Source organism: Callionymus lyra, chromosome 15 (assembly GCF_982586985.1).
Source record: "Callionymus lyra chromosome 15, fCalLyr1.hap1.1, whole genome shotgun sequence".
Lineage (NCBI taxonomy): Eukaryota > Metazoa > Chordata > Actinopteri > Syngnathiformes > Callionymidae > Callionymus > Callionymus lyra.
This window is the reverse complement of record NC_141832.1, coordinates 20,640,447-20,701,394: the sequence shown is the minus strand read 5'-3', so window position 1 is coordinate 20,701,394 and position 60,948 is coordinate 20,640,447. Positions and strand designations below refer to the sequence as shown.

The window sequence follows — 60,948 nt, the reverse complement described above, 5'->3', positions numbered from 1 at the left end:
TCCTTTTCATATTAATAACATTATACTTATTAAAACTTATACTTTTTAAAACTCCAATCAAACATGTTATTACCTGTAATCAAACTATTTCCAACTGTAATCAAACTATTTTCAACTGCAATTAAACTATTTTCAACTGTAATCAAACTATTTCCAACTGTAATCAAACTATTTTCAACTGTAATCAAACTATTTTCAACTGTAATTAAACTATTTTCAACTGTAATCAAACTATTTTCAACTGTAATCAAACTATTTTCAACTGTAATTAAACTATTTTCAACTGTAATTAAACTATTTTCAACTGTAATCAAACTATTTTCAACTGTAATCAAACTATTTTCAACTGTAATTAAACTATTTTCAACTTTAATCAAACTATTTTCAACTGTAATCAAACTATTTTCAACTGTAATTAAACTATTTTCAACTGTAATCAAACTATTTTCAACTGTAATCAAACTATTTTCAACTGTAATTAAACTATTTTCAACTGTAATTAAACTATTTCCAACTGTAATCAAACTATTTTCAACTGTAATTAAACTATTTTCAACTTTAATCAAACTATTTTCAACTGTAATTAAACTATTTTCAACTGTAATCAAACTATGTTCAACTGTAATTAAACTATTTTCAACTTTAATCAAACTATTTTCAACTGTAATTAAACTATTTTCAACTGTAATCAAACTATTTTCAACTGTAATTAAACTATTTTCAACTGTAATCAAACTATTTTCAACTTTAATCTAGTAGTTCAGATCACTTTTCAGTCGAACGTGTGTGGGAAAGAGTTAAAGGTTCCTTTTTACTGGTCTTTCATGTAAAGAGGTATAAGGCTTTGGTGTGAACAATTCAAGCCCCTCTGCTGTGGATCCAACTGTCAACTTTAGTCCAGAGTACAGACACCCTCCCTATGGAACTTTACTTTTCGATAAGGCCTATAATCCTTCTTTTCTGCATTATATCACCTGTGCAATTCAAACCCATACTTTTCTTCTCTCCTGGAGCTCCAGGGCTTCACCTCCAGAGCAGCTGCTGGATCCATGATATTCACCATGTCAGCGGATCCAGATTTCTTTCCAGCACCCTGCATGGACTCTTCTGCCGTACTCTTTACTCTCCTCTTTTCAATCACTGTACCCTTCCCCACTCTTTTCTCCATGCATCTTTTTTACCCCCCTCCCATCCAACCTCCCAGCAGGATGCCTTCAAGAAAGAGTCTGGTTATGCTTGAGGTTTCTGCCTTCTATAAGGAAGTTTTTTCTCAACACTGCCAATTCACTCATTGTTGAGTTGATGTTGTTGGGATCTGTTTTTATATTATAGTCCGACTTAAACTTTCTTTAGTTAACATTGTTATGATAAGAAGCTTTAAATAAAATTTAATTGAATTGAATTTAGAGAGTGTCAAACCCGCATCCATCCATCCATCCATCCATCCATCCATCCATCCATCCATCCATCCATCCATCCATCCATCCATCCATCCATCCATCCATCCATCCATCCATCCATCCATCCATCCATCCATCCATCCATCCATCCATCCATCCAACCAACCACCCACCCATCCATCCATCCATCCATCCCTCCATCCATCCATCCATCGGCAGCGGCAGTTTGAGGCAGAAGTTATCCACCAACTTTTTCATGCATTGGGGATAAAAAATAAACAAAAACGACGAAAGAGGGACCTCTAGTGGTGGGGTTGGCTACATCCATACAAGATGTGTAAGTAAGTAATTTGTATTTATATAGCGCTTTTCCAGACCAGGGTCACAAAGCGCTTAAACAATCAAAACAATATTCAATGAAGTATATACTTTAAAGGTCAAGATAACACTGAGAACAACATAGGAGTTCCAGAAAACCAGGGAAAAGCCTGCACGAATAAAAATGTCTTAAGATGTTTCTTGAAAGACTCAGTAGACTCCATCAAGCGCGAGGTAACAGTTGAACAAACGAAGGTAGAGAATGAATCCAAAAAGACACAGACAGTTAAGGATGAGGAGGAGATGGAGCAGAAGTCTGTGAGAGTCATGAAAATGAAAAACAAAACATGACAAACAATTAAAGGCAAAAATGGGCAAGCCAACAGAAAAACAAATTGTTAAGATGAATGTGAAAGCAGAAGTAGAAAGTGCTGACTTGTCTGACAGCATTTGCGTGTCACTACCACCAACAGCCTGTCAAGAAAAGAAACCGACAGTGCTACCATGTTTAAGATTTTTTTTTTTTTAACAGAAAAAACAAACATGAAAGGCCTTTAAATTGAAATGTGTGTTCCTGACACCAACTTTCATTTATAAACAAGAGCACACATCAGTTAAAAAAAAAAAATCAAAATTTACCAATCCAGAAATGTAGTACACAAACAAACAAACACACGACTTAACTTGATTTAAAAAAAAAAAGTCTGTTATTTCTATTTGGCTTTAATTAAATCTTTGTTTTTTTGGCACTTTTAAACTTCTTACTTTTTATAATGAAAGGTTTTAAATTGGGAAGTTTTAACGCAAACTTATCTTTGACACTCTGAGTTCCAAAAATATTAACTCTTTATTGCTATAAGAGACTTACAGTGATTTTTAACAACGAGACTGAACACGGAGTGGAAGGGGGAGTGGTTTTAGGTCATGGAAGTAACTTAAGGGCAGGAGTGAGGTCTTTATTTCCCAGATCTTTTACCCCAAACTCTTTGAAAGTGAAAAATCTCCCACAGCATAGAGAAGAACAACTGAATGATTGCGACCCCACAGTTCAGTGTCTGCTCTCATAACCTCTCCTTTGCCAACATTTCAGCCAGGAATAAAGAGATAACTTCAAAACATCGTCATGATGAGGGGCTTAGCTCATCTTGGAGAGAAAGACTTCAACATTTGAAACATGTGAAAAAAGTCGGGAAAGTGGGAGTTTAACATTAGATACCCTTTAAAGACAATGAGTTTGCCATGTTGCATGTAACTAATCCCACCACTAGGGGTCCGTCTTTCATCTTTACGTGTATTTATCTATTGGGTTCTAGTCCTGATGATCGATCTTCAACTCGATTACTTTATCACTGGATTTAATTATTTGCAAAAATTACATTTTGTGCTGTTTAACAGCTTAAATAATTATCTCTTTAAAATAAAAGCTGAACTGAATACATACATAACACATTCACATGTTACCTGTGCTTGTTGTGTGGACTTTTAATAGTTTGTGGTATCAATACAATTACGCTAAATAGAAGACAGTTTATTAAAATTTCGATTAAAGTTGACATAGAGAATCAATCCACTCCTATACAGGACTTCCTGTGAATCAGCCAATGCTCGAAGAGGACACCGGATGTACTTAGGAACGATCCCCGGAACTGACAGGCGTATTGACCAATAGAACAAATGAAGAGCCCTCAAGCCCCGCCCAAATACACAGCGGTCTCTCTGTGGACCAATGAGCGCTCAGGACGTAGTCACTGAGCTTATAAATGACAAGGTGACAGCTCTTTTCGTCCTACCTTCATTGAACTGCTCCTGCCTGTGAGAGTAGCCTTTCCCCAGGTCCCTCTGAAGCTCCAACTCTGGTGAGAACACGACACGTTAAAATGGCGTGAGATATTCTTGAAATGCACTTAGGTCGGCGTGTGTTTTTAAAACGTGTTACTAAGGTCACTGTCAACCGTGGGGAAGATGGATAAGCTGAGCTATAGGTCGGCCATTGCAGTTGTACGTCGAGGGTGTTTTGTAGGTTTGAGTCTTGTGACGATTAAATGTATCACGTAAATAAGTCTGTAGTTGTACGTTATGTCACAGGAGGAAACCTTACGTTGTTTTATGCATTCGCTGGTTGATGCTTAAAATGTCTGACTCCAGGCCTGCTGTGCGTTACTAGCGTAGCTTTGCAAGGACGTTTCCCCCGCACACACTCTCAGGAGCACAAGTCTGCGGAACAACCAGTTTATTTCCAATAAAAAACAAACACACTTTTTAAAGTAAATGACGTTTAACCACTAGAGTTATTATTGGATCATGTCTCGTTTTTTGACCTTCAAGCCTGAAATGCCGACTAGCTTTAGCAACAGCGAAGGCCACAGCAACCCCTGGTGTCCACTCGTCAATGACACCTGCGAGCTCTCTAATGTTATTGTGGTTTATTTAGCTTTCTCACCCATGATCCGCCTCACAAAGTCATCCAGTCGGTGCAGCCAGACACCCTTGAACGTCAGGTTAATCTAGACTTTACCCTTTCTGGTTTTAAACGAGTGGATTATTCTCCTGCTGCTTGACTACATGTTATTGGACGTAGTAATGTAAGAAGTCAGTGTCTTCAGCTATAAGTTCATTTTCTGAACCTTCATGTTTGATACATTTAAACTATTTGTTGTGCTTTTTCCTGACATTTCTACATGTTTTTCTCTCCAGGTTCCAACCATGTATGCTTGTGCAAAGTTCATCAATACTCCTGCTCTGGTATGTCTAGTTAATTATTTTAAATAAGCAGAAAAAACATTTTAGATTTTGTTGTTGTGATCGTTCAACACTCTGTCACCTAGTAATAGAAGTGGTTTAGTTTCCTTCGCAAATGTATGCTTTACTTTGCACTTGTTAGTTTTGCTTGTATTACTTTTTGTATTCACTTATTTATGTTTTACAGACAGGACCACAATGTCCCAAATCTACACTATTTTAACAATGTTTTGTTTGGATTTTGACAGATCTCGCTTTTTTAAGTGCCTGATTTTAGTTTAAACACTTGATCTTAATAATCTATAAATTATGAGTTAGTCAAATATCAAAATAATTTATTAAACACATTCAAGTTATTTACTGTACAGTTGGAACTTTATTTAATCAGATTTAAATATAAAAACCTTCTTAAATATTCACCCATGGATGACAAAATAAAGGAAGGGTTCCTTGCAGAAAGTGTCCAATAGCTTGTCATATAATTGATATGAGTTATGATCCTGCCATTGTTTTTTGGTACTGTAAACATGTAAACAAGTCTGTGAAGTACTTTTAACTCTAAAAATTGTCTGCAGCTGAGAGCTGGGTCCAGAGCTCTTGCTCGGCCAGTCTCTGTCTCCCTCTTCAACAGACCTGAAGCAGTTCTCGAGTCACAGGTAATTTGGAGTAGATCCGTCTTTCGTCTCGATGCGTTCCCACTTGGAAATTGTATATATGATGCCTTTTCAACTCCCCAGGCCCTGCTGCCAGTCACCCAATCTTCAATCCAGACTCGCTCCTTCCAGACCAGCGTCGTCTCCCGGGATGTTGAGACGGCCGCCAAGTTCATCGGAGCTGGTGCTGCTACAGTTGGTGTGGCTGGTTCAGGAGCTGGTATTGGAACCGTGTTCGGTAGCCTCATCATTGGCTATGCCAGGTAAAAAAAACTACCTACAGTGAATTTATCAAAGTTGTCTAGTATACCTAGGACGAGCAAAGAGTTCACTGTGTAGCGTATTTTCAAATGGTTTTGGAATGATTAGACCAGGAAAAGTCAGTAAAGTGAGTCTTGGATCAGGAGCTCTAAGACATTAGTCAGGTTGCAGTCAGTCACACTGCTTCTGTTTCAGTAGCTGTTTTTAAAATTAACTATAACTTCTTAACATGAAAAACCCTCTTCAAAGCAACTGCAGCTTTACATGGGCTGAATTAATGAGTTGTGGTCTTCAATACATCGTTCCGAGGGCTTGTTCTAATGCGCTTGAAAATGAAGGATGGATATAATTCCCAAGATGGAAGTTGTAGATTGACATTAAAATGGTAAATATTATCGGTGACATGTTTTTCACCCAAATATGATTTGATAGAATGAAAATGTTACACATGAACACAGTTATTGGTTATTGTTTGAAACAAGTGTTTTGATTTGAAATTGAATCTGCGGAATTTTAGGGCACATGATGGATGGTTATTGGACACGGTCAACAGAAAGTGTGTTACCGAATTAATGGTTTTCAAGCCAGCTCTACATACAAAACTTTATTAATTTCACAACTAATAAAAGTGCTCCAAGTAAAAATGTTTACTAGATGGTTTTAAAAGGCTTGGATTGATGTCTCCTATCCTGAACTAGATGTACTTGAGCAGTAAAATAAAAAAACGGTGAAGTATATTTATCCAACAATTTAGTTTTGCTGCATTTTTTTTCCTTTCTTTCTTGGTACTAATGTTTGTTTTACTTCAGAAAAGAACGCGTATTGCCCTGGTTGAATAAGAAGTTTCTAAAGCCATTTTAAGTGGAACTTTACTTGAGGTTTAGAAATGGATCATCAATTATCTAAGCTGCAGAATATAATTTCACCAAATGTATTTTTCAAATAAACTCCTTTATGTGTGGTGTTAAAGGTCACTGTAAGGGGGATGATAAAGTTGATTTCACAATATGAATTGTAATGTGTTTGGTTAACAGGAATGCAAAAAAAACTTTTAGTACTAAAACCATGTCTCCTCCGCAGGAACCCCTCCCTGAAACAGCAGCTCTTCTCTTATGCCATCCTGGGCTTTGCTCTGTCTGAGGCTATGGGTCTTTTCTGTCTGATGGTGGCGTTCCTCATCCTCTTTGCCTTCTAAAGCCACACTCTGGCTCACCTCAGCCCCGCCACCTCCCAACCCTCCCACGTTCCATCCAGAGGGAACTCCGAAAGCACGGACAGGCCATTCCTATCAATAGATGAGGTTTCCACCAAGGCTACATTCTTGTTCCCAGAGTTGTTTTTTTGTAAAGCCTCACCGGGCTTTAATCTGTCCAGAATAAATGGTTGGATGTACTGCAGTTTCTTCTTAATTGAATCTGTCCACTTAGGAGATGAATTGGGTTAAAGGTCCTACATGCACGACTCTTGCTTTGAAAACAAGGTGAATGGAGTACAAACACTTTTTGGTATTTTCTGACCACATCTCAACTTTTTGTAGATTTAGAACAACTTGGATTGATTACCAAAATGTCAGACTGTAGTTCAGTATGACGTTCTTTAATTTTTAACGATTTTTCTTTTATTCTAATTTATTTCTTTAAACCAGGTTGAATGAAACCTTTTATATACCAAAGCAATGCAAATTATATATCAATACTAAAGGGGCTGTCTCGCCTTCAGTTAATCGAATTCTGACCCGCTCTAGTAGAAGAACTCACATTTATCTGATCCTACATTGACCGCCAGTTTCTTTTAGGAATCAATTTTAAAATTCTGCTTCTTACTTTTAGAGTTATTCATGGTCAGACTCCTCCTTAGAACAGTGATCTGATCCAGCCTTACACCCGGGAGAAGGCTCTTAGGTCTGTGGACCAGAATATACTGATGGTTCCTGAACACTCTTCCGGACCAGAGGAAAGAAATCCTTCCAGGTTGTTGCTCCTAAGCTTTGGAACGATCATCCTCTCTGTGTTTTGATCTACTGATTCCTTCAAGAAACATCTTAAGACATTCTTATTTGTGCAGGCTTTTCCCTGATTTTTCTGGGACTCCTGTGTTTGTCTCATGTGTCTTGATCTTTTAAAGTACTGTATTTTAACTATATTGTATTTGATTGTAAAAGCGCTTTACTTTATATTGCACCACATCAACCAATTCATGTCTCACTTTAGTCATGATCTCACAATAGTTCTAGCTAAATTCAGTTAAAATGTGTATTTTCACTCCGAAAATGCCTCAATCAAATTTTTAATTGAAGAAAATATAGAGAAAAAGTAAGAATGGAACCACCTGTGCTGTCACATTCTGAGATGAACCTGATTGTTTTGGTCCGTGACCTTGTTGCTAGCTAGTAAGCAAGACATTGACGGGTTTGAAATAGGAAAAGGGCTTTTACTAATCAACTAAAGATGTAAATCTGAGAGTATTTGAATTATTTTAAAGGATGACGTTTTGAAAAGGTCTCTGGCAACAGGCTAACAGTGTTTGTGTCGACAAGCTAGATGATGGCAGATGTCAACGTAAGGTCATGAAAGGTTGAGGAGAAACATGTTTTATTACATTCCTTAAAGTACGGCTGGGTATAGAACTTCTTTGTGGCATCGACCGAAAACACTAATTCATAGTTCATATTAGAACGGAGTATCAAACAATGCTTCATCTTTCAGTGCCAAGTTTCTGTACCCACGTGTGATAAAACTGGACAATGTGTGGATTATTAAGAAGAAAAACTCATAACAAAACCATGGAATATCAGATTCATTTGTCACTTGATAGCAAGTTTTCTTCACACCGGAAATTATTTGTAATTCGCTTGTTCTTTAAGCTTGCACTAGAAATTTAGCAAAGCTGAGAAATGTAACTCAAGATTTGAACTATGTGTAATGTAATTTTCTTTTTAATTATAACTTATCTAAAAATTTGCATTGGAAAAAGGAGCATTCAGGTATCGGTGTTGAATATATCTTTACCCAGACCTACTTAAAAGCCTCTTCACGTTGAGTGGAAAACAAAAGTTTTTCATTGTCAATACCTTAAGTTAATAAACACTTGAAAGTTTAAAAATGTGTGTTTCTATTTGTTTTGAAATAAAACATTTTATCTTTCAATAGTAACCATTTGTTTCCCACTATTTTTGCACACAATTGACACACAAGTAACATCTAATATTTTCTATAGTGTATTTTTGATTTCTCCTCAACCAAGTAAATATATATTTGATTGAAACATGTATTTCACAACATTTTACAGCTTTGATCGTTTGAAATACATGTTGACCCTTTAATTAGAGAACAAATATACAAACTCTGAAACAAAATTACAATTCCTTTAATGAACTTACAAACTCTAGAAAGAGTTAAGATTTCCAGGAAGACATTTACAAACTCTGAAACAAAATGACAATGTCTTGGATGACATTTACAAACTGTACAAAATTACAATGTCATGGAACACATTTATGAAACGTACAAAATTACAATGTCGTGAACACATTTACAAAATTACAATGTCATGGAACACATTTATAAAACGTACAAAATTACAACGTTGTGAACACATTTAAAAAATGACAATGTCATGGAACACATTTACAAAATGTACAAAATTAAAATGCCGTGGAACAAATTTACAAAATGTACAAAATTAAAATGCCGGGGAACGCATTTACAAAATGTACAAAATAAAAAGGTCATGGAACACATTTACAAAATGTACAAAATTACAATGTCATGGAACACATTTATAAAACGTACAAAATTACAATGTCATTGGAACACATTTAATAAACGTACAAAATTGCAATGTCTTGGAACACAGCAACATTTTCTAAACAAATGAAAACAAATTATTTAAAAAAATGTATGTACTCTTACAAACAGTCCTCTGGTGCAGAGACAGACTGTGACCACTAAGACAATCAGAAAGTGGACACCAGCTGTGGAGGACGCCATCAGAGACTGCTTTGAAACAACAGACTGGGATGTGCTGCTGAGGTCTCATGGTGAGGACATCGAGGGACAGACACATTGTCTAAGAGACTATTTAAATTTCTGCTTGGACGTTGTCGCCCCTACTAAGACTGTCCGCTGTTACCCTAATAATAAACCGGGGGTAACAAAGGAGGTCAAGGATGTCCTTAACAGGAAGAAAGTGGCTTTCAGGAGCAGAGACAGGGACGCCATGAGATCAGCTCAGCAGGAGGTGAAGCGATGCTTGAGGGAGGCAAAGGACACCTACAGGAGGAGGTTGGAGGAGAAGCTGAGCCGAGAAGAAATAAGAGAGGTCTGGGATGGTGTTAAAACCATCACTGGACACAAGACCAAGGCCTCTCTGACTGCAGTGGACACGGTGGAGGAGGCAAATGGACTAAACAACTTTTTCAACAGGTTTGAGCAGGTCACCCTCACTGCTGCCCGCCTCAGGACCTGCCCCACCTTCTTGTGCCCCCTCCCCAGCTCCACACAACCCCTTCCCAGCTACACCTCACTCCAGGTAAAGGATGTACTTCGGAGGATTCGTCCAGGGAAGGCTGCTGGTCCTGATAAGGTGTCTGCTCGACTGCTAAAGACCTGCGCTGCTGAACTAGCTGAGCCGCTCCAGCATGTCTTCAACCTCAGTCTACGGCTGGGGAAAGTACCAACTCTGTGGAAGACTTCCTGTATCGTTCCAGTCCCAAAAAAGATCCGACCGAGCGTGCTGAACGATTACAGACCGGTGGCACTGACTTCGCAGCTGATGAAGACACTGGAGCGGCTGGTCCTCAAACATCTTAGGCCACAAGTCCAGCACGCGCAAGACCCCCTGCAGTTTGCCTACCGGCCAGCAGTTGGTGTGGCCATCTTTCACCTCCTGCATCGGAACTACTCCCACCTGGATAAAGGAAGCGGTTCAGTGAGTATCCTGTTCCTGGACTTTTCTAGTGCCTTCAACACTATCCAGCCCACTCTGCTGCAGGACAAATTGACACAGATGCACGTGGACCCTGGTCTGGTCTCCTGGATTACGGATTATTTTACTGATCGACCACAGTATGTCAGGCTGAAGGACATCACGTCTGACACTGTGGTGTGCAGTACAGGAGCACCTCAGGGGACAGTACTGGCCCCTCTCCTCTTCACCATCTACACTTCAGACTTCTGCTACAACTCAGAGCTGAGTCTCGTCCAGATGTATGCTGACCACACTGCTATTGTTGGATGCATCAGGGACAAGTCAAGGACTACAGAAGTCTGATACGTGACTTTGTGGACTGGATTGAGAGGAACCACTTGCAGCTGAACACCTCAAAGACCAAGGAGCTGGTCTTGGACTTCGGGAGGTCCAGGACAAAGCCACGTCCAGTGTCCATCAGAGGCGACGAGGTGGAGATAGTGGACAACTATAAGTACCTCGGTGTGTGGCTGGACAGTAAACTGGACTGGTCCTGCAACACAGACCATGTATATAAGAAGGTTCAGAGTAGACTGTACTTTCTGAGGAGGCTTCGATCATTTAACATCTGCAAGAAGCTCCTCTGCATGTTCTACCAGTCTGTGGTGGCCAGTGTCCTGTTCTATGCTGTAGTGTGTTGGGGTGGGAATGTGTCCAAGGAGTGTCAACAGGTTGGACAGATTGATCAGAAAGGCTCTGTGGTTGAAGCTGGACTCACTGGTGACAGTTGCTGAGAGGAGATCAGTGGACAAACTACTGTCCATCATGGATGATGACAGTCATCCTCTCAACACTGTCATCAGTGAGCAGAGAAGCAGAATGAGTGCACGAATGCTACTTCCCAGGTGCAAAACAAATAGACTCAAGGATTCATTCATTCCTCGGACTATTAAATTGTACAATTCTGAGTTCGGGGGCAGGAGTGGAGTGAAAGTATCTTGACATTCTATTCTATTTTAATCTTTGTATCCTTTGTCGTTGTTGTTTTTCTTTGACCTATGTTCTTTGTCTTTATCTTTAGACTTAGATTGTGTCATCTTGTTCTTTCTCTTTATGTTCTTCTTCTTATTTTATTTATATTAATTTTTCTTTTATTGTTTATGAAAAATTGCTGGCTATTGGAAAAAAACAATTTAATAAAATGTTACCTTTAAATTTAAAGAAATTGCTCATTTATTTCAGAGTTTGTTCATCTATTTCACGAAATTAAAATTAATTTAAAACATTGTGTATTTGTTCCATAAGATTGTTATTATGTTTCAGCGTTTGTAACTATGTACGAAAATGTAAATTTGTTTCAAGAAATTGTAAATGTTGGTAAATTTGTTATCCACTTCTGGGCCTTCAGTACTTAATGCCTTATTGTATTTTACTGTAAATCAAAACATTTGTGTCTTTAATCCAAATAAATAAGAACGCGCACATCAGTGGCGTCAACTTCCTCTACTTTGAAAACTCTAACCGGAAGTGGCGTCGCGTGTGTCTCTCTGTGACGCAGCTTGACAGGGAAGAATCAAAGGCTAAAGTTGTTGTTCGGCTGACATGTATAAAGGGAACCGTGTCGTCGAGACTCCGGACACTCGGACCACGTAGACGCGCTTCCTTCCCTCGAGTGACACTTGAAGATCTGACGCCGGAGCGGTGGGTGAAGACAAGGAAGCTAACGATCAACATGTCGGTGGAGTAGTTGTTTCTCCGGCCTGTCTCTGCACTTCCCTCGGCGTATCAACTCAAAACACTTCGGATCCAGGACCATCGTTCTCGTCGGCTATGGCGGACCATTCCGGGGAGATGTCCGCCGGACAACCGTCCGGACACTCCGCGACCACCGGCCCCGGCTCGCTGGCGACCACCCTGCCTCCCTCCACGACCGCACAGAGTGGCCTGACCGTGATGGTGCCCATGGGTAACGTGGGAGACTCGACCCCGGTGTTGACCCCCGTGGTGGCGGTTCACAGCTCCCCGCAGCTGCACGGGGTCAGCGGGGAGCTGGCGGTGGCCGGAGCGGGGCTCCTCACCCAAATGCACCTCGCGACCTGGGATCCGACTACGAGCATGGACTGGGATAAAGAAAAGACTTCTCAGACGTGCATCCTCAGAATAAAAAGGTGAGGACATCTTTTTTTTAAAAAACAGTGTGGCCTTGTGCGGCCCTTTTGGTTGTCTCGTGTGGCCCCTGGTCTCCGTTATTACCGGTAATAATCATTGTGAAATAGTAAAAAAAACAAACATTACAAATACATTTTGGATTATAGAAATACAACTTCTGTTATACAAGGCATGTCTAAAGTGCATCCCAGAGGCTCCTGTTTCGTGGAGTCAATGTGGCCCCTGGTCTCCATTTTAAACTATTCTTTAATATATTGACGGATACTTTATTGATCCATATACAAACTTCCATAAAAACATGTAAAACAATCAAATGAATACATGAATACAACCAAATGAGTACATAAACAAAGGCAAAATAAATACATATAGAGAAATAAAGACATAAATAAATTATTCAAAGTTGCCAACAAAAAGTAGAAGGTGCATGTCAAGCATCAGATCTGTTGTAGCATTTAATGGCAGAAAAAACATAGGATTTCTTATGACAGATCTGTTGTAGCGTTTAATGGCAGAAAAAACATAGGATTTCTTATGACAGATCTGTTGTAGCATTTAATGGCAGAAAAAACATAGGATTTCTTAAAGTGTTAGGTTCTGCAGTGCATGGAGAGGAGCATGTTGCTTTGGTTATTCTTGTCGAGGGTTACTTCGAAAGTCCCTGCATAAGAGCCCGCATTGTTTTTATTATGATAATGGAGAAATACTAATAGGATTGAACAAAGTTTTCATGTTCGGTTAAATTGTTATAGAAAAACACAAGCTTTATTAACTTCTAAATCTTCTAAATGTTAGTCTTTGTATCCTTTGTCTTTGTTGTTTTTCTTTGACCTATGTTCTTTGTCTTTATCTTTAGACTTCTGTTCTTTAGACTTAGTTCTTTCTCTTTATGTTCTTCTTATTTTATTTTTATTTATTTATTATTGTTTATGAAAAATAGCTGGCTATTGTAAAAAAACAATTTCCCGAAGGAGACCTCCTGAGGGATCAATAAAGTTTTACCTTACCTTACCTTAAATGAGATTACTCTTTTGTGTGTATCTCACTGTTTACATTTGGCTCTCAAGTCGTCAAACGTTGCCCTCCTTGACAAATCTTTTGGAAACACCTGCCAACTAGACTTCTAAACTTTTGTCTGAGTTCAATGCTTAAACCACGTGACCTTGATGATGAGGTGATGGTGTTTTGTAAAGACTTTAATGAATCATTCTTTCCTTTTATTGTGAGTCACAACGGTCCCATTAATAAAAAAAAAAAAAGGCTCAGTTGTAGTTAAAATCATTAGCAAGAACTTCTAACTTCCCTTGAAGTTAAAATGACATTTGTGCTTAGATTATTTCTTTTTAATCTGTTTACTGTACTAAATACTTTAAGAGCTTATGAGGACTATTTTCTTTATAGGTATCCTTAAAAAAGAGCCCCCAGGAAATGAAAGTAAATGGTACATATATATTTCATGTGTCCCCCGCATTGTTACTACATGAGATAATTACCCAAAACCATTGTTATAATTTTATAAATGCTTCCACAGAAACCTTGTATCTTACACGGCAGTAAACGGCAAGAAATTAAAAGAATAGTCATTGACAAGACTATGTGCTTGTCTGAAAATTTATGGTCATCTTTTTTAGAATTACCGCTGCCGTCTCCAACATCCTTACCTTCGGTTTGTAAAAATGTGAATCATATGCATTTCCTTGTGTGTTTTACATCACACGGGTGTGTGCATAATGCAATAATTGACTGTTCAAATTAAATCTACTATTGTCTTCTACTTTCTTTGGTTGTCTTCATTCAGCTTTTGGTCCATTACTGCCACCTCCTGTTTTGAAAACGATCGTATTCCTCTTTTCGCCTTGTCTGTCTAGCTCTTTGCTTTCTGCTAGAGCGCCTCCTGGAGGCCATTTATCCAAATAAATCCATAGATTTGCAGCATCATTCTACGAGCCAGCATTGTTTTACAAAATTAGCGATTTTAAAAATTCGTAAATTACGGTAATTGACTCAATTAAATTTCTTAAAAAAACTCCTGCGAGGTTCAAATCTCTTTCTTTTCGTGCTGCTTAGTTGTGTCGTCCATTTTTAGAGGCCTTGCTTGTTTGTTGCAGAGACATCATGTCCATCTATAAAGAACCTCCACCTGGGATGTTTGTGGTCCCGGATCCTCAAGACATGACCAAGGTACCGCAGAAGTGCTCATTGTATTCCAAATGAATTGATTTTTGTCACATTAAAACCTGACCATAGAATCAACACTGGGTCTGTTTTGGTAAATTCCTTTTCATCGTCATCGTCATCGTCATCATCTTCTTCATCATCTTCTTCTTCCTCAGATACACGCACTCATCACAGGACCGTTTGACACCCCATATGAAGGAGGCTTCTTCCTGTTCATTTTCCGCTGCCCGCCCGACTATCCCATTCACCCGCCCCGCGTCAAATTCATCACCACAGGCCAAGGCACTGTTCGCTTCAACCCCAACTTCTACCGTAACGGCAAGGTTTGCCTGAGCATCCTCGGGTGAGTGCAGAACATCTAACATGAGAAGCTTCATCTGAAAAAAAAAGGGGGAAAAAAAAGCTCCTTATGAAATCAACTGATACATTTAAATATGTGTGTCTAAAGCACGTGGACCGGACCGGCATGGAGCCCAGCCCAGAGTATTTCCTCTGTCCTCATCTCAATCCAGTCGTTGATGACGGAGAACCCATATCACAATGAGCCAGGCTTTGAGCAGGTAACATTCATTTACACACTCTCTTAAAGGTCTCTTATTTTATGTTGCAAAAAGTTCCACAAATGATTTCTTTCACTTATATTGTAGTTTAAGTAGATGTTTTTAAATAAAGAATTTGCTTTACAGTACGTGAATAAAGGTTAAAGGTTGCGATTCTATTTTCCGTTTTCTTATTACTTTACTTAAAGTGTTAAGGGTTCCTATAAACCTTTTATCATATCTCCAGTCCCCTAGCTAAAGTCAACACCATACGTATCATAATGCAGTTAAAACATTTTTTATTGTCGAATATACTTGTATTAAGACAGAAAATAAATAAATAATCAACAAAATAAAAAATGAACTAATAAACAGAATATCAACAAACAAAAAAAAAAGAAGAGGCTGTGGGATAAGTGATTGGGGTCACCAGCAATCCGGATGGCACTTGCTGGTGATGAGGGTGTTATAAAATGTCCAGGAGGGGGAGAGGGACACCAGTGTTCCTCTCAGCTGCTCTCATGATGCGCTGCAGGGTCTTGCGGCAGGACATGGTGCAGGCGGCGTACCACTGCAGCTTGAGAGGGTAATCTCGATGGTGCCTCTGTAGAAGGTGAGCATCATGGGTGGTGAGGCCTTTCTCAGTCTGCGGAGGAAGAACAGGCGCTGGTGGGCTTTTTTTTGCCAGTGATGCTGTTTTGTGGCTCCAGGACAGATCTCCAGAGATGTGCACACCCAGGAACATGGTGCTGCTCACCCTCTACACTGCAGCTCCGACGGTGGATAGTGGTGGATGATGGGTGTGCACTCTCCTGAAGTCCACAATGACCTCCTTAGTCTTCTCCATGTTCAGGTGGAGATTATTGTCTTTGCACCTTGTGGTCAGCCTGTTTACCTTGCACCTGTAGACTAGTCTCCACTATTGTTGATGAGACCCACCACAGGTGTGTTGTCCACAAACTTGATGAATAGGTTTCGAGCTGGATGATGGGGTGCAGTCATGGGTCAGCTGAGTGAAGAGGAGGGGGCGCAGCACACATCCTTGGGGGGGGCCCCTGTGGTGCTGGAGGTGTTGCTGCCGACCCGCACTGCCTGTGGTCTCCCCGTCAAGAAGTCCAACAGCCAGTTTCACAGGGAGGTGTTGAGTCCCAACTGGTCTAGTTTGTGGATGAGCTGCTGGGGTATGATTGCTGAGCTGAACTTCATGAACAGGATTTTGACGTACGAGTCTTTAGTGTCCACTTGGGTGAGGGCTAAGTGAAGGGCAGCGGAGATGGCATCATCAGTCGAGCGGTTGGCCTGAAGATGTTTCATGAAGTAGTCAGTAGATCCATCAAACACGGAGGGAGAAGAAGATCGTTCTAAAGCTTAGGAGCAACAGAAGGATTTCTCTCCTCTGTTCTGAAAGCGTGTTCAGGAACCATCAGTAGATTCTGATCCACAGACCTACACTGTGCCTATATGTACCTACCTAGTGCACGAATGCTCCTTCCCAGGTGCAAAACAAATAGACTCAAGGACTCATTCATTCCTCAGGCTATTAAATTGTACAACTCTGAGTTCGGGGGCAGGAGTGGAGTGAAAGTATCTGGATGTTCTGTTCTATGTTAGTCTTTGTATCCTTTGTCTTTGTTATTTTTCTTTATCTATGTTCTGATTTTTTATAAAAAAAATGTCTGTATGTATTGGCTATTGGAAAAAGACAATTTAATAAAGTTGATTATTAAATTGTAGTGATCAATAAAGTTTTACCTTACCTTACCTAAGACCCCGAGCTGGGGTGTAAGGCTGGATCAGATCACTGATGTAAGGAGGAGCCTGACCATGAATAGCTCTGAAAGTAAGAACCAGAATTTTAAAATTGATCCTGAAAGAAACTGGCAGCCAGTGAAGAGTTTTAAGGATCGGGGAAATGTGAGTTCTTCTACTAGAGCGGGTCAGAATTCTCACTGCAGAGTTTTCTATTAACAGCAGGCGAGACAGCTCCTTCTTGTTTAGACACCAAGATAAACTGTTACAATAGTCTAAACGCGAAGACACAAACGCATGGATTATAAGCTCCAGATCGTGTTTTGACATGGTTTTCCTAAGTTTAGAGATTTTCTAAACTAGTAATATAACTACCCCCTTAAATGGATGAATGGTCCTATATTTTTGTCACACATGATAGAAAAAAAAATCAAAATGCGTCTGGTATTGTTCAGAGGCCATGCCAAATGTAGAGGCAGGACGTAGTTGGCCTGCGAGCTGTAGTTTTGGGAACCACTGCCCTATGCATGCCATACTATGATCTTATTTGTGATCTGCTGGACATATTGTGAACGACGGTCCCAAAAAATGAATGAATCTATATACTCTAAATCTAAGTTCCCAAAGTATTGAAAGTCTAGTATTAAAAAAAACTGGATTGCAGGCCTGATGCTTAACCACTTATAACTGATGCTAGGTTTGATCTTTATTTAGCAAGTAGTTCTCAATACTTTTATGATCTATTGATGCATTTAGTTGCTGTTATCTGATTGGATGATAAGCAATTTACACTACTACGCATTTGAGGGGGTTCGTTGTTGAAATCCATCAATCACAAATGACATCAGGACCTTTCGTACCAAATATATCAAAAAGATATCGATAATATCCCTCGTAAAAGAACATAAATCCTGTAAAAATCGGTCTTTCTTTATTCATTTGTGGTGCTAACGCTTCTTAAATATGTGTTTATTGTTCAGGAGAGACACCCCGGTGACAACAAGAACTACAACGAGTGTATCCGACACGAGACGATGCGAGTAGCTGTGTGTGACATGCTGGAGGGCAAAGTTGCCTGTCCTGAAGCTCTCTGGTAACTGTTTGTCTTTTTACTCTCCTCACATCTCAGTTACCGCTCTGTCATTCATTGAATTCCCTTCTTCATTGTAGGGCTGTAATGGAAAAGTCTTTCCTGGAATATTACGACTTTTACCAGGGAGTCTGCAAGGACCGCCTGCACCTACAAGGACAAAATATGCAGGTGAACATTTAAGTCTAGATATGAAAGACTTGGAAGTATGTTCTGAGACGAGAAAAAACACTGCTTGTGGTTCCATATTCTCCTCATTAAAACCCTACAGCTTATTCCCTATGATGGAGTATACATTACATAACACAGCATTAGACCAATGTTTGCTTATGCAGAATGCTATTTGTCAGCTTTATTATATTTTTATTGTTGCTACAGAAGTCGTCTGTGAGACGTTTTTAAAGAGCCACACCGAAAGAAATAATGTATTGAATTATTATAGGTTTATAGATTTGGATTTTAACATGCTTTTTTTAACCAGTTGTTGTATTTAATTTTTGCCATTTTTAGCCAAAGAAAATCCTTCCAAAACTGGGATATTAAACTGGTCTGGGCTGACAGAAAAGGTTGGGGAGACATGAGGTTTTCACTTGACAATAATTGAGAAAAAATATGACGACAACAAATCTAATGGTCCTACGACAATCTTACGCTACATCTTCTTCTTCCAACCAGTTTTTGGCAAACCTGATGTATAAATTGTCACACAGCCAGAAGTCTTTAGGACCATCAGTTAAACAGTTTGTCAGTTAAATTAAAATGAAAGCGTTAAACTTTTGACATCCTGTAACTCGGCACCATATACTCTACAAACACCCTTCATTTTTTTTAGCTGCATTCACTGTTCTCAGCTGATTCGGCCTAATGTTCATTTGCTGCTGCTTCTCCTCCCCTTTTTTCGCTAAACTGCACAACAGAAAACAATAAAAGAAAAAAACGGCTCCCAGCATATCACCTACCCACTGAATAGAAGCCAAAATCCACCTCTCCAGGTGGACTACAGTGTTCATAATGACCTGGTCAGCTATTTTTATACTCACCAATGAGCCATGATCAATCAAAAGCGTCTCTGGCGGTGCGTCTACAGCAAGAGTCTGAGAAACGGAGTTTGACTTGTGGTTCCAAAATGTTGGGCTGACAGAAATGTGACACTTAAACAACTGCTACGCATGTTTTGGTGTGGTCACAGATCCAGCAGATACCTTTAGAAATTAGGAATGCTCTTTTGTCACAAAACTACACCGGTTAAGTAACGGATAACCTCGGCTAGGGCTTTATTTTTATATAGCTTTATATATTTAGTGTCCCTTTTTTTTAGCCTGTTGGGCTGCATCTGTGCACACACATATAAAATGTTAATCTTGAATAACATAATATGAAGGGTTACATTTCTGTTAGACCAGATTAAATCATCAACGAAAACGTTGTTTCTAGCAACGCCTAGTGTCAGAAAAGTGTAACTGCAAAGTCATAAAATCCCTTTTGCACCGTTGCCAAACACCCCATGTGAATTTGTTTACTAAAAGTAATTGCGCTCTTGTCACAAGTTTCTGGTTACTTCAAAAACTCCTAAGAACTTGATAGAAAATATGTATTTTCTGATTAACTGATGTAAAGAACTCTACACTGGTTCAAAGTTACTCATTCAGAAATGTACACAAGCTTCTGCAGAAATGATTCTTTCTGTTTAACTACTACAACAATTTAATCGGCTCTGAATTAACTTTTGAATTAATTTGAACACAATGTCTATAATCTCTATATTTGACATATTCAGTCAGTGAGAGTCATCACTTGTATAATAAAGATTGAATACAGAAGAAAGAGTGTTGAATTATGAGACAGCTGTTGGTAATTGGTAATATATACACAAAATGACACACTTTTCACATTTTCAATAATAAAAGGGGTTGGCGGTCCTGATGCATCTCGTGTCTCAAACAGGACCCTTTCGGCGAGAGGCGTGGTCACTTCGACTATCAAGGCCTGCTGGCTCGTCTCGGCGCCATCCACAGGCGAATACGGGAGAAAAACCCTGAAGGGAACAACGACGAGGAATCCGAGTCCGACACCAGCTCATCTGGGACCGACCCGGACAGCCAGGGCAGCTTACAGCCTTGACTCCCGCTCACAAGACTTGCAAGGTGACGATCCAGACCAGAGTGTTTGAATCGATCTCACAGATTGGATGTCATTAAAGAAACTACCTGAGAGCCGGGGACGGTCCCAGCTGTTGTGTTTGATTGTATGATACAGAGTCGGCTCTTATCTGCTTGTTAAGAATTAAAGGTTAGTTCCTCGAAAGCACCTTTCCTGCGAGGGATCGAAGCACTTAGGCCACCGTCCTACAGGTCCATGTGAACCTTTGAAACGAATCTCAGTTTCCCTAAAAAAAAATATTGTCCACGTTGACTCTAACAAAGCAGAACCCGTCGTGTTTCTTAAGAAGGAAATTTCAGATCTGAGTTTGAATTAATCTGGAACATTGTTATGCAGATGCTTCGTTTGGAATGTGCCTTTCGTGTCTTTATGTTGGGATGAATCTCAAAAATCAGTTTCCTGCATGTTTATTTTTGTTGTTTTGTTCAGTTTTTTTCCCCCCAAAACTGTGGTTACTGTTGGCAAAATGAGTCCATCTTATGTCCCCTGATATCATATCTTTGTTGACGATACATGACCTGCTGTTGATTTCATATTGATCGTATGAAGCTACACACCAGCATACAACCTTGTTTCTAAGTACATCTTTATCCTCGTGAAAACATGATTCCCGCCATGTGAGTTTTCCTCTAGCAAACTGGCCATAATGTAATGACAACTGTGTTTTCTTCGATTAAACATTTGCAAACAACTGTGTTGCTCTTTTACTTCTAATTTCATTTACATTTATTAATGATTCCCAGGATACCTCGCTCTCCAGAGTCCAAACTGGACTTGAAAAAAAGTATTTGGTGGCCCATAGCCTTTGTTATATAATGTATTATTCAAAATCATTATACTTTTACTGCCAGCATTGTAAACATAACAGGAATTTGTGACGTGCAGTTCTTGTATGTAGCTGTTGCAGCAGAGGACCATACGGGGATGGGAGAGGTGATGAATCCACAATGGCAGTGTAGAACTGCAGTGGCACCCTAGGAGTTGGAGATTCCTAAACTGACGCTGGAAGTACGTCCATGTCTGGGAATACAACCAAGTGATGTGTAATATAAATTTGTTAAATCATAAATGTAATACTTTTTAGATACATGATTTAAGGACAAGTTAAACACAAAGGCCACATAGTAAAGTTACTACACATCTGTGCTTATTCATAAATACTGAAAATTGTTAGAAAAAAATATGGATCATGTGCAGAAGTATAGGTGGCTAAATCGGTCCTGCCAAGTAATTTCATTTTGCCCGCCAGATAGTTTGCTTACACTATATTCATTTATTTTGTATACTTAATTTTTAAGATTGCAACACTAATAGACTCAGGGAGTCATTCATTCGTTGTGCTATTAGGCTGTTTAATTCTGAATTTGGGGGCAATGTTAATACTATCCTACAATCCTTTTTCCTTTTTATCCTTTTCTTTGTGTTATCCTTTGATCCTAGTTCTTTATACTTTGTCATCCCTTGTGTTTTTTTTTTAAGGTAAGGTAAGTTAAGGTAAGGTAAAACTTTATTGATTGTTTTTTTCCAATAGCCACAGAAAATACAGCAATTTTTCATAAAAAATAAATCAAAATAAGAACAAGAACATAAAGAGAAAGAACACGATGATACAATCTAAGTCTAAAGATAAAGATAAAGAACATAGATCAAAGAAAAATAACAAAGACAAAGGATACAAAGACTAACATAGAACAGAACATTCAGATATTTTCACTCCACTCCTGCCCCTGAGGAATGCTTTGTCCTTTTTTTTTAATGAAACTTGCTTTACCGAACTGGAAAGCCAATTTCCCAAAGGAGATGTCCAGAGGGATTAATAAAGTCTATCTATCTATGTATCTAAGATAAGGAGATTAGATCAGATTTGACTTTAAAGTTTTCCTTCTGGAAATCAGGGTTCCAGGACACAGCAGCCGACAGAAGAACAAACCGCAACAAAGTACAAACATAGTGGCAATAAAACAAAGAAAGAAAAGGAACAAAGAGCAAACAGATCAATCGGAATACAAGGTTAAACAGAGAATTGGGTAATCTTCCCATCACCCTCCTTTTGCCCACCAAATTCAGAGTTTAACAGTTTAATGGCACTGAGAATAAATGAGTCCTTGAGTCTATTAGGTTTACACGTGGGAGAGAAGCAGCCTCCCACTCACTCGGCTTCTCTGTTCCGGGGATGACCTTCCTCATCCATGATGGAGTGTAATTTGTACAAATGTCTCTTTGTGACTTATTGACCAGCCTTCGTGTACCATCAAATACAATCCTCTTCGAAAAAACATTTCTATTCTGCATCAACTCTTCCTATTGCTTGTCGTCAAAGTGCTTTAGAAATCGAGGCATGCAAAGAATAGAAGTTAACTTGTGTGAAAAAGAAAAGAAGGGTGGTAGACTGATGAATCTTCATGAAGGAGTGTCATGTTTTCCGAGCTCAGTAGATGGAGCTCTTGGCTTTAACATGATGTGAGGTTTCATTTGAATAGTTGCTCAGTCAACATTAAACAGTAAAGCAAACTAGTTTGACTCTGACAGCGACGCTTCCTTTTAAATAACCTTTTTAAAAAAAACAAAAAAAAACAACAACTGTATTTGTATTTATTTGTATTATTCATCTCTATTTGAACCCTTAATTTATTTAAATTTACTTTTTACGTCAATGGTAAATCAAGGTAAGTTGAGTTTAACCACAATGAACAAAAATGTGAAGGAAGGAGGAAAAATAAAAGGTGGAACACTCCCAAGACTGGTTGCCAGGTAACATCAAGACACACGGACACACCTGTGGACAATTTAACATCATTAGTTTAACTTTGGAAGAAGTTTCTAAAGATTTTTCTTAGTTGATGAAAAAAAAAAAGCTTTTCTGAAAAACTTTACAACCCTGAAATTAAAAAAAATAATAACGGTGAAAAGAGTCATAAAAATGCCGTTGAAATAAAAATCCAATAAATAAATCGGCATATAAACATATAAATGAGTCAATAGACAATGACAAGTATTTAACAAGATTGATGTTTTGTGTTCTCTTTAAACCGGTTGTGTAGCTGTGAATGTATTACACGTGCTTCGTTTTTCTTGACGTCCTCGTGCACAAGTCTATAAAAAAAAAATGGAACGTCACAGCTTCGAAGCTGCGGTCTTCCCATGATGCACCAGGGCACGCGTTAGTTCTTTTCAAGTTTGTGTGTGTGTGAAGAAACCTGTGCAGGTGTTCACAGTCAACGCCACGGCCCAGGTTAGTTTCCTCCATTTTAAATTAATCCTCTGTGTAAAATGTCTAGTTTTGGGGAAAAATAACGTGTCTTTGGTTCAATTGATCGAATTGATAATTGATTTAAACTGAGCAGCAGATTTGAACCGTGATTATAACTAGATTTTTATGGACCGCGATTTTTATTCTGTATTTTAATCCTATACTTCATTATGATGCTTCAAGAACACAGTTTATATACAACTTCTGACTAGAAATTAAACCATTATGTATCAATAGCTCCCCTTCTTTAAATGTGTTGTCCACTAATGTAAATGTAAATAAGTTTTCGAAATTAGTACCTTCATTATGCGTTCACATTTATTTATTTAATCCCTAATAAAGCTCTAATATTTACTACTTTAATCAGTATATTCTTTAAATCGTGTTTTCTTATAGCGTACCATTGAAATGTTTGACTATTCCTAAGATATTTGCATTTTATGCGTTTAGTTTTGTTTAATAACTAATCTTTGTATATTTTATTTCATCTAGTTTTATTACACATGAGGGAAAAAATATTTAGGTCATCGTGAACCCCAGGTAGGAGTGCATGTAACGCGTGTAACTTCTCTCTGAACACGTTCACAAAAGCGCAAGTTTTTTTTAAAGTTGCGTCTGGATTACGTCTCACTTGACCGCAGTTATTTGTAGGAGGAGAGAAATCTGCGGAAAGACTAGATTAGCAAATGAATGTGAAGCCAGTGTTGATGTCCTCCACCTTAAATTTCTTTGAAAGTCACATGAAGTCAATTATGTGAGCTTCTCTGTCACATTCCTAAGAGGAAAGGAAACCAGTCCATCCAGGTTCAGTCGCGACACATGAAGAGGCAGGTTTTAGTCCAACAGGAACTGGAGAACATACCAGACTGTTGTTGTGATTCTGTGAGAGGTGTGGTTTGTTTTTTGTTTTTTTCTTCTTTTTACAATTACGTTTGAGAATCGGTCTGAAGATGAAATGACTCTAGTTTGCCTGTGGTTTTAGTTTATTACGATAGGTACTTAAGAATCAAACTTGTCTGGTCAAGTCACCTCTTTTGGGTTTGTTCAGAACTAATTTCTCCTTCAGTTCGGGTTCTTTATTTACTGGCTGAATGTTTAATATTTTAACCTTTCAACCCAGGTTCGAGGCTGTCCAAAGTAACTTCCCTAGTATTTTGAACCTCATACTTTGACCAAGTTTTGTTGGCATTGCAGTTAAATGTTGAAAATCTGTTTTAAAAATAGTTTTATTTAGTCTTCCAAATGTACAATGTCTGACTGTAGCAGCATGATTCAATTATAGCAAGTCATTTTTTTTAAATCTTCTTTTTCCTTTTTCTTGTTTATTAATGCCATTTTAGATCTTTTTTTATTCTTGTCCAGCTTCAGGTCATCTTGAAGATGATTCTTGAAATAAGACAACATATCAAAGCTATTCCTAATCATGTTTCTCTTTCTAGACTCTTGGGTAAAGGTGTGTTACTGCCAGTAAACGGTTCTATATTATTAAATGATACTAGGCTGGTTTTCAAGGATAAGTCGCCAGAATTTGGACAAAACGAATAACACAAAATTACAAAAGGAAATGATATGGTATTGAGTGATGGGGGACTTGTCTCTTGTGCCGTCACCCCTCCATGGTTGAGCTGCAAAGAAGCATTGATGGTATGCATTTATGAACACTACAGTTACAGGAAATACCTGACTGTGTGCTGGTGAGCTGCATAAGGAACTGTAGTCAATGCTGTGTACTTGACAACAGATGATATACACATATACAATCCCAGAGCCTGTTGGTTTAGATCCATCTTCAGCCCCGCCCAGATACCTGCTGCCGTGTCGTAGGCACCCGTTTGACAAGCTCATTAGTCACCGAGTTGTCAGTGCAGCACTTGTGTGCCAGCCTTCAGAACATTTTCTTCTTTGTGGCTTAGGCCTGACCGTTTTACTTTTTTAATACTATGATCCTCTAGACTGGTGTTGGGAGTTGAAAGCCATAGACTGTTTGCAACTTCAGGTATGTTGTCTGTTTTTTGTTGGAGCGTCTTTGAAAATCGAAATACTGTTGTATACAAGATTGAAATGCTATCTGACATATTTATATACATGTTTATAACAAACTAACCCATTTGATAACTGGCCATTTGTTTTTTGCCACTGAAATTGTTGGTCTGAGCAGCTCTTGTTTGTGTTGTTGGATTTATCCTTCACTTGGTTTCAGATGTTTAGCAGATATAAATGATCGATTTTTAACGTGTGAGGACGGCAAAAGTTATCATTCAAAGTATCTTATGTTGGTATCAAGGACAAGTTTTTCCAAGTTTCAATAGTTTTTTAAAATGTTCCTTTCATTTGCATGTGTTAGACAAAACAAATATTGACTTTTGCAGATGAGCCTTTTTGTTTGTTTTAAAGTGCATGTGTCTGTCATTTACATGATGGGGTGCAGGTGGGATTTTCTTTTGAGCTGTGGGTACCCAATTACTTTTACTAATTTAGTTGAGTCAAGATGAACTTTACAAAAGCCCATGTGGTGAAATTAAAAACCGTTTTGCAGTTTCAGTAGTTTAATTAGTTGCTGACAAACATTGGTGTATAAAGTGTAATATAAACAGCATTTACACCCAAATAAATTGGGCATAATGTGTAATTTGTAAGAAATGATGACACCATTATAACCAAGTTTTGTACCTATCAAAAAGCACCCGGAAAAAACGTTTTCCTTCCTCTTGTTAGCCTGAACATAATGTCGGGCAACTCCTTGTCTGTCCAGTTTGTCGAGCCTCTCGGGGTAAATGTGGCACAAGACAACATCCGTACCGGCAGCACATTATTCAAAGGGAACTCTAGGTCCTGGCTCAGGGAATTACAAATGCACCACATCTAGAAAATGCTTGAAAATAAACAGGAACACTGTAACATTGTCTTTTATACAAATTTGTATTGTCTTGAAAGAATGTTTTCCTTTTATTTTCTTTGACAACCCTTTGAATCGGAAATGCTACACAAGCTAACATGCCTGCACGTACACTCGTACATTACAATGATTGTTTAAATCTAGATATGACTTGACTCAAGATGGAACAAATGACAAGTATGTGGACGACTTAAACTACTTTGAGCGGATCTGTTCAATGACGTGTCGTGAGATGTTGGCAATTACAAGTGGTTCGAGTCATTTCAAAGACCGCCCATCTCGTGTAAAAGGAATAATACCTTATTGGTTTCACTGGGAAGGGGGTCTTGGGGGGGGGGGGGGGGGGGGGATGTTTTGGCACCAGTTCCAAATGTTAAGCAGCCCTTAGTTAATCTAATTGGAAATTTGCATCCAGTTTTTGACATTGATGCAAATAACAATTTTACTTTCTTTTGTATTTTAACTGTTACTTTTTGTGTCTCCAGTTTTCTTTTGCCAGACATGGCATCCTACCCTGACTCTTCTGGTAACTCGATGCAACGCATCCCTTACCACCCTTATGCAATGGACCCTCAAGTGTGTCCCCCTCCCCTGGTCCACACTCAACATGCCAGTCTCCAACTCTCTGGCCTGGACAAATCCCCGACCTGTGTGCACAAACAAAGCCATTCACGCAATGGCAGCACTGGTTCCTCAAAGCAGTCCAAGCAGGTAATGACTGGATTTGGTTTTTTATCTTGTTTTGTCTTTTTTTTATTAACATTTTTACATTATGAGTCTCATAAGATGTGTGTGAAGAACTTAATTGGATGTACAAGAATAAGAAGTTAAAGAAAGTATATATTGTAAATATTGCAATACTTTTTTTTTTTTCAGGCTCGTAACTGGGAAGTGATGGAAGACTTGTCGCATATGGAACAGTTTGCCGCCCTTGGATCAACTATGGACTTGAGTATTCCTGGGATCTGTGAGGGCTACTTGATGAAGAGGAGGAAATACCCGTTGAAAGGCTGGCACAAGGTGAGAGTTTGCTTCACTTTTATCATATCTAGATTCCTGTAATTCCAGTTCAGTAATAATCAAGCTGTGATCCAGCAAACATGACAATGATTCACAAAGATTCTCAAATCGTCATGAAATTGACAATATATGTGAGATTGACATGCATCTTAAACATTCCTGCTCTGCCAGAGGTACTTTCTACTGGAAAAGGGGATCCTGAAATATTCAAAGACACAACAGGAAGTGAGTAGTTTAGCATTTATTTGACAACAGATGAGGCTCAGGTTAAAGTTTTACCTCGATCCTTCCATAGATCCAAAGAGGAAAGCTGCATGGATCGTTGGACGTCAGTCTGGCTGTTATGTCCGTCAACAAGAAGGCGAAGCGTATTGACTTGGACGCTGGCGATAACCTGTACCACCTGATGGTAACTCCTTCGATCCTGATGTAATACTTTTTACTTCTACATTTAATTTATCTTGTCTTGTTATAGGCAAAAAGCCACGACCTCTTCTATATCTGGTTGACAAAGCTGTGTGCTCATCGTGTCTTTCGCAAAAATGAGGCGATGAGTGTGCAACGTGGTGTGTTGCATGCTCTCTCCATCGGTCAAAGTACTCTGCCCACCATGTCCCGTTATGCCCAGAAGAGCACAGTAAGTAGCCACAATTTTCCATCTTTTATCTAACGTTGTTGTCCCGTGCTGTTAATCATGACGTCGTACGCTGCCGTTATTCAGTTACCTCAATATGCAAGCTCCGCTTCAGTCTTCCAAGCTGAGATGGGAAGTCCACCCGTGGCCTCCAACCCGGCCGTTACCAACAAAGTGTCTGCTTGGTTGCAGCAGACTCATGACATTGATGCTGCTTCAAATGGCAAGTCCTGCACCACAATGCATTTTCATTTTTAATTGATATTACACAGTCCCTATTATGTGGGCCCTGTCAGTATTGGCTTGATAATCACCTAGATCTTTTTAAATAACCCATGACCCAAGATAATAGTTTTTGTGCCACCGGGTCACCTTGACCCAGAGATGACACGAGGGTCAACCATAAAGTTTTAGATTAAGCCTTTTATTAAAAGATTTTGCTAAAGACTTGACAAAAAGTCTGATGACCAACTTTAATTTATTTGAAATTTTATTAATTAATTAAGTATTAATACAATACTTACAAGACGAGTCTTTGAATCATTTAAAAAATCCTAAAGTAAAAGCCAAATCACTTTAAGTCATTTCTATTGTGTTAATGCTTATACACCTAATTTTGTTTCTCATCAGATCTGGCCCTGTGTCAGACAGAACTATTGGAGCTCGCTCAGCTAATCCAGAGACTTCACTGGTTGGAAGGAGGGTTCCCCATCACTGACACAGACCTGGAGATGCGAATTAGCATGCAGGTGAGTCTTTGTGGCAAAAACGATTAGTCGTCAGTCCTCACTTGGTTGTAAATGTATACATTTATACCTCATTGTTTTACCAAATGTATTTCACTTGATCAATTTCAGAATCTGTCACTTGAAAAACCCAAAAAGAAGTCCAAGGGTGTTGGTCATTCCAGAACATTGTCCCGTGTTGAAGCCATGGGTGGAATTGTAAGATTGTAATTTATTTATTTTTTCTTATCTGAATACATGCCAACAATTCATTGACTGAGCATGAATGACTGGGTCTTTTTTTTCTTTCTTTTTTTTTTTTTTTTTTCCCTGTAGTTCACCTCAAGCCACCTAAAGACCGCCAACAACAGTTCTGTTCAGTCCATCCCAGACCATGTCTATTCCCAGCTGTCCAACCCTCAGGTGACCTCACCTGAAGCCAAGAAGATGCACCAGGAAATCTGCATAGTTTCCCAAAAAGGTACATGCTTCAACCTTTAAATTCAAGTTACTACAAATCTGTTTGTTCTTAGATTTCACAAATGATATTGTCAGCCCTCTTTCTTCAATGTGTTCCACTCTCCTGTTTCAGTCCATGACTCTCTGAAGTCCATTCATGAGGTTCTGATGCTGGAGAGGGAACGATTACAGCAGGCGTGGGCCAGTCCAGACTTGAAGCAGAATGCTTCACATCACCTCGCTACACTGTGCAGTACACTGTCAGAGGTAACCATTCAAAACATACACTTTCTTTTGTTCAAAGGTTTTACTGAACCTCTGTGTCTTACGCAAGTGTTAACAGAGAGTGATGACGGCTGCCAATCTAAGCAGCTTCATCTTAGTACATTAGAAACTCTATATATATATTTTTTTACTTTGTAAGATTTGGATCAAGTGAACCTCATTCTCACACTGATACAAAATGTTAAAATATTTTGTAATCCATGTATAGAGTAGACCGAGGCATTGTATTGGTTCAAAATGCAAGTATATTTTCTTCCCATGTTTTGAACTAAACTTTTATTTATTTTGGGTGAAAAAGTGCTTGAAATAAAATGACTGTATTGAGGTAAATTATGTTTTCTGGGAATTTCTTTTTTGTACTCATCGAAACTTGTCGGTAAATTTTAATATGGAAACATCTTTATTGGTATCGACGTGTTGAAAGCAGGAGACCAAACCCTCCACCTATGCTACCGAGAAGCTGTGTGAAACTGTTGAGCAGGTTTGGGCTGTTTTTGTTAAGACACACAAGTTGTCACAGGTGAAGTCTTTTCACTCTGTTCAGACACTCCTAGTGCCCTCTCCTGTCAGCACACGTATGTATACAAACCCATCAACCTACTCACACCTTCAGTGAGTTCTTTAAAAAAAGAAAAGGCTTTTCCCTCGTGTTTATCTGTTATGTTGTTGACTTCACTTGCTGTAAAGTTATTAAGGTCTTTCATTTCCCGTCAATAACGGCCAAGCAGGAAGTGCTTAACCATTATCTGTGGTTTAGTGATGTTTTTTATTACAAATGGACGTCATCTTGAATGACTTATGCATAATGATGCAATGATGAAATTTCAGGACGCTGTCTCCTTTAATTTTTTTATAAAGAGATCAGTCGTTTGGGCTGTAGGTTTATAAACAACATGAGGTTACTATGAAATGGCTGATGCAATGGATTGGAGCAGAGAGTGCCATCTAGTGGCCTCTGAATTGGAGGAGACTGCTTCATCAGCACGTGTTTTTTTTTTGTTTTTTTTTTGAAGGCCACATTTATTGAAGAGAAATCGAGCTGTGGCCAAATGTGAACCGTGTTGCCAAGAGTTGTCATTCAGAATTTATCCTATTATTGATCCTTATTTTATCAACAACTTCCACTCATTCAACGCAAAATTGTTAACTTCTAGACGGAAATAAGAATTAACATTTACTTTGTGACCTTTTTCCAGTTGATTATTGGTACACAGTGTGATATTTTAATAAAGAAGTTAAACTCTCTGGTTAAATGATACATTTTATGCTGACTTTGGACATACCTGGCTTAAGGCCTTGGCCACATTAAGGGGTTGGGGGTCAGGTCAGAGGAAGGTAATTAAATGATTTAAAACATCTGCATTTTAAAGAGCTCTTGTCTTTAATCATGACTTCTATCCAAATGTCTCTGGATTATATCAAAATGTTTCTTATTTACCAGGTTTCGGAATGTGGTTGATGTATTCTGTCTACGCTTGAGTGAGCATTAGATAATCTGTGTGCCCTCTTCTGTTTTGTCCATCCATGGCTGGGCTTTGGTTGTGTGTGTAGTTTGACATACAGTCTCATCTTACCAAAGTCCATTCACTTTCCCTGTCCTCTGATTCTACTGAGGGATCCTTCTGCACAGTACGTGCTGAGCAGGTGTGTAGGTCCATCGGTAATATTTCTCCATCTGTTGGAGTTTCACAGTGGATGTTTGGGTCACTACAACTCTTATAGGGGTATCACACGTGGTGTGTAGACTGGCTTGCTGGATAAGTCTTTTTTTTTCTGTTTCATTTTTAATAAAATTAAAAGGTCATTTTTGACAGTGAAAATATCTGTCTCTTAAACAGAGGACGCCATCCATGAGTCGACAGCGCCCACCCTCCGTGGCTGACTCCATGGCGGAGTACTTCGACGCCAGCGAGGTGATCGTGTGCGAGAGCTCGTCTGAGGCTGAAGCTTCTGATGAATCTGGCCTCAGTGACATCACCACCACCAGCACATCAGAGCCTGAAGAAGGACATGGTTGGTGATTTAAAAAAAGAGAAAAAAACACATTTTTGCTCTAGTTTAGTATCAAGAATCTTTTTCTTTGTCACAGCTTTTGCCACCCTGAAGTATCGGGCGAGTCTGAATGCCTCGCACGACAAGTCACGTCTAGTTCGCCCAGACACTGGTAAAGAGATTTTCATCGTTTTACTCAAATTATTTCATCAAGCATTCGTAACAATCTGACGTCCTATGGTCCAGGTCGTCGCACGGTCCTCCCTGCACACAGCGCGGACAATGGTCACATCGGCATCATGTCCATCCTGTACAATAACATTGGGAAGGACCTTTCCAGGGTGTCCATGCCGGTTGCCCTGAATGAACCACTGTCGCTGCTACAGCGGCTGAGTGAAGAGCTGGAGTACTCGGAGCTGCTCGACATCGCCAACCATATTGACGATCCATACGAGAGGATGGTGAGTTGTCCCAGTGTTCTGAAAAGAATTGGTAACAAGTATTCATGTGGTTATGATTAGCGATGGCTGCTGATGCCCTGAAATGAGCTTTGACGTATATATTAAGTCTCTTTTAAAGAATTGAATTGCAGGTAAATTGTCATAAAATGATGTTTCATGCTGCGGAATTCTAATGGAGTGGTTTATATTATATATATATATATATTTCACATGAAAAGAAATTCAACATAAAACATGTTTATTTGTTAATTTAAGAAATTGAAACACTGCTGTTGAATAATCGATAGTATCGAGGAAAAAATCCCATGATATTTCAGTGTTTCTATATTTTCTACATCCCTTATTAAGTAGTAATAATACAGAAAGAAAAAGATTTTAGATTTTGTATCTGATTATAGATTTTGTTTTCGATGACTTTTTGTCTTAAATATACACGTGTAACTCGCTGCTTCAGCGCTCACTGATGCAAACACGATCTAAATCCATATTGATTCTTTAAGTACTGTTTCAGGAACAGTTTATTTACCATTACAGTTTCAAAGGCACTGGCTTTGCAGGTAAAACGTATATGTTGACAGTCTCTAACAATAAAAAATTTTTTTTTCCAGGTCTATGTTGCAGCGTTCTCCATCTCCGGGTACGCTTGGGCGACCTGGAGGTACGGCTACAAACCCTTCAACCCAGTGTTGGGAGAGACTTTTGAGATTCACAGAGAGGACCGTGGCTTCCGTTACATCAGCGAACAGGTAAACAAAACTTTGTGGTGACGAACGCTTTCTCGAACCTGCTGTGGATCCTTAAATGTATTTTCTCTCCAGGTTAGTCACCACCCGCCTATATCGGCCTGTCACGCAGAGTCCGAGAACTTCACCTTCTGGCAAGGTAGAGTAAATCGTTGCAGACGGCGTCAGTTTAGCAAATAATTCCAATTTATTTACTCTTTTATCTTCTTAGATCAGAGATGGAAGAACAAATTTTGGGGGAAGTCTATGGAGATGATCTCGAGTGGGCCGGTCAATGTCAGCCTGCCCAAGTGAGCCCGAGTCTTTAAATACAAACGATTGTGTTTAAACATTGTACGTGTGAGCTTGTGTGTTAAGCGTCTGCGTGCATCCACAGATATGACGACCACTACGAGTGGAACAAGGTGGTGACGTGCATTCACAACGTGCTGAGTCAGCAGCGTTGGTTGGAGCACTACGGAGAAGTCGTGATCAAAAATGACGTCTGCACGTGCAAGATCACGTTTGTCAAGGTGAGGATTTGTCCTTCTGTTGGTTTCGAGGACCACAAAAAAATTGCTTAATCCTTCTACATCTACCAGTCTCGGTACTGGAGCTCCGATAACAGCAAAAATGAGGTCCAAGGTGTGGTGATGGACAAAGCTGGAGAAGTAGTGCATCGGTTTGGAGGGCTCTGGCATGAAGGGATCTTCTGCGACACGCTGCAGACGCCCAAGTGTATCTGGAAGCCCAGTAAGTTGCATCGTTTAGACGGAAACATCGTTCCTGTTAGAGATTTTCTCATGTTTTTTTCATTTGTTATCAAGATGTGCAGCCAGAAGACCACCCTCAATATTACGGCTTCTCCCGCTACGCCCGAGAATCCAATGAACTGACGCCTGAGCTGTCAAAAGTCCTGCCACCCACAGACTCTCGCTACAGACCCGACCAGAGGTATGAAGACACCACGTTTTCTTGATGAAAGATGTTTATTGAAGGCTTCCTCTCAGGCTGCTGGAGGAGGGCAAGGTCGCTGAGGCTGACAAGAAAAAGGACCAAGTGGAGGAGAAGCAACGAGAGAGGAGGAAGGAGATGGCCAAGAAAGGAGAGGAGCACAACGCCAGGTTCTTCAGGTACGTCGACGCCGAACATGAGGAACATTTTAGGTCTTCATTTCCGCTCCGTGACTGACTCTTCAAAAGCACTTAATCTAAACAGTCATTTAACGACTCCTGGACGGATATATTCTGTTTTCAAATTTAGAATTTTTTTTCGTTATTATCCTGTAATTCCAACATCGATAAATATGTGTAATGAAATGAATGAGACTGATGTGGAGGACAAAACTTGAATGCAACACTAGCAGACACACTCTTTAATGTGTCTTTTGCCAGAGAGCGTCTTATATTGTGCATCTATCACAAAATGTTTCCATCCAAAAGTCTCACAGCAGTGAGAAACCGCGCACACACACACACACAACAAATGCATGTTTCCATTTAATACAACCAACACTGAATCAGTTTCCTTTATTACATTTTTTTTTTTTTTTTTTTTACATTATAACCCAATCAAATTGATTTCACCTTCAATCTTTGTACTTACAAGAGATTGTGATGAGCAATAGCACATTTGCTGTAGTAACTTGACAGATATTTAATACAAAAACAAATAGTAATCTTTTAATACACAATAATGTAGTTGTAATAATGTTTTTAAAGTGACTTGTAGTAGCCTATGGTTTTTTACAAAATGGAAAGCAGGGTTTTGGACTAACATGTAATTTCATATGATTTTCTGGAACTCCTGTTATGTTATCAGTTTTATCTTGATCTTTAAAATATATACTTTATTGAATATTGTTTTTATTGTTTAAGCGCTTTGTGACCCTGGTCTGGAAAAGCGCTATACAAATAAAAATGACTACAGTGTTTCTCTCGAACCTTTGGGGGAAGATGTCTTGATTGGTAAATGAGAAAAAATTAAAATAATTGACCAAATTTATCAAGGTAATCAATTTGGCCACCTCACTGTAAAGGGTGTGTTTATAACATTGTCAATTATTGACTGATGCACTTTAAAAAAAAATAAAAAAGAAGAAGAAAATCCATCTTTAGATGTGTAGATTAATGGCTGTAAAAGGATTTGGACTATTCGTAAACTAGAAAAGCAGGAAGTAATATACCCCTGCCAAGGAGCTCCATCAGTAATACTTTCTCTAATTCATGGAATGTTTGCTCACAGCAGAAACTGGGATTCAAGTTCAAACAGTTTAAGTCAAAGCCTTGCGGCAGGTTGTTGGATCAGTGGCATTCCTGACTATTCTTTAACATGTTATATGAACAACAGGTTTATCACAACGGTTGCATACAAGTTGATTATTAGTTTTTATACCAAACAAGTTGTGTTTCATAAAGTCGAACCAATGCTTGGACCGATAAAACGACCTCTCAGCTGATGTATCTTTTTTTTTTTTTTTGCAGGAAATTGTTGGATGACGCCGGACGAGAAGTGTGGTTGTACAACGGGAACTACTGGAACATCCGGTCTGATCCAGGCTTTGTCAACACTGAAAACTTGGACCTGTGGTAGAACTTCATCATCTGGGCTGGACTCAAGTGTTGCCTTGATCAAACGAGGAGAGGGAGATGCGAGGAGAGTCGTTCGAAATCTCTCTTTTTTGAGTCGGTGCAGCCACTGAACGAATGAAGACTTTTGTAGATGAGACTGAGTTGGTTCTACTGTCACTTGACTCTAGTCTTTAAAAATCCACTTCTAAATTTGCACACAGTTGTTGAGCTCTGTGTCAGACAGGAGGCCCATATGTGTATATTGTCTTCGTTTTAAAGATGTTTGTGAGTAAAAATATTTATGATTTAGATTTTAACGACCATTGTGATGAAATTGTGGGTGTGTGCAGGTGACCTGGTTATCAGTGGCTTCACTATATGAACCTCATGTTTTTCAGATGTGTTTTTTTTGATCCGCACAGTGGTGACACGGTGGTCCTGATGATCTAGGTCGTCCTGTCCCATTTGTTTACATCCTTGTTAACACAGAGGGTAACATTTGGACCTTAAATTGTTTGTGTTGTTTCATCAAAACAGATCAAAAAGATACTCCTGTGACGCAGCAGCCATGTTTTTTTTGTATTTTTATTTTTATGGAATAAATTCTTTAATCAACTTTGTTTCAAGTGTTTTATGTGCAGAGCACTGTGGTCCAGCACAATGTTTTACCACTGTAGTTAAGAGGAGAATTTGACTGAATCCATGTGGATGACTTGACTATTTGTAAACTATTGTATGATCTAGGTTCAGATGTCGGTACCGAGGCAATCGTACAAACTTATCAGAAGGAAGAAAAATGACATTTTCAGGATATTTGTTTTGCTTTAGGACTACAGTATCTTGCCTCCAAGTTAAAAACAAAAACAAGTTTTTTTTTTTTTCTGACGGAACATTAGCCCACATATTCAACAACTCACTCAGCCTGTAGTCAAAGTCCTCATGAGTCATGGTTGCAACAAAAGAAATGTCAACAGAAACAAACGGGCAGATTATCAAACTTCTTTTTAGATGAATCATGCATTGTTGTAGCTCTGTCTAGGGAATGGAAGAGGCACTTCGGAGAATTTATCTTCGATGAAGGTGTTGAGTAAAATGAGATTTTTATTTTTATTTTTTTTATTCCCCCCCCCCACTGCAAAACATACAAAAATGTTCTTTAAAGTCCTTGCCTTTGCGCATTAGCAGTAATTCTCTTCCAAAACTATATATTTTTAAGCGTTTCTTTAAGGCAGAACTTTGCCACTGAAATAAAAAATGGTTCTGTCAAACATGCTTTAACCTTTTTGTACAGTCTGAGAAACTTTCCTCTTATCCTCCCAACCTGGGAAAGACGATGATGTAACTTCAGAGAGAGGTGGAGTATTTTAAAATTAAAGAGTTCAACAGCTTTAAAAGACAACATTGGCTTCTGAAGCCTCATTCTAGGCGTGTTTATGACTTGGCGACTCTGTAAGACCTGTAAGTCACACTTTCCTGCCGACTGGGCTCACAGTGAAGGATTCTTTGCAGTGGGTCGTCCTCCTTTAGAGAACTGGGTCAACTGTGACTAGGACAGTGACGTAAGGGCCACTGACTTGAGCGGCAGCATTAAAGAACGAGATGACAAAGGTCTAAAACTGGAGCTGAGTTGATGCACTATAAGTCAAGAAGGGAGGACGTATGTCTCCTTGTGCTACTTTAGTTCAGTAATGATTGTTTTAGAAAAAAAAAAGTGGTTCAAATTTTATTTAAAAAACAAAACAACTTAAAATAAAATACTATTAGAATCCAAAACGAGTAATCAGAATAGAAAAATCAGTGTTTTTTTTATTATTAAGATGAACAATACAATTTAAATTACTAAAGCACTGAAACAAAAAAATGGGTAGTTTTTGAACAGAATGTCTGGATTTTCAAAACAAGAGATCACCAGATAGTTAGTCAGACGCGCTGTTGAGGGGATCATTGGAAAAGTGTAAGATGCCGTTTGAAGTCCTGACCCTATAGAGTTGACTGATACACAAGGAAATGCAATTCTGGAATCTGAAGGAACAACAGGTTAAATCAGTTTAAGATTTTTTGTTGTTAATAAGATTGTTATTGTAACATTAACTGGTCTATGGTCAATCTAAATAATGTTTTTAATTATTTTTTCTGTCCCAAAGGGTCCCATTACTAGAAATAAAATGCACAAAGATTCTGGCTGTACCAGAGAGTGACTTTCAGGTTTGGCAGGACCAAAGAAGGAGAAGATTGACGTGATCGTAAGAAAACACACTGAAATCTAAAACTTACAAAAAGTGTATCAATCCTCATGATTGTTTGTGTGTGTCATTTCAGTAGGCGAAACGAGAATGAGGCCACAGCCATCGGAGATGTTACGGATAAATAAGAGGAACTTGTTCTCGCGTCCCAGAGTCTACCAGATATCACTGCTGGAATCAAACAGCTGACTTATCTGGTTCCCACCCAGAGAGTCAACCTGAAACCTTCTCGGATGACGACCATCAAGCAAGGTTTCATCTGTGTGATTTGCATGAGTAAGTATGATTGCATGTAACCTGGTAATTGTAACATTTTTAAAGGCAATTAATAATAGAACTTTGATAAAGGAGGAAGTTAGTTTAAAAGTGAAAAATATTATAAATTAATGTTTTATTCTCGTTTCTCTTTCAGGGTTCAGACACCACAGAAAACAATATATTAGAGGTCAATGGTCTGTCAGAAGTATTTTCTGTTTCGAGATCCCTGTTCAACGAGTAATCCTCTTGTGTTAAATTTACACGTTCATCGCTGTTCGTTAAATGTATATATTTCTGTTATGTGTCGATTACAAGAAGCAAATTAAGGATCCTAACACTGTTTGTTCCATTACAATCATTTAGGTTTTGTTTTCAAACAAAAGACATCTTATTGATGTTCACTATATATGCAATGTTTTTATAACTTCACTTAAACTGAATAAATGACAAAAGGTGAAAGGGTGTTAGTTTATATTAACATAGCACAGGACACATCACATAATAAGCTGAGTTGTGTTAACAAGGAAGAGCAGAGCCTCCTTGAAAGTAAAGTGTTTTCGTCTTCAGCAGTAAATGGGTCGACTTGAAACATTGAGGATCTGGCAAGTGAGGATCCCACCTGCTGCCTGTGAAGTTCTGCAGAAGCAGAAGCTCCTGTGGGATTTTTTTGGGACATCCATTTCCCGCCAAAGCGTTTGGTACACCTTTACCTGTGCCTTCCACGCTCCCGTTTTTTCGTACATGAAAGTACACCATGGCTGAAGCATCCTAGGAACAATGATTTCCTCCACAAGTCTTCACAATGACAAACCAATCCAATATAAGAAGTTCTGGCTGATACCAATATCATATGTAGCTTTTTATACTTCTGATTTTTATGAACACAAACATTTTAGTGTCAGACACCAATAGTTTTGTTTCCTCAAGTTGTTGACTGGAATCATTCTCCTAAGTGTTTTTCAAGAGGGTGTTATCTTAATACTAAATATCATGGAAGTTGTACATTTTTCCACTGATAAAGTGCCCCAATTTTTGATCACTTTTGCCGATTTACTCTTTGTAACCGTGATTCTTACATATCTTCTTTATTCTGCTAGTCGATGGTTAAATAAGAAAACCTGCCAAGTTAAAGCTGAATTTATGAATATGTATGAATCAATTTTTTTAATATATATATAACAAACACATCTTGTGTTCTGTGTGTGAAAATAAATGATGTGTACCATTATTACGTTTTATCATTTCTTCTACCTTCTGCACACTCACTGAATGAATCAGAATCAGAATCAGAATCTCTTTGTCATTGCAAATAGCACAACCAAATTAAAGTGCATCATCCAGACGGTGCGAATTTCAACACATATTTCAAGTAATATGGGATAAATATAGGATTTTGGCTGCCCTGCCCAGGCAGCGAGAGGTAAAGATGTCATTCAGGGTGGGCAGAGGCCAGCCGGTGATTTTTTTGGGCAGTGGGCAACACACTATCAATGGAGCAGCAGTAGAATGACTTATTGACTATTGTAGTGGTGATTGTAGTTCAGGATAAATCCTATGAGATGTGTGTGCCAAGAAATCTTAAACTCTTTCCACAGTCCCCATTAATCAGCAGGAGTCGGGGGCCGCCCTAACCACATTTGTAGTGTTTGAGAAAACTGATGTCAGTGTTTATAGTCACAAGGTTAATTGGCTTTTCTCTGTCAGGTTATTTACTTGTGCTAAAAATAGAATCAAGTCAGAGAAGCTGTGGAGCACACCATTGGAGTGTTGCCGACATCAAGTGTTGACGCAATTGGCGTGAACACTGACATATAATGAAAAGTTAATGTAGTTTCCACTTTAGCTTGGATCAAATAGATTGCCAAGCAAAACACCAGCTAATAGTGAGGTCACTTTTGTGAAATTGACATTTGATCATTTTTTTTCTCGCTCGTCTTGATTGACTTTGGTTTGTTTCATTTTGAAAAAAAGTTTAAAAAAAAAACATTGGAGGACTTTTATGCCATATGTGATGTTCATATTTTTAAAAGTGCCTGGTTTCCGCAAATTAACTGATAAAAGTGAAAAAGTAAATTTAATGAAGCAATAATTGTGTTTTTAGCTAAACTGCATTAAAATAGTGTGAATCATATGAGTTCACAACCGTTTCTGCCGACGCTTCACACCTGATAAAGCTAACAGGAAGTAGCATGCAGAGCATCCTCCAGAGTATATCATACAGTTCTACCAGTCGTAGGTGAGAAGCTGCTGCTGATGGTGAAGAGATTGAGATCATGAAGCAGCAGAGTTGACTCACGCTCACAGAAGAAGACATGGCTGCACAGATCCTGCTGCTGGTGGCACTCTTCTCCAACAACATCCACGCTGAAATCCTCAAGATGGAAGGACACCATCATCGCTTCGTCCTGAACAAAACAGCTGCTGACTTCTGCTTGATCTCAAGATGGAGCGGTGAGGAGAAGAAACTTCTGTGGAACTCTTCACAGCAGCATTACTCCAACCTGCAGAGAGAAGCTTCTCATAGAATATTCTCTCTGAGGGTTTCAGACTCGGGTCAGTACCAAGAACAGTGCTGGACCCAGAACAACGTGACGCACGAGAGGAACTCCACTCTCCTGGTTTGTGACGAACAAAAGATGAGAAGTCAGTCTTTTGAATCTTATGTCGGACAGACACTGGAGCTGACTTGTGACGGTGTGGGACCAAACCAGAGTGTCCAGTGGGCTTCAGGACATTATAACCACAGAACAAAAAATTATGATTTAGCTTTAATCGATGATAAAACATCTTCAATGTACAAACTACAGCAAGTGAAGAACAAACCATCTCTTCTGGTAACGTTTGGCAAAAGTTCTCGTTCGGTCATTTATTACTACTGTCTGGAGAAGAACCATCAGAGCTGTGAAGTACTGAAAGAGTTTTATGGTTCTATTCAGCCAAATTTCATTCACAGCTGGGTGGGAGAGAGTCTGGAGCTGAACTGCTCTGACATCAGTGGAAACAAACCACACGTGTGGAAGACTAATTCAGTGATGAAAGATGAACTGAGTCAGAACTACACTCTGATGTTTCCATCACTGACCTTGAACCACTCAGGTGAATACATCTGTGATCGCAGTGATCAGGGTAATCATTACATCCTGATTGTGTGTCCTGAGTCTGACCCGCCTGCTGTTGTGTTCTTCACTGGAGGAGAAAACGTGACTCTACAATGTGGCGACTGGCAACAGCCTGGTGTGATCCGCTGGTTCATGAAGACAAACAGAACTGAAGGAAGACTTGTATTTTATCAAGAAGAAGAACAAGAAGACATCCTTGACTACGACGAGAGCCTGGTGATCACTAACATCTCTCTGGAAGTCAGCGGAGAGTTCTGGTGTGTGATTATAAAAGACAAACGTTGTGTGTTCAGCTCTAAGACCCTTGTAATGTTCGGAGAGCCAGAGGTTGATCACCATCTAGTGAGGTCTGTGCTGCTCAGTGTTGTGATCTTCATGATGTGTGTTGTTGTTGTTGTTGTTGTTGTTGTTGTGGTCTGGAGGAGCAGGAGTAGAGAGCAGCTTCCAGTACCTGTGGAGGAAGTGGAGATGTTGGATCTGTCTCCAGCGTCAGCAGATGTGCAGTCAGAGACTCCCTGAGGTTTCAACATGACATCCACGTGTGTTTGGATGAATCTGCTCTTCTTTGACTTCACTGTTTGTTTGTAATCATCGTGACTCTTGTTTCCTCCTCATTGTTAATAAAGTTGAACCATTGACCTCAAATAAAAGACTCCAGTTTTCTTTCTGTAGAGATGAAGTCAATGTCTCAAGTGTACGTCAGATATTATTCTGACTTTTTTCTTCCTGTTTTCCTTCTTTCTGCTCCTCAGTCTGTTTCACGACATGTTTCTGAATGATGTCGCTTCACGTCTTTTTCCAAATATTCGCTTCAGTAAATACGGTGGTCAATAATCTCCTTTTAATCTCCTTTCTGATCACATCACCAACTGTTTCAATCCAATAATGATGTATCCTATTTGACAAGCCAGAGAACACAGTGGATGTTTCTTAATGTCTCCCATCTTTCTGAGCAAAAGCAAAAAACATTTCTACACTATATGCAAGGATTTTGAATAATTTTATTTTGTTACGTGTTTATGTTTAACTAACTCGGTACTTGTTTGGTTTGTCTGCTGTTTTTTTAAAATATTGAATTAGAAAGGCTTATTATTTTTTGTTTACATTGAATTTAAAAGGCTACGAATTAAAAAACATTGAATAATAGAAATGTAAATATAAGAAATATTGAATAATTGAAATAAATATATAATAAATATTTACTATTTGAAATTATTTCAACCTTTCAATATTTGAAAAAATAAATTCAACCATTGAATATTTACTACAAAACGCATGAGACTTCTCTCTCACTACCGTAACACCTTCACAAAAGCGCAAGTTTTTTAAAGTTGCTGCTGGATCGCGGCTCACTTGAACGCAGTGATCTACTGGTGTGAGTCAGACACCACCCTTAAACTAACACCATTTTCAGCACAAAATCCTCTTTTGGCTCCACTTTCAGGCATTATGTGTGCAGATATTTCTGCAGATGACAAGCCCTCTTTTGGCATCTCCAAAATTGTTTTGGCGCCAGGTTCCAAAGTCATTTTCTCTCCTATTAACTGCACAAATCCGGACCTGTACTGTCTCAATCGTTTTTTGTTTTTAAAATGAAAATTGAATAATCATGCGTTTTTTCGTTTTTTAACATCTGCTCTCGCATCGAAAATCCAATGACCAAAAGTTAACATCTTTTTGTCATTTGTATGAAAATATGTGAATGTGTTGGTAAAAAAGTTGTAGGTAAATGGATTTTTGGAAATAAGGAATATAAGGTGAATAATTATTAATGTATTTATTTCTCCATTTCCATTTAAAGGAATGTATCCATAAATGTTTAAAAATACTTAAAGATATATTATTACTACTTCTCCCCTTGATGTTGCTATTACCAAACACTTTAATTTTGGCACTCCTGGTATCCCATACACAACATTCCAACATGCGGTGAGAAGTTTGACATTAGGAAAATGTATGTTTATCAGAACACAATATCTTAACTTCCTTTTATTTCCAAGTGGGTCAATAAAGCATTTGTTTCTTTTACAGTCAAATTACATTACATTTCTATTTTATCGGAATCAACAATATAGTTGTTTTCCCATCTTTCATCAGATTACTACATCAATTTTCTTCTTATTGGAAGTTGCTGATCAATTGGATCTATAATCTCCAAAAATAAAATGAATATCATGAAAAATCCAACAATGGTTCACAATACATTGTGGTTGATCTAGTTTTTTCTCAATGATTGACACAGACTTGGAGCTTCTTTGCTACAGAATAGAAATGAAGAGAATAAACCTTTTGTCATTCAAACCCTGCACTTTAAAGCCCTGTATTTCTTTATCCAGATTCACTCAGAAGAATGACCTTGTGAGTCTCATTGGTCTATGTACACATTCTTCACACATGAATGAAGTAAAAGAAGTGAAACTGGAAGACCACTGGAGTAGACCTGACATCACCAGGTGCGGCTGCTGTGTTGAGTGTTGGACCAGCAGTTCTAATGGAAGTCTCGTGTCGTCATATCTTGCTGTTCTCCAGGTGAGAGTCAATGTGCTTGATCAGAGCGTCGTCTGGGTACCCGGTGGGAAACGTCAGCTGACACAGCGGGCAGCTTCGTACGGCGCTCTCCTCCGACTCCATCCATAACTGTGAAGGAAAAAGACGAAGAAAAAACATCGGAATATTGGCAACAATGTTCTATAAGATCTTGTTAATAAAGTTGTAGTTTGACGATTTCATTTCTCTGAACATTCTGAATGACTTTTGTGAAAGCAAATACTTTCACACAATAAATGAAATGTCCCATCCTGTACTTAGTTTTGCTCTTTGCACTTTGAATTTAGTATTTTTATAGGTTATATAAGTTGATTTACAACTGTATTGACTCTACATGGACCCAGAGACATGTCTGAAAATATCTGGAATAAACCAATGGGCCAATCTATTCGTCATAAGGTCAAGTAGTTGCTGTTATTGTAATAAACATTGTAAACTAATTTCTCTTAATCTACAGTACGTTGACTAATTTAATTTTGTATAAAAAACAAAAAACTTATTAGCCTTCCTGCATTATAACAGATCCGGTGCATTCAAAAGTGAAGTGACGTCTATAGTGTGTTGCATTCAATAGTGTGGGAGAAACAAAATTAAACAGAGAAACAAACATTTACAGAACACAGTGTGGGCTTTAAGAAAAACATAAAATAATATATTTATGATGAAAATTTAAATATATTTACAATGGTTTATTAGACTATTTTGTTAGGATGTCATGTACCTTATTTTCCGCAATATAAGGTGCACTTAAAAGCCTTTAATTTTCTCAAAAAACGACAGTAAGCCTTATAATCCGGAGCGCCTTATATATGAACATTACCTGGTGGGTGACTTGTTTACAAACACTTTCATGACTCGACACGCTGTGGGCGGGATTACGTCATTGCGTCATCACGGGGTGGGATTTACGACTCATGTCACATCATGGTGGACGGCTATGGAGTGATATTACTGCCACTGGTTTGAGCGAGTGTGTCTTGGTTGTTGTACACTCAAAATCACTCTGCTGCGCGCTCAACCAGTCATACACGCACACTCTAGCTGTCATAAACGCGCTCAACTTCACTGCTGATCGCTCAACATTTGTCTGCTCACAACACCAGTCTCGCACACTCCTATATTTGTATTTAAAAACTAGTATAAAAGCAAATTCCTTACGTTGATGGAAGGCCAGGACTGAGCATGCTCAGCATGCATGTAGGATGGCAGACGGCAGGCGAGAGTGGTCGGGCCCTCAGGGGCTGAGAGGGAAGGATGGTGAGCCTGTTTCCGGGGCGACGGGAACGAGGGATGATGGGGCGGCTCCCTCAGAGTTGAACCTATCCCAATGGTTCCGAGGGTCCGGGGGGGACTGGCAGCCGGGGACAAATACGGCCCAAGCTCCTGTCATAAAATTGTTGTAAATAAAAGCGCATCACAGGTGATGACGTTGTTACCTCGTCATCGTCGGAGGACTGGGGGGGGGTCACGAGTGGGGTGGGCTCAGGTCGGTCATCCAGGCGGCAGAAGTGATGAACCTGTGGAGGACCATAGATCTGGTGATGTTTCACATTTTTACTCAACGTAGTTCAGCCTTACCTTTGCAGCCAGAGGAAAGCCCAGATCCAGAGGACGGTGATGGGGACTACTGCTCAGACTCCCCCCTCCTCCTCTCTCGACCATAGAGACTCCCCCTATTCTATCCCCTCCGTGGGCGGATGCCGGCCTCACCAGCCCCAATGGATTGGCCCGAAGCTGGTGCTTGCTTTGGCCATAACCCCGGCTGTCTCCAAGAAGTGACCTGGGTTTTGGTAGGGTGGACACCGGGTCTCTCATCAGACGGACAGGGACCCGCTGGAGCAGGGATGGGTCAGAGACCTGCAGAGGAAACGGTCAATGCTACCATTCATACGGTAATGTCAACTTGCACTGGCACTGTATCAACTTTTACAATTATCATGCAAACATTCACTGGGTTTGTTGATTTTTTGTGTTGAAATTACACTTCAGGTCACTAGATGGCAGCAGTCATTACGTCGTCCGGGACAAAGAAACAATAACTAAAGACTGAGGACGAGAGGATACAGAAAAATACAGCAGTTTTTAAAGCTAATACTTTGGTGTCAAAACAAATGAAAGCAGTTACAACTTTGTCAAGAGTCATGTGGTCTGTAAATTCAGCAACACCAGAGTGAAGTCCTCGAAAATACTGCAAATACACTATGTTTCTACAGTATCGCAATATATATTTATAACCCTGTGTCGTTACACCCCTATATGCACAGCCTTAGTTACATCCCATCAGCATCCTCACCTCCGAGTAACTGCGGCGACCCTGGAACTTTGCTCGCAGGAGTGTGCTGGTGGGATGGTGGGAGTAGGACGCAGGACCAGTGTTGGGAGACAGTGGTGGGGAGAGGGAAGACAAGATCCTGTCCGGGTGTTTCGGGGATGTAGGTGAGAGACGCTGAGGAGCTGGAGGCGAATGAGACGCTGATGAAAAAAGACAAAGTTATTTTTATGAGTGACATTTTTTTGGCCGTGTCTGACCCACCTGTCTCTTGGGTGGCGTGTCGGAGGAGATCACACTGTTTAGCAGCCAGACTTCGGACTCGACCAAGCTCCTCTGTTAGCTCGGTGTAGGCCAGAGCCAGGTTGACCCTTCAAACAGGAAGCAGTCAAGACAAAATCTTCTTAACTAGCCATGAAGGCAAACTTACTGTTCATCTCCGGCCTTCTTGATCCACTCCACGTCACAGTGCTCGCAGTGAGACTCCAACTCCTGGGATGCAAATTGACACATTTAAAAATATTAAGGTGGAGTATAGGTATTCAACAAAGCTTTATTCATACCACAGCTTACATTAACAAACATAATGTTGTTCAAACTTAACGTAGTATCTTGTGAGAAGATTTATCTTTGTTGTGTTCGTTGTTGGGCAAGTATTTGAAGGTATGAATCATATTTAAAAGGATAGACATTGAAATTGAACCCATTTAAATTTCCATGGTGGTCTTCTGACCCCCTTTGTGCCCCCTTATACTTCACAAAAATGAGCTGAAATTTTGGAAATCTCTTTTACTTAGTATGTATTAAAATGTTTTAGCAAAATTGGGCATATTTGAATTTCCATGGGAGTCTCTTATCCAACCTGTGCCCCCCTTTCTAGGGTCCAGATCACATTTTTTGAGTGGTTTGGGAGTCTATAAGATAATTAAGATCGAATTAGATCAATAAAGATTTAGATCAGGCAAACACTTACATCCGCAAACCTACTATTTTATACATATCGATAAATTCAACCTGTAACATTTATTAAGTCTCTTCGTTCATGTGTTTTGTGTTAGAGCCCTTTTGGTCCCTCATCTCACATGGTTACTCCTTAACCACTGAATCATATGCAACTAAGGAACAAGCCAAAGAGATTTTTACAGCTAAGAAAACACGACCACTTGGACTCTATGACAGTTGGACTCTCTGACTTTGTCTGATGGGTTGCTGAGTATGTGGCTTACTTGTCTCTGTGCTTCCTGCATCTGAGCCACTTCCTGCTGTAACCTCTGGAGCTTCACCCTCAGCTCGTTCTCCCTCTGACACGCACCCTCGGCCTGACTCAGAGCGCCCTCTAGCTCGGCTTCCAGGCGCTGCAGCTTCATATCCGACAATGCATCCAGGCTGCGGGAGCTCTGGAGTGTGGGCCCGCGACCTTCTGACCCACACAAAGGAAAGACAAACGTGGTCATCCATCACTCTAATGAAACGGTCGAACTCAAGAAAAGGAGTGCGTTCACCTCGAGGGACGAGCAGATTGTCGTGGGCTCGGACATTGTGTTTATCCTTGAGCTGGATCTGAGTGCTGAGCTTCTGGATGGAGCTCTCTCTTTGTCTGAGGGCCGACTCCAGGCTGCAGATGCGCTCCACGTGCTGCTCCGCCAGACTGGTCTGCAACCAACACATGAAGCCCAGATGAACATGTGTGTGTGGCTCGTACATTCTTCGAGTGTTGGTGTAAAGTTGTGTTGGATAAGGTTACTATGAGCAAATCTAAATTTAAGTCTCTGTGTGGGTGTGTGTTTGTGTACCATCTTGTCCAGGTCTCTCTGCATGTTGTTCTTTTCCAAGTGGATCTTCTCGTAAGCCTGGATGACATCCTCCAGTTGTTCTTCTCTCTCTTTACTCTTCTGCAGCTTTGACACAGATTCACGACAAACAAACCTTTTAAAAAACAAGGCTAGTACGAAAAGAAAAGGAAAAAAAAAACGACATAAAATATGCCTAAATAGGCCAATAAAATATTTACCTTTCATAAAAAGGCAGTTATTAAAAATTAAAACAAAATATATAATCTCCATATTAAATCAAATTATTTTTGAGGGGCAAGAAATATTCACAAAAAGGAAAAAAATGTTTTTATATATAAATAATAAATAATATACTAATATTTAGATTTAATACAAAAGAAAATTGTTAACTGTCTGAAATAATGTTCTACATGTTCCAGTGTGACCTCATGAGGACCAGATAAATACAATAAAAGGGCTGTTTAGGTGAAAAGGTCAGTTGGAATTTGGTCATTTGGGAGAGACTCAAAGTTCAACCATCACTAGTTCACCTTGGGAGGTAATCTGGGCATTAACAACTGGTAGGAGACCTTGGACATGGTTAAGGAACACCTTAGTGTTCCACTAGAAAACCAGTAGACGTTGAAAAGGCACATTTATGGAAAGAGGAGAGTCTGGGCCTCTGTGCTCTGACTACTGCCCCCACGACCTGACCCTGGATGAGCAGTAGAAGACGGTAGAAGATGAATGTTAAACTTATTTATTACATTTATGTCATTGTCCACAACTCAGACTTCTGAGACGTGTGGAGAGAAAATAAAACTCATGAACTTCATATGTGAAACAATGTCTCCTGTACATAAACACTGCTTTAGTTAACAGAATACATGATTGTAAGCAACAAGGATAATCATGTGATCAAGACTTTTCCATGAGATGTGTGGTCCATGACGTGTAAATGAACACCTCAGAGTTGCATGTTTGTACCTCTTGAGTGAGAGAGTTGACCCTCTGCTGGAGGTTGGTGGTCTCTGATTGGATGCCACTGGTGTCGGTGAGATCGCAAGAGCAGCACAAGTTCCTCTCGTCTCCGGAGACATTGATCATCGGAAACTAGAGAAAAGGGAAGATTTGTTTGCTCATCATTATCACTCATCATTCATGCAGAGAATAACTAGGAGTGTTTAATATTATTCTTACATCATGGACTGAAAAAGCCTCATGGATTTCTGTATTAGAATTCTGACAACACAACCTTTTTTGAACCTAGAACCAGCTTAATGTAACAATAAAATGGCATTACTGTCCAAAAAACTTCAAGTTCATGAAACATAGATCTCACTATAACAGCAGGCACCATGGAATGGTTACTGTGTAACAAGATGATCCCATATAGAGTTTGTTCATAACTAGTTTTCACTAGTTTTTTTTTACTGAAACAAGCGTCTTTACTTCTGTCAAGGTAAATAAATAATCTTGCTTATCTTACTTCTGTTCATACAACAACTTTCCTACAGGAATAATAAAATGCAAACCCCAGGTTTGTTATGGAGATAGATTGATTGATGACTGATGAAGCTTCATGAAACAGTGCCATGTTGTTTAGAGGTCAGTAGGTGGTGCCATCGGTTTTAAAATGATGTGATGTTTCATTGAAACAGTTGTTCAAAACAAAGGGAAATAGTGCAGAGACCGCCATCTAATGGACTCTAAATAATGACACTGCTTCATGAAACTTCATCAGACCATCACTTGTTACAATTAAGGGTGCTGTAATGCATATGTTAGCAGGAGACACACAGAAAAAAAACAATTACTATAATCTCTGTTCTATTGATTACAACTGTCTGAAATGTGTTTTATTTTGATACAAAACTGTATTTTATAACCACAAAACGCCTATTTTGGGCCAGGTTAAAATATCAAAGTATACCTGTAAACTAGAGAAAATGAGTAAAAGACAAACTGATTATGACTGTATTTCTACTGTTTTTATCTCCATAAATACCTTAATATTAAACTGGTTTGCAGGACAAAGAAGTTTGGGGATTTAGTCTCCAGATGATTCCAGGAAATGCCTTTCGTATCACAAATAATTACTGTATACTAACAACTACAACTTAGTAAGTATAGTGAGCTTGTGTGTACATGTACCTTGTACTCATACTGCTTGAGCTTTCTCTTGATGCTGCTGTTCTCTCGCTCCAGACTCGCCAGGCGTGTTTTGATGTCATGATAGGCGGCGGCGAGGGCCAATCCGGACGCCGGATACATGTCGTCTGGAAGCTGATTGGTCGCCCAGTTGATCCCAGCAATGGCCACTTCATCTCCTCCTCCCAGCAGCCCCAGCTCTCCTCTGCCGAACAAGTCCATCATCAAGGAGCTGCAGGGGGAGAAACACACACACTGTGGTACTGTCGTCCACAAAACCTGGACCGGAGTCGGATTTTCTCCCACAGACCAGACAAATATGTCATGGTTTCAACTCAGCGTGCATGTTTACACTCACGCGGCGTCACTGACAGCCTCTGATGTGCAGCCTGACAGAGTTGTGTGTATGTGTGTGTTTCGTAAACTGGCCAGGATGTTATAGAACCCATCTGCTGTGTGCGTCCTTTTCCTGCCTTGCCACTTACTGCAGGTTTCCATGGTTACGACAAGAGCTGCTCAAGAGGAAACAGTCGCTCAGAGCAGAACATTCTTGTCATGCAGTTCATGTTGAGGATTCATGTTTACTCTTATGACCTGCTTCTGTCACTTCTTGTCATGAACGTATTCATGAATTATTTAAATAATCTATCCTGCTAATTTTTTAATGAATTAAATAACCACATGTTGTTCGCAACACACGCCTATAATATAAAAATATATAAACAAAATCTGTTTATTTGTAAGACGTTAATGTTGCAGTAAATTATTCCTATTTCACTTTTTGTTATAAACTACATAAATATTGTCGGACATTTTAAGTCGAGTAACCAATCACACAATATAAAATAAAACAATAATAATAAAGAATAGCCCTTACATTTAAGATTTTCCTATAAATAGTATTTTTACAAGTGATTAATTTAAAACTGGTTGTGAGATTATTTTCAATTTTTTAATATCCAGATAAAAACTACACTAGAAACACAAGTTATTTTTGTTTTCTGATGTTAATAATTGTAATAAAATCAAAGAAAATGGCCATATATACTAATCCTTCTGTGGCTCCATCTAGCTAGCTCCATCTAGCTAGCTCTAAAATCCACAATACTGCCTGATATAACTACAAAGTCAATCGGTATGAGAGTCACTTTGATAAGCTAGACCTGATAAAAAAAGCTCATTTTGACATGATCATGTTTCTCTTCACCTAAAACCTTCACTGAGAGCTAAGTAGTCTATATACTAATATAAAAGCATTATTTTGAGTGTGTTCTGAGTCTATAAAAGTATTAAGATCTACTTAGATGAATAAAGATTAAGATCAGGCAGGCCCTTACAACCGCAAATCTACTATTTTATACATATAGATACATTTAATTTATAACATTTATAAAGTCTCTTGTTTTGTGTTAGATCACTTTTGGTCCCTCCTCTCACATGGTTACTCCTTAACCAATGAATCATATGCAACTAAGAAACAAGCCAAACTTTGTCTGACAGGTTGCTGAGTAACTACTTTTTGCCATTGTTCTGCTGGACATTTTGACAAAGTAATCCTGATGCTATCCACCATTTTCATTACCATTGACCTTTAAAATGTATTCTTTTTCTTTTTAATTTTCAAAAATGTACGTGAGCGTCTTAACCGCAGCGAATAATTGACTACACGCTGTAGTAGATATAGAGTTTCTGTCCTGGAAAAATGATGAAACACAGGAAAAGACATTAACGTTGGTCACATGATGCTAAAGCAATGCAGCAACATGAATCAATATCTACTGTTTTCTTTCACACGCGACTCTGGCTTCAGTCCTAAAAGTACGAGAATCAAACATAAAGAACCACTTTCTCTTAACCCTTAACACACAAACTCGTTTTTTTTACTGCTTTCCATAACACTCCAGCTCTCATAAGCCCACCCATATCGACCCAAGATCTTGATACCAGTAGGCATTTCGAGTCTAAAAAACAAAACACACAAGCACATACACACGGATCTAAATATACTCCAACACTTTATTTACTTTCTGCTTGTGCGGGAGCAGCCGACGGCAGAGCAAGACCATATGTCTGCATCACATGGATGATTCTTTTATTCATGGTTGGCCCCAGTTACGCACCAAACCCTGCAGTTAAATACATAAGTCAGCGAAGCTGTTTGGATCGCATGCTTTTGCTGAACTTTTAAATAAGCGGTGAACCGAATAATGTCAAGCATTATTAAAACTGTCACCATCTAAAGCAGACATGGGCAAAGTGGGGCCCGGGCGACCACATGCTGCCGTTCGACTGTATTTTTGCGGCCCTCATGAGGTCAGAGTAGAACTGATGCGACTGGAATATGCTTCTCTGACAACTTATTTAGAATAACGTATGGACTCTTGATATAACTATTTAGGTTTTTTGTTGTTTTTTCCTTATTAAATGAAATTACAAAACAATTGGAGTTAAATTAATATCATATTTAAAAACATATATAATTTTATCAGGTTGTATTAAATACAAGGTAATGATATATATAATATTATATCATAATAATATATATAATATTGACATATTATTTTAATTTATTTAACCTATTTTTTGTTGTTTTTTTTTAACTTACTTTTCTACATATTTTGTTTCTTGGCTTCTCTATTTTGGTAGACGGCCCCTCACAACAAGATATAATGTGGCCCCCGAGGAAATGGTATCTGTATTACTAACAGACTCATGATAGTAATGAAGAACAAGTATAATAACAAAATAAATCGATTAGTTCTGCCTTGTTTGTTATGATTAATTGAAAAATAGATGGAGTTGATAGTGCATTCATGTACTAGCTTTGGCTCTCAGTGTTTGTGTGTAAATTGAAGGCATGTTATTATGTATTACTATTATTACACTATAACAACCATGCCTGTGAGTCAGAGACACAAACGCTTCATCCATTATTCAACACTGACATTGATGTCACTATTGTAACAACACAGCTCCTCCACCGTCGTCACACGAACCACACAAATCCTTTGTACAAACATTCAGTAGAATATTAGCGTTTATTACAAAACATGAATCTGTCTTTAAGCAGAATAAAGCGCGTTTCTTCTGGCCATCGTTGTTGACATATTCAGATTCCCGGTTTGTACCATCAAAACATCCCATATCTGACTCTCTTGAACGCACCGAGATACGTGTGTGTGTGTCCAGGTGGACGAGCAGGAGTGTGTGGCGCGGATTATGCGCGAGTGTGTGTCCGTACTTACGTGTGTCAGACGAGAGCATGTGGAAGATGCTTCTGGAGAAGGTCGACATAATAACGTGTTAGCAGCATCTGATGCTGAGCGCTGACGCGGGTGCCTGTGCGCGTGCGCGACACGCAGAAGGATGGTGTTAGCAAAGCTAACATAACGAAAACGTAAAATTAAATGACACAACAAATACACTTTTATTACTAAGAAAATATATTTTGGGTATACACACTCACACTCAGGTATGGCTAACATATTATTATTATTTTTTAAAATATTTAATTAAAATGAATGACAAAAGTGCATTTTTATATGATCAATATCAATGAACCTTAAGTAAGATAAAAAAAAAAAATACAGTGACATAAGAGCCTTTTAAAATTATTTTATGTTTAATTTAGGTCAAAATTATGTATTTATAGAAGAACTGTAAACTTGAAGTCAAATAAAAGGACAATTGAATAAAGACACTCTGAGAGAGCAGACGCCTATACATGAATATAACTAATTTATCTGACATTATTGCTTAAAACCAGGTGTGGATGAATACTTTGAATGACTTGTATGCGGCTTTTGCAGACCGAAATTTTCATTTTCATATTAATTTCGGATGTAGGCAACTTGTAGTTTCCTCATGTTCACTCAACAAGACCAATAATAAAATTAAAATAAAAAAAATTACAGGACAATGAGAAGCAGAAGCTGATCCTGAAGAAAATACACAAGTTTGATTGATACTGATACTACATTTTAGCTGTCAATTTTGTGAAAAATATGTATTAAACAATATATTCATTTAACGTATTCAACCCGATTTTGTGCATGCGACACAAGATGAGGCATTGTATTTATTACCAGAGAATCACAGAAATGATTAGAACGATATACCATATAACTTTATCATTTTATTTCTTTGAAGATCAAGGTGGTTGATAAAGTTCATAACCCACCAGGTAAAAGACATTTAAAAATAAAATATTAAAGTCACACACAATTATAGCTCATTTGTTAATGTATTTATGACAAAAAGGACATAAGATCATTCTGAAAAGATGTGTGTCTACAATTTGATGGCTTCAACTCAATATAAAAAGGTTTCTTAATGTGAATTAATTTGAAAATAAAACTGACAGTAGAAGTTGTTGATTCTGATTCTGAGATGAGTAATTTTATTTCTAAACAAAGTTAAGAATATAAATAGGTTTACACTAACATAACGATGGAAATTGTTATCTATGCCTGTCATTCAATTACACTTAACAGCTTTTACTTAATAAAATTTAAACAATGAGTACAAAAAAAACCTGTAGTTTCTAGAAGGTTTCTAAGTTTGTACTCTGGAATTATTCTCCCAACTCATGTTGTGTTATGGAAGATTATGTGGAACCTTAATTCACAGTTTTAACTGAGTTAAATATTTGTTAAATACATTTCTCTCAAAATACATTACATTACATTACATTACATTACATTACATTATTAGTAAATACATTACTCTGATGTGGAAGTATGTGGAATATATAAACATTTACAAAAGTAAAAACGCACATGCATCTCAACCACAGGACATTGGTATTTTAGCTCCATCTTGATTTACAAATATTTGAAAACATGAAAAAACAAAACACACTTTGAATAGTGCACACTTTTCTTCCCAGTTAGCTCATTGCATGCTTTGCTTGCAGTATTTCCTTACAGTCAGCAGGGGGCAGTGAATGCACGTGTCTGCTCTGACGCTTCTCGACGACAAATCTTTAACGTTTACATTTAGTAACGTCTTGGAAAAGACATAATCCTTTCTTTAGTATTTTTTAGTTATATTTAATACTAGGTCTTATAGATATAATATACAACGAAATAGTGTTCAGACGAAATAAAAATATTTTTAAGACGATTTACGTATTGTAAAAAAAAAAAATCCGAGTCAGAAATCTTAACACGTCTTGAAAATTGAATACTACATGACTATTTTTTATTTCTTATATTTTATTTTTATCAATATGTATTGTTAATTAAATGTAAACTTTAAAAAAAAATAATTATCAACGTCACAATATAAAAGGGATTGTTATGATCTACATTGATAATATAAAAAGTAAAGAAAAGTATTTTAGATTGATAAATGGATATTTCTTTATAAGAATCAGAAACTGTGATTGACAACATAGCGTAGGATTTATTTGTGGTGGCAGCACAGAATAAAACCATCTTAATGATGTGTTGAACAAATCACTGATACATATACATTGTCATTTCCATTCTGAGCCTCTAATATTTATTTCTACTGTGCTGCCATAATTTATATTATACTTACATGTTTAATTCATGTTTTAGAATGAAAAGAAATTAGAGGTTCTGTGTTTCCTGGTTTGCCGCATTGTGAGTTAGAAAAAACATAAGCACAATGAAACACAAAAGACATACAAATAATAATGCCTAAATAATAATAAACATTATTCTTATCAATGTAGAACAGTCTTGAATCTTTTTATGAGATAAATCAACATGGAAAAATACACACATGGACACAGAGAGATGATGTGCTTCAATATGAGACGGACAGTTCAGTACTTTACACATTGAACCACTTGCCATAAAGGACGAAATATGAAGCTTCTAAACCTATGAAGAGGAAACTGAAGCGTTCTTCAAGCTTTGATGACGACACAAGTCATTATTGATCGTGAGGACATGTGTGTAGTAAAACATTTGTGACATACACATTGTCAAAGTGGCGTCCTAGAGGAGTGGAGACAGGATCCTGTACAAGAATGCCAGGAACGCACCATTAACATGAGAATAAGTCTGGAAACTTTGAGCTGACGACCTGAGCTTTATTGTTGAAGGGGCCTGACAGGTATTAATGTAAATGCTGCGGTACAACACTTTGTAATGAGGAACACATATTAACTATTAATAAGCTACTTATATAGATGTGTATTAACAGAAAAACAGCCACAAATTAACCATTATAAAGTACTAACTACCTTGTATACTGAGACTATATTCTTCCATTAATAGCACAATAATACATAGTTCAATCTCAACAACACATTAATTATTGGTTATTAACAGGAAAAAGGTGTAAAAATAACAACGAGAGAAGTAATTCACTATTATTGATAATTATAGCAATAGCTTCCTAATTACACAAAAAAATGTTTATAAATGTGAATATGTTCCCTAGTGGCAGCATATTTATACTTACTCCGCAAGTATTTACACGGTTATAATGCTATTTCTTTTTTTACAGTCTTTTTCTACTGGGGAAAAACATATTCACGAGTTTACCAGCATCCTAATTTACTACAAATACTAATTTTTTAGTAGTTATTTTGAGGATGCTATCATACTAGTATATTTGTCATCTCATGGCACTTACACCTAATAACGGGTAAATAAAGAAAAGCTAGTTTGTTACCAAAGTTCATCTTTATTTACTTCTTTATTTCCTGTTGACAATCAGTAATGACTGTGTTGTTCAGCGGGAACTGTTTATTATCATGTTATTAAGAGAACAATATAGTCCCAATGGACAAGTTGAATTGTGACAAAACAATGTGAGTCGGTACTTTATTATGGTTAATTAGTGGCTAATTTCTTTTCTGTGAATACAGATATAAATAAGTAGCTTATTAAACTTAACATATCATTCTTTTTCAGTGGATCCCTTTGGCATTCTGAGTGACAAAAGGTCATCATAACTTCTGATGTATTCTGTCTGACTAACGTCTCGACATGCTTGTGCAGGGCTCTGTGATAAAAACCTGGTTCAATTGAAGCGATTTTTTTATTTGTGTGTGGCAAAACTGACGTAAGAATGAGGTATTCAGAAGATCCAAATCTGAAAGACGATCATAGCACTCCATCCTTTTAATAATCAAAGCCGTTATTTACTGTGTGAGTGCTGCTGTGGTCCCCTATGGTAATAACTGTTCTGCTGACGGTCCTGCATCATTACAACCCAGTCCGTGTGGCTCTGTCGCCTCAAACACGGGTACACACAAACACACACACACTGCAGTTTTATAGCATCGACAAATGTAATTCAATTAAACGATTAAGTGAAGCTTTAAAAATGAAAAACTTGGATTGATTCTTCTATAAGTGAAACCTTAAGTGCAAACATCAGCATCAGTTTGTTTACGACTATTTGTTTATACGTCGACGTTCATCGGAACAAATGATCTAATGCGCATAGTGGTCTCGTGCAGCATTGTAGCAATAAAAAAACTGATTTACATTTTTAATTACTACTATTTTTGAGTTCAGGTGCAACTATTATGGAGTCTTTTCTCTGATTATGTTACATAATAGAAGCTACAAATACAGCTTTAAAGCAGAAATAATACCAAAAACCTGTAAGCATGAGTTGTTTTAAGATGCCATTGATCTATAGACAAGAAAAACAAGTAGGACTGGGTATGGAACTCCGAGACGCTTCTGAAGTGATGAAACATGCTTAGTGGTTTAGTGTCAAGGTAGGTACCCACACATGGTCAAAATGAAAGTAAGTAAGTAAAAGTTATTTGTAAAACGTGATTTCGTGCTGATTTTGCTGAAGAAAAACTGACCAGTGACAAAGGCAGTGAGCATCAAGTAGATTTTTCACATGTTAGAAAGTGTTCTTTTTCCATGGAAATCTTTTGTTTTTCCAAAAGTTTTTTTCCGAAATATATGTAATGTTATTACAAAATCAGGATCAGAAACTTTTTTTTTGCCAGTTTTATAAACATAAAATATTATTTGTTTTGATAGCAGTAGAGATTAATACAGCTTAATAAGATAAAATACAAAAATAAGTAATGGAAAAACAGAAGCAAGCACCATTGCAGCCATTCTGCGGCGCCTACTTTTTGTTAGAATTGTTTTTGTCAATTTTTTATCAAAGAATTCAGTAACTGCGTGTAGTATCAGTGAAGTATTTGATCTATAATTCAGCCTGTATGGAAGAGAGTTACTCAATGAATGGGCTGATTTACTAAGATCACAGCTTGTGTTTATTTAATTGTGTTCATATTACGAAATGTAGTGCATGGATGGAACCATGGATTTGTAATATATTAAGATGTTCTTGACAATTTAAAGTGTTGGAAGATCAAAGACACCAAATCCATCCGCCCTGTCATTGTATTTAACCGCTGAATGGTCGACTCGAATCAGAGCAGATAGATGTTTATGTTGATATGGTATACAATTATACAAAGAATTCTAATAGGAGAGGAATTAAAGGAGGAGTGTTTGTTAAAGGAAGAAAAATACTGAGATCATTTAAATAAATGAAGCCTCCAAGAATAAAAATACATTATCATGAATCATATATTCGAGTTAAAGTTTGGTAAAAACGTAAAATCAGTACTGCCTATCATGCGTTTGACAAGTTGAACCACACATGCACACCCACTTTATCCCCACATTATGAGTGAATACATTCTTCAACTTTTATTGTTATAGTGAATGAGTCTCAACCCAAAAGACTTGTAAATCGGATTATTTTATTGCAGTTTTGCTACATTTATTTGAACAGCAATCCAAACACAAAATCATTCTTTCTGTATAGTCTAGAGACAGAGAAAAAAGGATGTTATGATCTTAATTCATACACATTGTACATTTCTTTATTACTGTAAAGTGGCGCCCGGGAAGGTAGGAAGCTTCTTCAAGTCGCGATGTCAGAAATGTACTTGATCTTTTGAAAACCTCTCACCATTGATAAAACACTTGATGTGATATGAAACCTTCACAGAAGATGCAGGAACTTCCTTTTCCAATCATCTAAAGGTCCCACTCCAGCGAGTCCTACTTGAGACAACTGTATTAAAACTCCAAAGACACAGGTATTTTTGAGAAAAAGTAAAATCTTCTTTAGTATCAGTGATGGCAACATACGATTCTTAAAGATGTGGGCAGGAAACCTACCTGTGTCAGTGTCTTCCTGCTTGTGTTTATGATTGTTGTTCCAGTTAAGGCCTATTGTTGTAAGGTTGTGTCACTGTCTCAGATGAAGAAAGATCCTTTTATATTCACACAAATCTCTAAAAAAGTCACATGTGACAGGAGAGAAAATCATTAAGATTTTGTTCTTGTTTGAAAATGTGTTTGCAAGAGTGTGTATGTTTGAGTGTCTGAATGTTTGTGTGGGCAAGAGTGTGTTTGAGTGTTCATGTGTGTGCGAGTGTGTGTGTAAGAGCGTTTATTTGAGTGTGTGTGCCTGTATGCATGTGTGCGTAAGTGTGTGTTCATGTGTGCGTTGTGTGTGTGTACATGTGTGTATGTTTGCACGTGTATGTGTGTGCGCATTTATTTGTGTATGTGTGTGCGTGCATGTGTGCTTGTGTGCATGTGTGTGATTGATTAACAAAGACATTGTGAGTCTTCAGTTGATACATAATCTCTCATTTGAACTTTGAAGTTGGGTTTAACAACAGAAGGACACACAAGTACATCTGCAAGAGATAAGGTAACAAAGATCTTCAGAGAGAAAAGGGATTTTTACGATCACCATTAAGAACACAAAGCTTAGCAAAATAAAAATCTGGAATAGTTTCATGTGGAATTTGATATCAATAACAAGTTTATGAAAGGGTCGCCTGACCTTTTAACACAATTAAAAAAAAACATTATTTTGCTTATTCTTTGTTCTGGTTCATTTAATTGTATTTTTTCTTCTTATGAGTCGCATCACGGGGCAGCAGCTTCAGCAGGAAGGCTCAGACTTTCCTCTCCCAGCTATTCCAGGGGCCCCATGCTAGCGTGTCCTTCATCCTGCTTATCAAAATAGAAGCAAACATCCAAGTATTCATGAGTTCCAAAGCCTCATTATCATTTGCCAGCTCGTAAAAATACTTGTGCATTACACTGATGCTACATATAACAGAGATCGATGAAGTAGCAATTACAACGTAAACATTCTAATCATTATTGTGTAGTTACGTCTGTCGCACACATTTGTCTATTCAGTCTCGGTCAATAGGCTGGTAAATACTTTTCTCTGACATATACTTTTGGTGTACTAAAACAAAAGCACTCATAAAAACAAAGGTAGAAAGAAGTATTTAGAAGTTTATTTATCAACAATCGCTCAGTAAAGCACACATTTCATCAGTGGGAATGAATAAATGCAGTAGTCATGAAAACACAGTATTACACAAAAGTTTAGTATTTTACCCACAAAATCAGTTACAACTTGACTTATATGTTGATCCTTCTTTGGGAAATTACATTTTTGTGTGTTCACACAATGATAGATCAGCGAGTTTGAACAAGCATTAGAATCTCTGAACAAGAAGATGCTTAAAGTAAAATCAAACAAAAATGCTCCCAGTTCCTGGATGACACATTAAGTTAAATGTCCAGAATATTCAATAAACTTGAGTGATGTTAGAATTTCTAACTGGTACACATTATGCACAGATTTATTCAGTAAATGGAATATTGTTTTGATCCCTGAATACAAAAATTATAAATAGAAATGTGGTGAAGGAACTTAAAGTCTGTCTTGCACTTGTACTTTACTTTATGTATTTTTCTACTACTGTTTTGTTATTATTATATTATTTGTGTGTTTAATGTTTACTAAAACTTGTATGTAAAACTTGTAACTGCTGTTAGTAATTGAATATCTTGTCTTAAAAAAAAAAAACGTTTCCGGTAATAATATCCTGGACTAGAAAATCCGAAGTGGCTAAACCTGGCGTGGCAGCCTTAATAGAGGTCACACAAGGAGAAATGAACGACCTCAACAAAGGGTGTGCTGTTGTAGTCACTGCAAAAGGACAATCATGGAAATCATCATTTTTGTAAGCAACTCATGGTTTGAATAGTTCCTCATTTAAATTGTCTCCTGCTGAAAGTCTAGTGTTGGTGCTTAGATGGAGGCTCGGTGCTTGGGCCTGGCCCGATATGAGGGTCTCGCCTCGGACCTTTAGCTCTGGACACAGAGGACAATGACAGGAAACGGGGTGTGCCAAGGTAGGCAAGGGGTACAACGCCTCCGAAAACTGAGCTTGCGGTGGTCTGTGGTGGTACTGGGAGAGGTGCAGGATACCTGCCGGCCTCAAGTGGGATCTGTAGTGGCTGTAGGCCGAGGTAGCATGTGAAGGGAGGGCCATGGGGGGGCAGTGGGGCAGGGGGAACTGGGTAATGTGCGACGATAGGTAGTGGTACGGCAGCGTGGACGGA

At 38.4% G+C, this 60,948-nt stretch overlaps 6 protein-coding genes across 7 annotated transcripts in view; 4 read left to right on the top strand and 2 right to left on the bottom strand.

Annotated features, from left to right (window-relative positions):
* Positions 1 to 3,479: 3,479 nt before the first annotated feature.
* On the top strand, positions 3,480 to 6,763 carry atp5mc1 (ATP synthase membrane subunit c locus 1). The gene is made up of 5 exons (XM_087809263.1): positions 3,480 to 3,574; positions 4,413 to 4,460; positions 5,033 to 5,113; positions 5,195 to 5,373; positions 6,452 to 6,763. The coding sequence occupies exons 2-5, from the start codon at positions 4,422 to 4,424 to the stop codon at positions 6,564 to 6,566; spliced, it is 414 nt and encodes a 137-aa protein (XP_087665389.1). The 5' UTR covers positions 3,480 to 3,574; positions 4,413 to 4,421; the 3' UTR covers positions 6,567 to 6,763.
* A 5,084-nt stretch (positions 6,764 to 11,847) lies between these two features.
* Positions 11,848 to 20,855, top strand: ube2z (ubiquitin-conjugating enzyme E2Z). The gene is made up of 7 exons (XM_087809334.1): positions 11,848 to 12,447; positions 14,557 to 14,629; positions 14,782 to 14,969; positions 15,075 to 15,186; positions 17,895 to 18,007; positions 18,085 to 18,175; positions 19,949 to 20,855. Exons 1-7 carry the CDS (start codon positions 12,110 to 12,112, stop codon positions 20,123 to 20,125), a joined length of 1,092 nt encoding a protein of 363 aa, XP_087665460.1. The 5' UTR covers positions 11,848 to 12,109; the 3' UTR covers positions 20,126 to 20,855.
* Positions 20,856 to 25,252: 4,397 nt separating this feature from the next.
* On the top strand, positions 25,253 to 35,793 carry LOC148065290 (oxysterol-binding protein-related protein 7-like). Of its 2 annotated transcripts, XM_087809664.1 has the most exons (23): positions 25,253 to 25,410; positions 26,796 to 27,021; positions 27,187 to 27,330; positions 27,502 to 27,555; positions 27,626 to 27,739; positions 27,806 to 27,967; positions 28,052 to 28,187; positions 28,595 to 28,713; positions 28,822 to 28,908; positions 29,026 to 29,170; positions 29,282 to 29,415; positions 30,985 to 31,077; positions 31,272 to 31,446; positions 31,523 to 31,597; positions 31,672 to 31,886; positions 32,495 to 32,632; positions 32,705 to 32,768; positions 32,841 to 32,919; positions 33,006 to 33,141; positions 33,211 to 33,361; positions 33,436 to 33,562; positions 33,619 to 33,741; positions 35,092 to 35,793. In XM_087809664.1, exons 2-23 carry the CDS (start codon positions 26,812 to 26,814, stop codon positions 35,198 to 35,200), a joined length of 2,790 nt encoding a protein of 929 aa, XP_087665790.1. In that variant the 5' UTR covers positions 25,253 to 25,410; positions 26,796 to 26,811; the 3' UTR covers positions 35,201 to 35,793. The 2 variants fall into 2 exon arrangements, with proteins under 2 accessions (XP_087665790.1, XP_087665789.1); XM_087809663.1 differs by lacking the exon at positions 30,985 to 31,077.
* Positions 35,794 to 40,122: 4,329 nt separating this feature from the next.
* On the top strand, positions 40,123 to 41,317 carry LOC148065289 (uncharacterized). The gene is made up of 2 exons (XM_087809625.1): positions 40,123 to 40,130; positions 40,633 to 41,317. Exons 1-2 carry the CDS (start codon positions 40,123 to 40,125, stop codon positions 41,315 to 41,317), a joined length of 693 nt encoding a protein of 230 aa, XP_087665751.1.
* Positions 41,318 to 42,772: 1,455 nt separating this feature from the next.
* On the bottom strand, positions 42,773 to 52,861 carry LOC148065288 (TANK-binding kinase 1-binding protein 1-like). Its single transcript, XM_087809666.1, has 13 exons — positions 52,783 to 52,861; positions 49,541 to 49,769; positions 48,374 to 48,499; positions 47,408 to 47,512; positions 47,117 to 47,267; positions 46,841 to 47,034; positions 46,045 to 46,106; positions 45,879 to 45,985; positions 45,639 to 45,817; positions 44,924 to 45,202; positions 44,782 to 44,862; positions 44,504 to 44,728; positions 42,773 to 43,435 (listed from the first exon to the last, which is right to left on the bottom strand). Exons 2-13 carry the CDS (start codon positions 49,760 to 49,762, stop codon positions 43,307 to 43,309), a joined length of 1,860 nt encoding a protein of 619 aa, XP_087665792.1. The 5' UTR covers positions 49,763 to 49,769; positions 52,783 to 52,861; the 3' UTR covers positions 42,773 to 43,306.
* A 7,714-nt stretch (positions 52,862 to 60,575) lies between these two features.
* eve1 (even-skipped-like1) overlaps positions 60,576 to 60,948 on the bottom strand; it is an 8,533-nt gene continuing 8,160 nt past the window's right edge. Inside the window, exon 3 of the mRNA XM_087809623.1 lies at positions 60,576 to 60,948. This exon is cut by the window's right edge and continues 110 nt beyond it. Coding sequence (XP_087665749.1) covers positions 60,576 to 60,948 — 373 coding nt within the window.

What these genes read in the sequence shown, in the direction of transcription:
- atp5mc1 (XM_087809263.1), top strand. Translation starts at nt 4,422, where the DNA reads ATGTATGCTTGTGCAAAGTTCATCAATACTCCTGCTCTG. An exon ending in TCATCAATACTCCTGCTCTG is followed by an intron (nt 4,461 to 5,032) that starts GTATGTCTAGTT and finishes AATTGTCTGCAG; the next exon opens with CTGAGAGCTGGGTCCAGAGC. An exon ending in AAGCAGTTCTCGAGTCACAG is followed by an intron (nt 5,114 to 5,194) that starts GTAATTTGGAGT and finishes TCAACTCCCCAG; the next exon opens with GCCCTGCTGCCAGTCACCCA.
- ube2z (XM_087809334.1), top strand. Translation starts at nt 12,110, where the DNA reads ATGGCGGACCATTCCGGGGAGATGTCCGCCGGACAACCGTCCGGACAC. An exon ending in ATCCTCAAGACATGACCAAG is followed by an intron (nt 14,630 to 14,781) that starts GTACCGCAGAAG and finishes CTTCTTCCTCAG; the next exon opens with ATACACGCACTCATCACAGG. An exon ending in ATGAGCCAGGCTTTGAGCAG is followed by an intron (nt 15,187 to 17,894) that starts GTAACATTCATT and finishes TTTATTGTTCAG; the next exon opens with GAGAGACACCCCGGTGACAA.
- LOC148065290 (XM_087809664.1), top strand. Translation starts at nt 26,812, where the DNA reads ATGGCATCCTACCCTGACTCTTCTGGTAACTCGATGCAACGCATCCCT. An exon ending in AGATGCGAATTAGCATGCAG is followed by an intron (nt 28,714 to 28,821) that starts GTGAGTCTTTGT and finishes GATCAATTTCAG; the next exon opens with AATCTGTCACTTGAAAAACC. An exon ending in GCACAGTACGTGCTGAGCAG is followed by an intron (nt 31,078 to 31,271) that starts GTGTGTAGGTCC and finishes TCTCTTAAACAG; the next exon opens with AGGACGCCATCCATGAGTCG.
- LOC148065288 (XM_087809666.1), bottom strand. Translation starts at nt 49,762, where the DNA reads ATGATGGACTTGTTCGGCAGAGGAGAGCTGGGGCTGCTGGGAGGAGGA. An exon ending in TCAACTCTCTCACTCAAGAG is followed by an intron (nt 47,513 to 48,373) that starts GTACAAACATGC and finishes TCTGTGTCAAAG; the next exon opens with CTGCAGAAGAGTAAAGAGAG. An exon ending in GTCGCCGCAGTTACTCGGAG is followed by an intron (nt 45,203 to 45,638) that starts GTGAGGATGCTG and finishes TTTCCTCTGCAG; the next exon opens with GTCTCTGACCCATCCCTGCT.